At 42.7% G+C, this 57367-nt stretch overlaps 1 protein-coding gene across 1 annotated transcript; it reads left to right on the top strand.

The window, feature by feature from the left end:
• Positions 1–2942: 2942 nt before the first annotated feature.
• Positions 2943–55093, top strand: tnfsf10l (TNF superfamily member 10, like). The gene is made up of 7 exons (XM_070929848.1): positions 2943–3409; positions 27813–27962; positions 48509–48545; positions 48641–48748; positions 50798–50961; positions 51581–51691; positions 51786–55093. Exons 1-7 carry the CDS (start codon positions 3152–3154, stop codon positions 51969–51971), a joined length of 1014 nt encoding a protein of 337 aa, XP_070785949.1. The 5' UTR covers positions 2943–3151; the 3' UTR covers positions 51972–55093.
• Positions 55094–57367: the final 2274 nt, after the last annotated feature.

The raw sequence follows: 57367 nt of genomic DNA, 5'->3' as shown, positions 1-57367 counted from the left end.
CTGATGACAGGCTTTGTTTCGCACTCAAAAGATAGATTTTAGGTGAAGTATCACATTAAATCAACAAAACATTGCCTCTGGCTTTGGCGTCTCTGCTTTGGAGCTCTTCCCAGAGGATGCTGTACGTGGTGGACTTCAGTTACTGGAAACTTTCTCCTGTAACCTGCGAAAAAGAGGCAATTTAAAACCAATTTTACAGCCACAGTATCACCAAATAGGATCATCTGCTTCTTTGCAAATCTCACTGGGATTCTTGTACATGTGAGCATGTGACTAGAAGCATCAGTGCAGGTGCAAACTTAGTCATCCAAGACACCTTGTGGCAGGATCTGCCCCCCAGGAGTCGACTTCAAACCCAAAACAAAGTCAATTCCACCATTTTTGTAGACGTGGAGAGTATTTGACTCCTCTTTCACTGTCTTTTAATTTTAATGCCGTGGATCTAACCATATGTTGTTTTTATATTTCTTTCAGTCCGAATTTTGTTCCATCTCATCTACAGACCGCAGCGTCCCCTTCCTGGCAACCAAGATTTGTCCTGAAAGCGAGGTCAGGTCAAGTCCCAGATAGTGGATAAGACGGCTTTCACATCTGGTGCAGGCCCCAGGTGGGTTTCACCGGAGTTTGCTCGAGGAGAACTTGACCTGGGACCATTTTTCTGGACCACACCTGGATATTCGACAGCAGCTTTCATGGATGAAAAAAAAAGAAAAGAAAAAGAAAACCTTTTCTGCCTCCCATCCTCGATAAACAGCTCTGACTGCTGGGCACGCACAGACCGCTTTCCAGCTGTTTGTGGTGATGGAGAGGAAACAAAGGAAAGGCTGTTGTTTAGAGCAGAGGTTCCCAAAGTGCGGAGCCAAGAGGACGGGAAGAATTATCACGTAATTGTTCATTTATTGTGTGTTTTTAATAATGTCCCACCACATTAAAAAAATAAATAAATAAAAAAACGGTGACTTTCACATTAACCACGCTTGTTGTACGCATGTTATGTTTTCAAACATATCAAAAGTCACACTTTTGCCTGTCGTCATAGCAACACAACACCACGCTTTCCGGGTCTGGAGTTTTTCAGGAGCTCAGCGGTCAGAAAAAATAGTCTCCGTCAGAGCGAGCGATGGAACGATTTGACACGGTAAGCTGAGCTCAAAGAAGCACTGATGCGTCTCAGCCCTCAACAGTCTGACAGGACTGAATCTGAGCCCACCAGCGAAACTAAAACCAGACCCCACAGTACTCTGCAAAAGACTTAATGGACAGGTTTTGGTTGTTTCTGGAGGACAGATAACCATCATTGTCGGTGTGGTCTCCCTCGTTCTCCTACATCATGTGTGATGTGGCTCTCTCACCCCGGTTACACATGAAAACAAGACTCTCTCTCCGCACATCAACAGCGGGCTCACAGGTCCTTCTGTTGTTTGTCCTTGTACGCCTTAAATATAAGCTCACGTTGAACATAGGAGTTTTTAAATTGTATTCGTTGTTTATCTTGAGAAATATTTATCTGTAACTCTGCAGAGCACCTGTTGGCTTTTATTCTGAGTGACTAAAAGTGACTTTCTTAAGATATAATATAATATAATGTTTTAATAATCTAAAATAGTCCAAATCAATAAGCATCTCTGTACATATTTGCACGTTATGTTGGGGGGTGCCATGGTCTTGGGAACAGATTCTGTGTCCAAATACGAGCCGAGACGTCAGAAATAAAATGTAGATGTTGGATTCATCTCTACACACACACACACACACACACACACACTGCTAACAGCGAAGGCAGTGGGCTGCGTGCAGCTTTGTGATGTTGTTGGAAGCTGGAGCTCAAATATTTAGTCGTAGCTCCACTTGTTTCACAGTGATAACCTGGAGGGCGTCGGGCAAATATTTGCTCTCAAACAGTGTAAAGCTGTAAAACAGACCACAGACGTGCACACAAACACTGGAGGAAGCAGCGAGAGAACAAAGACAGTACCAGCGTAAAGACTTTTTTGACATTATTTTCTAAAAAAAATAAGCTATTCATATCTTTGATGTGCTGCTCCAACAGATTACATATTATTTAACCTATTAGTGTCAGATAATTGCAAAAGTAGCTTGTTTTGTTCGACCAACAGTCCACAACCCAAAGTTATGTTCTTTATTATTATCAGGACTAAGAAAACTAGGACATACTCACATCTAAGAAAGCCTTAAACAATTACTCAACTACCAGAATTGTTCCTGATGAATTTGCGTGGGCCGATTTTGTTCAGCTGCCTGCTGCAAAGTCCTGAAGGGACATGAGTCAAACAGAGAGAGAGCGCCCTCTGCCAGCTGAGCCAGAAACTGAGGCTCAGCAGGAGAGTCAACCAACCAGCCAACCAACCAATCAATCAATCTGCAGCCAAACCGAACTGCCTCAGAAGAGCTCAGGTATCAATATATCTATATCTCTATATATATATGGGAATTATAAACATGTAACCTGCAGTAGAGGCGATTGCATATTTTCAGAGGACATGAACTTTCTGCTCCGCAGTGACGTATTCTGAAATAAGGAACGATGTAATATATTATGAATTTGCAAATCTCCACTCAAAATAATCTGAATTATGGGACAGCAGCTGCAAAAATATACGGAAATATGAATCACTTTCTATTTGTGCAAATAATGAACAATACTGGAGCTAAATATTGTGCTTTGAAGATATCTTATCTGCTGTCGTGCCAGTGTTTGGCATTAGTGTCCCATGCGTCGAAGGCGTGTGTGTGTGTGTGTGTGTGTGTGTGTGTGAGAGAGAGAGAGAGAGAGAGAGAGAGCATTCCTCCACAGCTCCAGGGTGATGAAAAGGTTAGGCCAGCCCCTCTTTGCTGCGCTCTCTCTCGGCTGCAGCTCATCAGTGCGGCGCTGCCTCCTCCAGCAGCTCCAGTCCCACTTCACACATGGACAGATCCAAACTTTAACTTCAAGGCCGTCTTTCTCCCCTCCTGCCCGCGTGCTCTGCAGCCCCCCCCCCCCCCCTCTCTTCTCCTCCCTCTGCTTCTCCCGCTGAGCTCCGAATGAAAAGCTCTATTGGCGGCGGACGCATGGAGATCTAATTTTGCTCCAATTTTCGGGTCCGGTCTGTGGAGGCTGCTGTTGTTGTTGTTCTGCCGTTCCCTTGGTTTTATGGTCTGCTCATGCGTCGGGAATGCCATGGCCACTCCGAGCGCACAGCAGCAGCACCAGGATTATTTCAGATCGGTGAGCAGCGAGTCCACCACCTACATGATGGTCCCGGCCGGCGGGCCGAGCGGGACGAGCGGGACGAGGCGCCGGGAGGCGCCGTCCAAGATGTGGGTGGCGATGGTGGTGATAGTGGTGGTGGTGCTGCAGATTGCCTCCACCACGGGGCTCTTTCTGTACCTGAACATGTCCATATCGCAGGTAAGACCTGGTCCCCACTCACTTTCAGAGTCAGGGTGCTGCACTTTAGGCCACATGTGTCCCTTTGTGGGACTTTGGTTGCTGTTTGAGACTTTTTTATTTATGTATTATTATAGTGATGCTAGAAAACGTAGAAGTTGACGTCCGTGTGCACAATATGAAGCTGATCTGCACAGAAACAAATGAAGTATTTCAGCAGGAGCTTGAGTCGCTGTGCGTCCTTCAGGAGATGAAGTGAAGCTTTGGCCTGGTGAGTAATTCATTTCGGGAAGACGTCCGGCCCAGTTCGCCCCCGCTCTCTGTCTTGTCAGGCAGTTTGGAAAAGCTGCTCTGTCTGACTGGACTTGTTAAACAATGCAATCCGAAATTTGCAAGCAATCAAGGCAGAAGCAGCCTGTCTGTCTGCCTGCCTGCCTGTCTGCCTGCCTGTCTGTCCGTCCAGCAGCAGAATGCTTATTAAAGGAACATGTTGGAGCCATTTGGGGGAAGCCAGAAAGTAGTCAGAGGCCATGGGGCAGATGTTGTGTGCAGAGGTGAAATATGCGGGTCAGTGATGGAGCTGTCCCCCCGGGGGTTTGATATAAGCCATTATTATTATTATTATTATTATTATTATTCCTGAAATGATCACACACAGGTAACACTGCTGTAAGGGTTTGATTCCTCCCACTCTAGAAATCAGTTAGCGGAGCTGCTGCAGTCGGTGAGAGTGAACCCTGAGAAGGCTGATCTATAAGTCCTGCTGCAGACATACATGTGTCTCTTCTTCTGCGTTATTAGCGATAGAACACACGGGAGGGATAAGCTCTTCGGCCTGACTGACTCATATTACTGGTACGGACATCAGAAGTCCACTGTTCCACCTCCGTCCTCCTTCCTTTTGTGGTTTGGTATCAAGGAAAAGCGATCTGCCTGATAGATTGTGATTGAAAGGCACGGATGCTGTGCAGTAGGTTTTAATATGTGGCCTACAGGAAGAGGTGTTACATATTCTGACACACTTCATGGCACTTCAGTGTGTACATTTGCAGCGATGAAGTGGGGAACTGATGTATGGATCCCAGCATAGGCCAGTTTAAATAATGTATAACGCTACTCCGTCACTGGCTTCACCGGTGTCCTCTGCTTCTCCACATGAGAGTAAACATCTGTAAGAAGGTGGGAAACGTGTCACGCCCCCCCCTCCCCCACTCTTCCCCCCACTGGTGGGAGTTCTCTGTGCAAACTGGGGCGATGAGTTGCACAGGTGTGCGTTGTCAAAGACCTGACACAGAACCTCAGCCACACTTTCATGGAAAAAAAACGCACATTTTCCCAACTTTTCCTCTTGAGAATTAGGAACGAAAAATGATATCTGATAATGCTTTCGCTGCGAGGTGTTAAACATCTGACATTTCAGGCTTTTCAGCTGCTGCTTTTATCCAACGTGACGTACAGCGAGAGAGACGTTAGGAGTTCAGCGTGATGGACAAACAGTTGCATGTTTAAAGGATCAAATAGAGGGCGGCAGGGATGACGTGTTTTTGGAGGCCAACCCGGAAGTTAGCATCGCCCCCGGTTACCTCGAGCAGAAAATAAACTCTGTGGCAAACAGAAGTGTGTGATACTTCACTAATGAACACCACTTTTATGAGTTTTGAAGCGTAAATGGAATCACCAGAAGTAAAAAGCTAACATTAAACACCACGGTCGCTTTACTTCACCGTCACCACCACTGAGCTTCACTCTGAAGAGAATATAGACAGATACAGATATATAGACAGATAGATATAGAGTATAAACACTAGCGAGTAGATGAGTTTTGTGTTTCGCGTATGACACTTCATGGCTGTAGCGGTTAAATCTTCACAAAGCTCTACCTGCTTTTGTATTGTTGGATATGCTGTATAATTCTATGAGACGCTGCTCTTTTCTTTACTCAAGAAAGGATGTGTGTCTTTCTGTTAAATCTGTATTTTGCACTGCCCTTTTTTAATGTTTAGTGTTGGAGAGGCATCACCATGTGAACGTGTGCAGAAAGAGGATGAACACTTAATTTATAATCATACATCAATGTATCAGCCTCGTTGCTGTCAGAGAGCCCAATTTGAGTGATACTCGGGCCAACTTTGTATAATAATGTATGTTATGGGCAATTTTTGTGTCAGAAGTCCTTGTACTTTCTCATTTTAATACAACATCGGATCTTTTTATGGTCTCCCTGTCATGAGCGGAACATAATATAAAGGCAAATATATCAGCGTTCGGCCGCGTCTGCTTCCAATTGCCTCGCTGGCATGAAAGCAGCAATCCTGTGTCAGCTGTAGAAACGTCTTCATATACTTTATTGTGTAGATAATAAGTGAATATATAGATTTAGGCAGGAAATGGCATAAGGAATGGTTTAGAGATGATACTGGACAGAGATGAAATGAAAAACATGGAGCTATGTATCTTGCATGTGGGGAATCCCCTGGTTCTCATGCGAAGGCCAGCTATTTTTAATCTGGAAACAGGCCCTTCTTTGAATTGCGGCGGAGTTACGCCCCGTGCCAGCCTGGTTAAGACAAAAGATACTTGGGAACAATGAGCGCCGCACAATGAGGAATGCTCCAGTGTTGCCTCAGTGCTGCGGCGTTCAAACACAAACAAATGCACACATGTAAATACAGAAGCTCCCGGCCTCCTGGGCGTTTGTTTTGTGTCCGTTGTTGCCGGTTGAGGCACAAACCTGGTTATTCTCTTTATACATAAATATACTGTGAATGTTTTAGTGAATGTCCGACAGCAGAAACACACCCATTGGCTGGGTCACATGTTGTGAACATAAGACCGAAGTCCAATTTAAAAACAATACTAGGTAAGAGCAGCAAAACGTTTCTGGTAATCGATTCATTCTTTGCGTAATTTTTAAAAGAAAAAGCTTCTCAATTGTGAGGATTTGCTGCGTTTCTCCGTTTCTATGCGATAACAATCTGAATATCTTTGTCAGCTTGGGCTTTAAGAAGCTGTGATCGCCTTTTTTTTCCTGACATTTTAAAGACCAAACGATTATTCTATTAACCAAAAAACATGATTTTTTTAGCAATCTAATGTATTAAGCACGGCGTTTAATACTCCATATTTACACTTCACTGCTTCACTTTATCAGCTTAAAACATCAGAGATGTTCTTCGTACGGTAAATAAGTATGTCGGACATCCTTTGATGTATTTCTGTACATTTAAGATCTTTTTCATGTCTGTGGATGAAAAACTAGACGGGGAGGATGAAACTACATCCGCCACGTCACGTCGCGTCTGGTATCTGCGTCAAGTCTTGATTCATTAACCTTTTGATGTTGGCTTTCAGTGCACACTGGCTGTATGTGTGCACACTGGCTGTATGTGTGCACACTGTAGATTCTCTCGTGTTGATTTGAGTGAAATGTGGGGATTTTCTCTGTGTGTGTGTGTGATTGGCATTCCTTTCCTTACACTTCACTGGTCCACTTTATTATTGTTTGGGTTCACTGATAGGCTCTGACTCAGCCTTATATGCAACAACGCTCCCTGGGTGTGTGTGTGTGTGTGTGTGTGTGTGGTCTGTTTGAGTGGATGTTTGTTAGAGTGTGTGTGTGTGTGTGTGTGTGGTCTGATTAGTCCCCAATTTTTGACTTTTCTATCTGTGTTTGTGTGATTTAAGAGTGTGTTGCTATGTGTGCGATGACCAGATGACCTTCAGAAATAGAAAGATGAAGAAAATCCTCCAAAATATTGACATTTTTCCAGTCGACAAAGAAACCTACAGGACCAACAGTTTAGATTTATGTTGGATTAGGTGTTAGGATTAAGATACAGGTTAAAGGTTAAAGTTAAAGTAGGACCTCCGTTCTTTGACAACCTTATAATTACATCTCGAAAAGCTTGGAGTCAACAGGACTGAGCTCCCGTGACTCAGTTTTGTGTTCAGATAATGTGAGTTTGGGTTCAGCGTCGTCATCGACAGATACATTGATAACACTGGGGAACACAATTTTTGTTGAGTTAGGTCTGACAGCTGTTTTTAACTAATTTTTGGGTGCGGAATCCAAAACTGATCTCAGTTTTTCTCTACCACGTCAAGTTTTTGAACTATAGGATCCCCGTTTTCTTAAAAAATATGAAAAATACTGTACTTAACAGATATGTGTGTGATAGTACTGACCTATTGGGAGCTGCACACACCTCTCACCGCACTGTCTCAATTGTGACTGCACAAACAAGTCGCCACGTAGCTGTAGATGAGTCCAATCGTAATCAGCTGGCAAGTCTTACTACAGCTCATCAGTGGAGTTTTGCTTATCTGGAGGGTAAGCTGTGGAGAAAAAACTTGACGTGCTAGAAAAAAACTGACTGCAATTTTGGAATCAGCATGCCAATTTTAGTTTTAATCAGCATAAAAATCTAACTCAACAGAAATTATTTTTCAAATTGTTCCCCAGTGTAATCAAAGTCGTGGTTATTTGCAGCTATAGATGCAGGTGTTCGTCCTGACTGTCAGCCTGCAAAGCTCTGTCGCTGGGATTATTTGAGACGCCTCACCAGACTCCATCGGTAGTTTGCTAAAAAAGAAAAAACAGACAGGAAACATGAGTAGAGAGAGAGAGGGGGGGGGGTTATGCAGACAAGGTCCTGCAGCCACAATCGAACCAGGGACAATGCGGTTATATGGTACGCGCCTTAACCACTAGACCACATATTGCTTGAATTTCAGAGTTGGCTTGACATAAGCCCAGCTGTTTTGGTTACTGCCTACGTGTTTCCTCCAGCTCACACTGACAGATCTGCAGCGACCGTTTGCTGGATATCAAACGTTTGAGTCGGCCACTGAATCCACTTGACAAAAAAAAAAAACATCTAGTTGCAGGAACGTGTGGCATCTGGCTGGCACCTGCTGAAAGCTGCCTGCTAAACACGGGCTGAGATACCTGGTGGAAACTCCTGTTAGCAGCAGTTAATATCAGTCGTTTTCATCCATTCACGCGCAGTCCAGCCTCCCTGTGTGGCCTCAGCTGCTGTTGCCAAGTCATTTCTGACCTCCTATAGCCCAGTATGGCCCAGTATGGCCCAGTTGTTCCATTAGTTCATACTGTAAATCAGAGTTTCACACTGGATCAGGTTTTACTGGTGAAAGATGAGGTCAAAGTTACCAGTTAGAGAATCAATGGATGCCCTAACACGAATATGTGTGTGTGTGAGCGATGGGTGTTTGGTGGGGGGGGGGGGGGGGGCATGCAACACGTGTGCATTACAGGGGGTTTGGTGTCATTGAGTGGGCAAGTGTGTACCAGAGTGTGTGTGTGTGTGTGTGTGTGTGTGTGTGTGTGTGTGTGTGTGTGTGAGAGAGAGAGAGAGGAATTCGAACTTTAACCTCATCACCGGCGCCCAATTCAGAGTAAAATCAAATCCTGCACTGTAAATATTTAGACTGAATTCAAAGCAACTAATATAAACCTCCCACACCAGACTCTGTTGCCAAAACACACAATTCTCCCTCTCACTCACTCTCTCTCTCTTTCTATCACACCTTCGCTCTCTCTCTCTCTCTCTCTCTGCCCCCCCCCCCCCCCCCCCCCCGCGGTCTCTGTGTTATGCTTCAAGTCCACATCGGAGAATCGTGTTACAGTCAGTTTTAGGGCTCGACGGGGGGAGGGGGACAAATTTTTCAGGAGTGACACAAGCATATTTGTTGGGGTTTTTTTTTTGCTTTTATGGGAGTTTAGAAGTTAAGTGATTCTTTGGCAGCGGATGTGAGTGTGTGCTCTGTGCATCTAAACAGGCCTCGGGCACGTCTCCAAAGTTACGTAAGGTGTTTACATGGGTGTAGCGCACAAAAAGAACAGAGAGAGCGAGAAGACAAGAGGCATTCAAACTTGTTAACATGCACATGTGGTTAATGGAAGAAGGTGAGTGTATTCGGCCTTGCTTCTTGCCTCGTGTCTTCATCACTCAGTGAAGATGACGGGGCCAAAATGACATCAACTGAGTAACTTCTGAATAACAGACGTGTTGGCTAGCGCGCACACAGATTCTGGCCCTTTGTCGCTCTTTGTTGTTCTTTAGTAAAATGCCACAAAACAGATGAAAAGAAACGTCCTGCTCTCTTTCACTCGATATAAGCTTCGGTGGCCAGGTTTTGTCCACAGCACGTGTATTGGGAGACTCGTGGAGACGCGTCCGTGAGACATCGGTGTCTCTGCACAGACCTGCGTGCACGCTCGCTGTTTTCATGGCCAGGTCATTTGGATGAGGATGAAAAGGAAGGTGGGGATCACAGGAAGGAGAGAGGGGAGAGGAGAAAGTGGGCATGAGAGTTGAAAGAGACAAAAGTGAAAAGGGATGATGATGATGATACAAGGACATTTTAGAGCATTGCACTAATTGGGGGGACTCGCACGAGACGGATCAAAGAAGGGACGGTCCAAACTGAAGCAGCAGAGGTCGAGATATTCCGACTTTTAAATGCCTGACATGGATCAGCCTCTGAAAAAAGAACTGGGTCCTACATTTATTAGAAATATCCCTTCAGAGCCAAAGAAGACAAAATGCAAATGTTTTCACAAGTTGAGAAGTGGAGCTTTAAATGGAGATCTGATGGATTCCTCTGTGTCTCCTTCTTAACGATCTCATGTTGTGCAGCCGAGCAGAGTTTAAACCAACAGTACTTTATTTCAAATTCAATTTCCCGAAGTCTCCAAACGCACCAAAATACGTCAGGTTCAATTTGTAGTCGCTGTGTGAAATCTAGAATATTATCATTTGAGGTAATGCTGTCGCTACTGGCATCTTGGGTTTGAATAATATTTGAAGCAAAGTGTCGGAACAAGCGGATACACTTTCATACAGTGTTGATTTTATTCTCTAAATAATCCAAAAACATAAAGGAGAAAGTCTTAATTTAATTTATTTAAGACGTTAAAATGTAGCATAGCATCTGAGAACCTCAGGCGATGAAAAGCTTTTGCACGGATTAAACAATACATACATAATGTGTTAATTAGGGAGCTTTAGAGGAACAAAAACCTACAATATTCTATAGAAAACATACGTCTAAGTGTGTGCTAAAAAAACAGCAGCTAGTTTGACACATTCGGTTCATCATCGTCGCCGTTTCTCTCTGCTAATAACAGATAAGTGATCTTTAAACACTTAACTTCACTGCAACTACCCGCTTTCATATTTAAAGCCCCCCTGAGATCAAGATTTTCTAGCGCTACGAATGAGGTACCGAACAATAGTAGCTCTGCTGTCATCAAACATGTCAAAGTGTCTCAAACGTCACATAAATCGCTGGAAATGAGGAAGCAGAGAAGCTGAAAGAGGCGAAAGATGGAGAGCTGCGACGGGAGAGAGAGATTATTCACACGTCTGCTGTTATACGTTACGTTATCTGATACAGATACACAGACCCGACACACACACACGACCTCGGCTTAACAGCTTGACACGTGAAAACAGGATATTTGCGTTCCCACGTTGGAATGCTCATTAGGATGTGGCTACAGCTGTGGTGTGTGTGTGTGTGTGTGTGTGCGCGCGCGCCAACAGCTGGTTCTGTGTGCTATCACTTTGTTTGCTCAGTCAACATGGTTATAAAGTGCTGATAAATGCTCTTAATACGATTTGAGGGGACTAAAGCTCCCCATGAACTACATCTGGAGTCTTTCTGTTCACCTGGTAGCAATATAATGTTTTCTGTCTTAACTATCTTGATAGCATGTTTCACCGTGATTGTGCCTGATGTGATTACACGTGACAAACAAACTTTTGATCAGCTGAATCGTCCTCGCATCAGTTTAATTATCTATTATAACACACAGTGGTAACTTAACGTACTGTGTATCCAGTTTTTCTTTTATAGGAGGAAGTTATGTACGTTTTACATCTTTTAATGTTTGTTTCTTAGGAGAAATAATGTTACAAGGAAAGAAATGGAGCTGCAACTAAATGATTGTTTTCATTAAATGTTAATCTGGAGATTATTTTCGCATGTAAACGGTCAGTTGATGGCAGGAAATAGTGAAAAATGACCATCACAAGTTCTCAGAGCCCGTGGTGACATCTTCAAATGTCTTGTTATGTCTGAACTACAGTCCAAAAATTAAAGACATATAATTTACTATCAGATCAAAGTAAAATAACACAGAAACCAGGGAATGTTGGCCATTTTTATTTAAGAAATGACCCAACTGATTCCTCAAATATCAAAACAGTTGATAAGATTAATTCTCTGTTGATCTTTGGTAAGAAAGTTCAGGTTCAAAAATCAATAAATTATATAACAGTTATTGATTTAAAAAAAGGAGACATGAAGAGGAGGGATTAAAAAAAGAAAATGTTAGCAAGCTGAACCACATTTCTACCATTGTAAGTAGTAGAAGTTCAATAATAACCTTAGCGTGTTGTTAGCATGATGACACACGATGAAAAGAGCGCCACTCCAACTTCATCAACCGCGGATGAAGATGTTTGTTTTTACTGCTTCTGCTTCTGACCTTACAGCTGACGTAATACCAACCAACCAGTCTGGTTTATTTTAATTTAAGTGCCTGTGCTGAGTACTGAGTTTGCTGGCGATGGATAAGAGTCCAGTCTTTTTTAGTATGTGTTTGTTAAATGACCAGACTGCAGAGTGATGAAGCCCATGCGCTCATATAAGGTCTAATAATCAAAAAATGATGCCTGTGCAGAACTATTTTCTACTTTATGGTGTTGCTAGGAAACATATGGTTGAAGATGTATAAATTAGAGCGTGGACGTTCACCTCCGTGTTGACCTCCTCCAATCAAACGACCTTCCTCTCGTCTATCCATCTTCCCTTGTTTCCGCTCTCCACTGTAAGGGCTCCATATGGCTCCCATCATATGGTAACCAAATCCTTCCCATACTTTCTATACATGTATCGTATCAAAGGAGAGGCAGCAAAGAAGCTGCTTTGCCCTGTTGGAACATGTCCAATAAAACCACAGCGAAACCTTGAGTTTGATGGGGAGGGGGGGGGGGGTTTCCAGGTTTTTCTAAAAGGTGGCTGTGTGTTCTTAACGTGTGCCTTACGAGGGTTTCTGAAGACTGAAAAGCAAAGTAAATGTTTTTAGAGTGAAGCCACTGATAGCAGAAAAATGTTTTAAATATTCTTCACGAAATATTGAAACTCCAGAACAGAAAAATGTCCCAATAAAGAGTTCGATTTCAATGTGAGCTGAAATGATTAGAAGATGATTCACTTAGTCGATCGACCCGAGAAAAATAATCAGCAACTATTTTGATATTAATCATATTATATGTGAGGATTTTCTGCCGAGTGGTCCGACAAAACAATGACATCACCTCGGGCTTCAGGAACCTGCGATGGTCGTTTGTCACAGTTTTTGACATTTTATAGACCCAAAGATTTTTAAACCCAGGTTTATCAATAAAGAAATGACAGTAGTTGTTAGTTAAATGGGAGTTGTAATAGCTGTAATGGGCTGTAGTTGGAGTTCTTGAATGCCCCCCCCCAAAGCAAAAACGCATATTATGGCTAGTTATTAAACATGAATGGCTGATATCCAATGGCCTGTAAAACTAACCCCGGTTTGTACTGTATGTATGTAGTACAATATATCTCGTACGTGCTGCTGATTGTGTGTTTTTATGTGTGTTTTTATGTGGACTGCTGTGTGTGTGTGTGTGTGTGTGTGTGTGTTACCTGATTTGCCAGCGGTTGATTGGACGGAAAGTTCTCCGCTGGTCTAACATGATCTAACCCTGGGAATGGGCAGACATCTCTGTCTCTGGCACAAGAAGGAGGGCTTGTTAGTGTCAGGAGAAAGACTGTCTACTCCAATGTTTTCCTCCCTCAAACACACACACACACACACACACACACACACACTCTTGTTCTCTGTGATATCAGCGTTTTGAGTCTGAATCCAGTAATAAGACCCTCCTGTCCCCCTGTCAGCTCTCATTTCTGTACCAATTAAACCACCAGTGAACTCTTTCCCTCGCTGTCGTCTAATCTCTCCCTCTCTCTAAAATTATCTTCTCTATCTTTCCACCCACTCTTGTTCCACTTCCACAACAGTTGCCTCCTCCATAAACCTTAGCGTTGGCCGTCCCTTTGTCTCTCTCATGTCTCGCTGACCGTGAAGAACACTGTGGTTTTGGCTTTTAATGAAAGCCCAGCGTAACCTATCATCACTGATTTCGTAGATCAAAAAACCGCAAAAACATTATCGCTGATGTTCCACTTCCTCAGCTCTACTCTGAGCTCCAGACTGCAGCTAATTTCTGGCTTAGTGTCTCTCAACATAACACTGCCTCATTAGAAGCTTGTAAGGTTCTTGGATATGTGCGATCGCAGGTCATCCATGAATCAATTAATCAGCCGCTGAGCACGGATTTGGGCGGCTGCTGAATGGAAAAGCCTTAATAAGGAAAGCTCTGGGAAAAGAGGTGAAATCATGAAGCTGTGAGGCAGGAGTCAAAGCTTCCCTTTAGGCCATGACTTTTTAAATAATGTCTGTTTTTGGTAGAAGTTTTGTCTGTTAAAAGTTGGAGGCAAGCAAGGCTAAGAGAGCAGATGTTGGCTCGATCGGTAGATTACGGCACCGGTGCGCCGACATTTCAGCTCTTTAGGAAATTCAATTTTGGATGAACGAATCATCAAATTGATTACGTTTCGATCTGCATCAGGACGAGTCATCATTTTGAAAGAAGTCAATGCTTGGCTCTTGTACGTCTTCATATCTTAGATGACTGGAATTCGATGTCTTAATTCAAGGCTCAGTTGTCGCTTGCGAGGATCTAAATCAAATACACAGACTTTCCAGAGGCAGCAAAGAAATGCGAACATACTGCACTTGTTTGGACGAAAAGACAGAAGTGCTGATTCCAGAAATGGCCACTTAGATGTCTTGGCCTCTTGTAGGGGAGATCAAAATCTTGCATGAGTGTTGTGAAAACGTGTCCGATCTGAAAAGAAAAAAGATCTCAGGCCTTGCTGCTTCCAAAATATTATGAACAGGAAGGGACAGTCAGATATTTTTAGACTGAATTCACAAAGTTTTATTGTTTATTTCTTTCAGTTTTTTAATGTTCTCACCAAACTTTCAACATTTTAGTGTTTCCCCTTAAGTTACTCTGGGGATATCAAGACAAATATTATCTGAAATATGTTGGACGAAATGTTTTAACAAGAGTCTGCCGCCGTGCTGGCTGGCTGTGAGACTGCACAGCTGTGCTTTGAGCTAAATGCTAACATCAGCATGCAAACATATGCTCACAATTACAATGCTAACATGCTGATGTTTAGCAAGTATAATGTTTGCCATGCTCGCAATCCCAGTTTAGCATGCTAGCATGCTATAAAAAAAAAAATCACCAAAGTTATTAAAATTCATCCTGAGGGGACATGAATGTTATTCCCAAATTTCATGGCAATTCCATCCGATATTTGTTGAGACATTTCACTCAAAACCACAAACGTCAACCTAATGGTGGCGCTGAAGGGAAAAGTCACGGGATCAACAAAGTTACCAAGATTCATCCTCTGGGGACCGTGACTGTCTGTACAAAACGTTCGTGGCAATCCATCTTGTAGTAGTTGAGATATTTCAGTCTGGACCAAAGTGGACTAACCAGCTGCTAGCATGCGTTTGCTCTGGTGTTTCTCCCAGGATGAGGACAAAACATTCTCTGAAACGACATTTTTTCAGGCATATGTTTCTTAAATTCGAGCGCATATTTCTTCGGCCATAAGATCAAATCCCAACCGTGACCATCTCATGTGGAGGAAGGAGTTTAGTTGTCAGTAAGAACTGGAATAACTTCACCATCCTGCTTTAGATTCTCGGAAAGGTGAAGGTATTTGGAAACAACATAATAGTAGCAAAGAATCCCATCGGTTTATATCGCAAACAGGTTCTCTGGCCTTTGGAGTTGGCAAATGTGTGAGCTGGCAGCGAAGGCAGCATTCAGCGCTTCTCATGAGATGTTCAAGATGTTTCCCAACAGGCAGCACAAATGCACGATGATGGCTTCAATTGAAAGGCGAACTTTGAGCACTTCAACAAATAGCAGCCGCAGAAAAGGCTCGTAGCGGTGTCATGCTGTTGTGGCTTTGAATTGCCATTCATGTAGTCGATCTGATTTTACCAAATAAGGCCGGATTGATCCAAGTCACGACTGAAATGAGAAACACATTGCATATAAAACGTTAAATTCTGAAGAAAACGTGTGGGATCCATCCTCTTGAGAATTTCCTGTCATCAGGAAATGCTAACAAATGCTAAACCGACTGCACACATACCACAAACTTAATCACCCATTTTATTTCATTTGCTGTGTTATGCATTGGTTTGATTCTCTGTAATGCAAGTACACACATTACAGCAAATCCTATTTTTTTTTCTTTAAACCTGTTTGTGTTATCAGGATTTCAAGGCTCGTTTCTCAGTAAACAATCTGAAGCTTTCAGTTGGAGGATTTGGAGCCTCGTGATCAGTCACAGTGGCAGTGACGGCTCATGATAACCTTCGACCGCCTCGTCTAGCAAAGGAAATAACTAGAAGTCTTGTTGAAGTCTTGCTTGATAAAGTCACGTGTTGTCTTTTCGAGTGTTACCTGCCACGTCGGCATATCTAATAAATGCAGAAACTGTTCATTACAGTGAAGAGTTCAGCTTGGCATTTAAAAAAAGTGGCTGGTTTATTAAAGAAAATCAAATAAAAGTCAAAATTGAGCAACCACTGAAAAATCCTTCTAGATGTTACACGCGTCTGTCATCCAGTTAATATGAATGTTTATGTATACAACGTGCATATATATATATATATATATATATATATATATTTTAGAGAATTCGTTCCCAGAATATTATATGTCTGTTATTTTGAGAAAAAAACAAAATTTTGGGCTTCGTTTTGGTACAGTGGCTGTAAATGTATTACACTGTTATTTGAACATTATATTAGAGCTAAAGTCGCGAGGAAGCAAAATATATTTGAGGCCCAACTGATTATAAGAAGTTTCGTCTCCTCAGTTATTACACAGCTCTCCTATTTGCTTGTTGATCTGATTTGTGTGATTGAGCGTTCCCAGAAGTCGTAGCCGGTGACACCATCAGCTGCTCATCGGCCACAACAGTAGCTCTTCAGCAGTTTCAGTATGCAAATGATTTGTTTTCTCCCCGCTTCAAATAAGTTTTCAGCTCATTTTTTAAAAAAAAAGAGCTTCTGCTTTTTGTCTCAATACTTTTGAGCTTCACATGAAAATAATTTTTTTTACTTCCTGCTCAGCCGCTTTTTTAAAATTTCTAACAATAACCTTAAAAAGAATTCTAACCTTTGTCTTTAAAAATAACCTTTCCAGACATTCAAAGTGACCACTCTTCTTTTTACACTCTTGTGGGGACGTCTGGACCCCCCCCCCAGAGAAACACAGTACAATAACACTTGTAAAGGCCTGACTTGAGTCATACTCGCTCACCACCTCCACACACAAAAACACGTTTACAGACACACTTGCCCACCCATGCTGGAACCTGCCCACCCACAGGCACCCAGTGGACCCCACAGCAGCAAACTTTGCTCCTTTTATCAGCTTCATTGTGTGCTCTTTGGTGAGGCATTGGCCTTTAATCAGCCTTACTTTGTTTACATTTTCTTCACTTTTAATTTCCCCAAGATTCAGTCCACCTTGTAGTCGTCCAGTCATGGAAAATATAATCTTGAATTTGAACTAGGTGGCTCATTGGATGAAGCTAAAACCAGTTGTCTGCAGTGAAATCTTTTGAGGTTAATGTGGACAGCAGGCCTACAAGTGATCCAGCTGTTCGCCTAATTCAGATCGGTTGTCACGTAGCAACCATGAGGCGTCCCAATGTGGGTCTGGCATAGAAGTCCACATGTCTAGACAGATCACATCAATTTATCATGCGCCAACGGGTCCAAATGGACCAAGAAAAGCAGCTTTCTTTTGTCTGTATTTAGTGGAAACAACAAATGTGTCTTCTCTGGTCCTCTAAATCCCACAATCCCACAATCCACCATGTGCCAGTCAGATTGTTAGGAGGGTTGACAAGGATTAATCCCATCCTCATCACTTTGCAGAGTCTGTGAACACTTAATGTTTACCAGGTATTTGTGCTCAAGTCATCAATCATTGGTAAATATTTCACATGGACTAGAATACCAAGAAAACCCTCCAAGATTTAAAAAATGGAAGCCAGGTGTAAACACCACTGTTTGGCTTGCTTTGGACATGTTATTTATAAGGCATTACAGATAAGTAGTCATGTCAATGTATTAAGTATTAACCTTTTTTTGCCAGTTGTCCATTAAAGTTACAAATCACATCTTTTTCCCAGTTTATAGGTTTTGGTATGTTGGGAGCCATTTGAGGGAAACTTCCAGCTGATAAACTGATAAGCTTTCTGTGAGATTGACCGTTTTATTTGAAGATCCAGCCCCTGAACGCAGCTCATTTCTCTTCCTTTTTAAATCTCTCTCCCTCTCTGTCTCTATCTCGTCAGCTCAGTCGCCTCGAGCGTTTCCGTCGGTATGTGTGCACAGGTGACTGAGACAAACTGGAAAGTCCTGACCTCTTCTTGCTCTTTTCTTTACCTCTCTCATCCTCCCTCTCCTCTCTTTTTCTCTTCCTCGTTCCAAGCCAGATGACGAGAACCAGAAACTTAACCCTTGGAACGAGAGCGAATGTTTATGGCGACTCTTAATTCCTCAATGCCACTAACTTCGATAACACCGCTCTCACTCCCATAAACAGCTCCCAGTAAACTCCCAGTAAACTCCCAGATACCCGTAGACGGTCTTTGTCTTTATCGCAACGGATCTTAACAGCTCTTTTTACATAAACCTCTCAATTGTTTTAAGGCACAAGGAAGTAAAAAAAAGAAAGAAAGAACTGACTGGAATATCAGCAGGCAGGTCCGCCCTGCTTTGTACGTCTTTAAAACATATTTAAACTGGATGGAATCCAAAACAGCAAAATTGACAAAGAGAGGTCATAGTTCCTCACGCAAAGTCTGGGAGTGGTATTCTGCTGTCATGCTGTCAAGTTGCGTGCACTATCACGGACACTGGTTCTTGCAAACACGTGCACGAATGCAGAACACCCAATCATGCGAACACAAGCGCACAAAAAGGTGCATGCATAGCTTTGCATTTTAGCTTGCAGGTAAAACAATAAGCTGTAAGCACCAAAGCATCCAGATCACTTACAGCATTCCTCATCACAAAGGAAAGCTAACACACACGCAAACACAAACTGAACAGGACACAAAGGATGTAAACGCTTGCCAGTAATGTCATTAATGCCTCTGAGCCTCTAAGCGGGAGCAGACCATCTTCTGGACCGAATGTGTGGACCATATGTAAAGCTTTCGTGTCTATTTTGGCAAAGAGAAATCACTACGTGAAGCTCATTATCAAATACTTTCTCTCGTGTATAGAATCTGGTTTGTTTGCCGTGATTTAGAGCTCCAAGGGGAGCTTTGAAGAGGGAGCTATGAAGACTTCAGTAGCCAGAAATCATTGCATGTCAGATTGGGAACTCTCCAGACTTAAATATAGACTTGTTAGTGGATGATGGGGTCGTTTTAATGTGATTTTGTCTGCTTCAGTTTGTCTCTATCTGTGCATGGAAAAGATCTGACCACAATGTCTGCATCTGACACCAGAATTCATTTGGTATCTCACAGTGGTAACAGATTATTTTTCTTATATATATGCACTCTGTTTTGAGCCTTTTCATGTTTATATAGCTACACGGATACACAGGTCAAACCGTAATTTAATAAGTTCTGTGATATAAATCAGTCCCGATGTAGTTTTATATTCAGGGAATAGGGAATATCTTGTTTCTGCACCCCTTTCCCAACGCCAACAAGTTAAAACAGCTCACCCAACAGGGGCTTTACCTCCAGCTGCAGCTGCAACCACTGCATGCAGCAATAAAACACTGATTGTTCGAATGCAGAGAGATATATGGAGTCCTTTGTCCCTTGCACTGTATATTCTACACTGTCTGCTGTGCATGTGAGGCTCTGTTATACTCACATGATATATATCTGCATTAGCTTTTGAAGTTAGTTACTAATGTCACAGAGACAAATAGGTTTTATTTGTGTGTTGTGATTAAAATCGCATTTCCTCCAGAAAGACCTCTTTATTTTAAAATGACCTTTTTAAAGTTGCAATCAGAGCGGCTTTTTGAAGGTTGCGTGTTTGCTATCAGCTAAATATACACTCATTAATGTCAAAAGAGCAGAAATTCAAAGTTCAGGATTTAGAGTGAGGTCACTGGGAGAGAAAGGCAGTCCTGAATCAGTGAGTTTTCTGGCAGCAGTGTGATTGAAAGCTACAGAGCGCTGACTCTGGGGCTCGGTCACACAGAAATCAGTATTCGTTGATCATAATGAAGCCTCTTTCGCTGTTGCACTCCGGGAACGAGCGTCAACTGAACGCCTAAAATGTGGTATGAAATAGCAAAACTCCCCCATCGTCACACACGAGTCGGGACCTTGTTATTTTGACTGTTTCACTCTTTATTCAACTCATCAGAGGACTGTTTTTTTTTTTTTAAAGTGTTTTCTTGACCTCGACAAAGCCGACTCATCTCTGCGTTTTGAAGGCACCTGCTGCGGTTATCTGGAGAAAACTGACAAAGACCAAACATGCATTCCCAGATGACTGGCGTTTCAAGGAAAGACAAGTGAGCCATTGAGAAGGGGAGAAGAGGAGGGAGAGTTCGGAAGTCGAGGATCAGTTTTGGGTGGATTTTAATCACCTTTAGGCCAGGACCGGGACTTCCTCGTGTTTCATGATGAACAGTGATTTGAACTCTGCCTAAGCCTACGTTTAGATTTAGACATTTAGAGAGAGTTAAACCCACACCGTTATCAGTGAGGTCGATTTCTCATTTGAGGCTTTAAATGCCTAAAATCTCGTCTACAGTTCAGTTCTTTTACTGACGCAAACTGATGCTGGCATGTGAGGCAAGGCAAGGACGCATGTGGTCGCATGAACCCATGTTAAAAACAGCGGTTTCTGTTCCCCAGCCCTCTAATGATTGTGTCTTTGGCTCCCATTTTTTCAAAATACTCCCCTGAAAGCTGCTCTGTATGTGTGTGTGGGGCTCTGGCAAGCCTTTGTGTGTGTGTGTGTGTGTGTGTGTGGGGAGGGGGTCTGTCTTTTTGCTGCAGACAAAAACTTGGCCTGCACTCTGAAGTGAGGTAGAACGCACAGTTTATCCACTGTTCATAATCAAAATTGCCTTGTTTTTTATTCGTAAATACCTTTTTGTGTATGGTTGGCAATCAAAACCTCCGAGCGCTGCGTCCTGCCCGGTCGCTCTTTAACGTGATGGATTGCTGAGAAAGCTGTTGGTCATTAAACGAATAGCAGGGATGAATCGGACAGCTTTAACGAATAAATCAATGTCTGCACCACCCTGGCCGCGTGCCAGATACGCTGAAGCCCTGAAGGGATGATAAACCAGGAAAAGACACACACACACACAGGCTGCACACCAACCTGCAGACACACACATGCATTTACATAAAACACCATAACAAATCGTGGATATAAATTATTGCGCACACACTTAAAAGCAGGTACATAAACAGACACATGTTGTCGGATAAAAGCTTAAACGGACTCATTCTCACCCGCACTTAATGACCAGGAGCTCACAAAAGACCACAAAAAGTCTCATCTCGACAGTCAAAGAGTTGTTGCTTAAGTCACGATAAATGCACCGGTGTTAATGACTATATAAGACTTTCACCTGGTCTCATTACATCCAACAACATCACTGCTAATCTCAACTCTGCAGCGTGAGAGGCGGTGAGGAGACCTACTGTCTTTAAAGCTTTTATTACTCTGCGTGGTTTTGGGCTCCACATTTCGGGGGGTTCGGTGCACAAGAACCAGCTAGATAATCAGACTGAGGTGTCGCTTAATGTCATTGCATTCATTCACCCTGTCGTCGTGTTCGTATCAGCTGATTTCTGGGCCTTATTTGACTCCAGCGTCAAATGCCCTCAGACATTATCATTAAAAATGCATGCAAAGTGTGCAAACGTCTCCGTCCTAGATCTTTATAAAATAAAAATCTAATGCCTGTCATTGCCATATTATATAAAGTATAAAATAATATAGGTAAGATACACTTATAACAGCTGTACATGGACCTTAGTTGGGATGCACAGATCCCAGTAAATGGATCCGTATTGGTGCCGAAACTGATCTTACTCGGCCGATCGGGATAAAGCTGGTGCTGATGCTACACGACTTTCTCAGGCTACTTTCTGCACTTTTTGTCAGGAGGTTGGTTAGAAACATCTTATGGAGGATACAGTTTTTATTTCATGATAAAGGAGGACAGCTCCGAAAGCAAACATCTCGTAAAAAGAAACTTTTACCAACTGGTATTAAAGAATCACCACGTTGTTCAACGCTGTGGGTATCAGAACTGGGAGAAGACGTTGGATCAGTGCATCCCCAGTGTCCACCACTACAGGTGCTTTACATTGTTTAGTTTTTCAGTCATTTCTTTACGTTTCTGTTACTGTTGTTCTTTCTGCCACATCAGCTTGACAATCATATCTAATGATGCGCGGCCTCGTGTTGTGACTCGTGAGCGACGCAGCAGCCTGTGTTTTATTTCACTTCTGAACTTGTGTATCTTCCTCTGCCTCTGTGTTTGGGTAAAGTTATTTATGTGCAGTGCCACTGCGTGCGAGGTCTCAGCTGTTATTCCACCCGGCTCTCTTGTCTTGTCTGTTCAGTCACAAAGCAGAGAAAGTATCCTGAAACGCAGCCAACTTTCTCCCTCTGTGTTCGCTGTTCATCCCCCCCCCCCCCCCCCCCCCAGCACACACATGCACGCTCTTGGTCCTCAGACCTCTGGCCTGCTGGATTTGAGTTACGTGGCCACCTTCTCCTCTTCCTAATCCCTTTAAATGAGAGTTTTGGGCTGCCAAGGAACTCCCAGACCAGCACACACACACAAAATTGTAGCCGAGTTTCCAAGTGGCCCTCTGAGATATTCTTTTCAGGGTTTGGTGTCCGGCGAGGGGCCAGCCAAACACACACACACACACACACAATTGCACATACACACTGAGGGGCAGGCCACACACACAGATACACAAGCGTAATACATATGTACATGCACACACACACACACACACACATGCACTCACACAGGGAGGGAACAGTGAAGCATTGTTCACTGCTTCCTGAGAGAGCCGGCATCAGGATCACAGGAGCTCTGTCAGCCCGGACCCTTCCTCTCTCTCTCTCTCTCCACGGAGCCCAGTCATCCAATCCAGTACGCAGAGCCATGAGAGACCGGCTCAGGAGCTTCTGGCTATGAAGGGATAAAAAAAAGAAGAAGAAAAAAGCGCATAGATCACCGCAAACGTCTGTGTTTTCTCTTGTTGCAGCGCGGATGATTTCCAAAAAGCAGACCAACGGGGAGCGTCCCAGTTTAGCTCTTGTGTTCTGGGGAACAGTAGTTAGCTATAAATTATTAAAAGTTAGCTTTTAGCAGCTCTGCAGGTTTCATCCAAAACAATCTGGCAAGAAAAACAGATTTGTCAGATGTAAATGTGGCGTCAGCACAATATATGAGTTTCAGAAGTGATAAAAAAAATATCATATCTATCATTCTTACAGAATATGAACATGTTTGTATAAATACCCCATTTTATCTTTTAATAAAATAACCGTAGCAAGCTGTTTCAGCTAATTCTGTTTGGTTTTGCTAGCTAGCAGACTAGCCTGTTTGCTGTCTTTACCAAAACAAATCAAGTTTTTATATATCTGAAAAATTGACTTCTTGTGGTCATTCAAATAATGACACCCGAATGTAGCAGGATGTTTTTGTGCTGCTGCAGGGACGTTGGATATGTTATATATGTAGTATAAGTTTAGGAAGGGTCATGTGGTTGTTTCACCTCAAAGACCGCCAACATGGCCGCCTAAAGGTGTAGCCTGTCTGCTGTGGATGTGGAGGTGTTGAGACCCTCCTCTTTTCTTGCGACATCTGAGCCCAAACTCAAACACAGGCTTCCAGCGAAGGGTTACATCAGATCTTGTGTGTTTCCCGAATTCTTTTAGCATGTGTTAGCCTGCGTTTGGCTGCTTAACAGGCCCGACGGACTCATTGCTGAAGCGCCAAGGGAAGGACAAGTCATCGATGTCAGCGCGCTGAGAAAATACGCCGCTCAGGGGACAAGTAACGGGGACGAGAATTTAAGAGTTGTCAAAAAAAAAAGGATATATGCCCTTTGTGAAGGGTGAAGTAGATTTTTACACATTATGGGCTACTAGTAAGATTACAGGTCCTCTTAAAGCCGTTGTTTGGGAGTTAAAGGTAATTAATGAAGTCTGTCATCTTATTGATTTGTTAATGTTAAATCATCTGGGTGTAACTAGCTAATGGGCCCAGTTTGGGATTTTTGGGGGATTTAGCTAAGTGCAGTCAGGACTTGGCAAAGAGAAACTGCTGTCAAAGGAGCACTCAGGAGATCGGGGGGGAGGGGGCGGGGGCGGTGGTCTTCTTCTAACTGCTCATGTTTAAAACCTGTGGAGAAGTTCCAGCTGCATGCTCCCAGGGCACGGTAATGATGTAGAGGCAGAGTCCCCCATCTCCGGAGGCTTGCATGTCTCTACTGGCCTAGAGAATCTCAAATTTTCCTCCGAGCTTTCCAACAGTTTTACTAAACCAAAAACCACGATGAGTAAGTGAAATGTGTCATAAAAAAATCACATAAACGAAGATCTCATTTCAGTTCCTTGACCTCAAAAGGAGAAAATGGATATTGTTATGATGCAAATCAATGATAAGTCCAGTGGAACAGAAAAGGCATGCGAGAGGGACGAAAGATTGAGGGATTTGGCTCGGAGGGTTTTTATTAGGATCCAGAAATGAAGGAAAGGATCCTGCAGAGAGAGAGAGAACCTTGGAGGGAGGAAGACCCAGCTTGGCTCTGTGCTGCTGCTGCTGCTGCTGCTGACTTCCAGTTACAGCCGGACACCAGACTGTTAGAGAGCCATCACGTTACAATTGAATACAGAACGCCTGAGAGAGTTTTTAAATGAGCGTAAATATATTTTGACATAAAACATGTTTCTGTGAGCTATTAACTCTCTCAGTAATATCTTCAGTGTGATAAAAACTCAAACAGGCCTGAATCTTATTGAGTTGTTTGACCGGGAAGCACGCTGGCAGCCTGGCTCTAGGGATGGTCTGTCGGTCCGCCACGTTGGTCTAGACTGAAGTATCATTCAATTTGGTTCACATGTCCGTGACGGCCAGAGGATGAACCCCGATGACTTTCACAACATCTGTGGGATGGATTGCCGTTAAGATTTGGTACCAACATTGAAGAAGTCGAATAACTTGTGCCGTCATATTCTTAATTTATCCAATTACCTCCAAAATGTAGTAATTGAATTCCCATCAGCCTCAGCTGTAGTTGAGTTATGTTAGCATTGTCACCGTGAGCACGTTAGCATTTAGCTCAGAGACGTAGTCTTGCACCTGCTATTACGCAACCTTCAAACACACTAATTAATGATTAAAACTAATTAAAGAGAATTCTGTAACACATAAACCCGGACCAGTCAGTTCTTGAGTTCATGTAATAAGCAAATGCTCTAATCTTCTCATACGTCATTTATTTCTTTATCTCCTAACCAGCAACAAATCCAAAGAAAATAGACTCATCAACACCAGCTGAAGTGGAAATATGGTTCACTGTGATTTCTAGGTGATGAAACTTTCTTTGTGCAGCTTAAACCCGGAGAAAATGAAGTATGTCGCAGTGATGATGACGTTTCTCTGCATAGCTTGGCTTAGCCTCTGGCCTCGCCTCCATATACTAATGGAGCAGAAAGTTTTCTCTCCTAATCTTGTTTTCAGCTCAGTGCAGCGATGTGTACGGACTTTATCTCCTCACTAACATAGATGAGACACTCCCTACCGGCCCTGTCAAACCTTAATGGACCTGCATGCACACACACACACACATGTGCGTGCCCTGTAAAGTCTAACTTTTTTTTATTCTCATACACAAAAGACACTCCTCAATAACAATTAATCCTTCAACCAGAACCACCAGAGCAGGGAGTGTGTTTTGGCAGAGGTGCAGGAAGAAACGAAGCCTACTTTCACTCCATTTGTTTTTGGGTGAGCGAGCTCCGATCCACTCATGCATGTGTGAACCTCCCCAACACTTTCTGCCGGTGGTAGCTGTCATCACACACCCCCTTTGTCTCTGCCCAGACTCCACTGTCAGCAGTTTTTGTTGGGATGCGTCCTGATTGTATGCAGATGATATGACGACCCTCTGTGCTTCCTTTCCTCTCGTCGCAGCACTGCAAGACAATGAAGAGTTACGGGAGCTATTAAGCTAAGACCTGGGCAGCGGTGGGAGCTAACTCAGTATATTTATGCACATACTTGAGTACTTTGTAGGCTACTTTATACTTTTTACTCCACCACATTTATTTAACACTTACTAGTTACATTTCAATTTTAAAATGTGCATCCAAAACATGATTGGTTTATTAAATATGCAATGCTAAACTTTATAATAACTTCAAAATTGGGCTATAACAGGGAGGATTGTTCACTCGCTTGTGCACTGGAGAAAAAAAAAAAAGCTGTACGTTTGTAAAGTCAGCCCAAATTAAATTACGACCCCAGGTGCAGACATTTCTCTGCCAACAGGAAGAAATAAATCAAAACCTCAGACCCAAATCCAAAAGAAAAGTGGACTTTCTAATGTTTGATATTTCGTCTTCCTCATCCATTTTGTCAGAAAGGATGGAATACAGTTTTTGCTTGTTGCATCATTTCTAGATGTTTAGAGAAAGTAAAGTTCAGACAGGTAGAGAAGCCTCTTCCTCAGCTTTATGCACTTTGTATATTTTACATATCAAGCCTCCCAAAGTTGACCTGAATCTGCATAGAAGCTCCTAACCTGAATGTGCACCAACTGGAACAACGACATGTGCAACTAATTAGACTCATTATGATTCATCCCCGAATAGACATGTGAAGCCATTAAAAGACATGAGTCATCCTTTTCAGGACTATAGGCAACATGTTGGTTCTTTCACAAAGAAAACCTAGTTTTTCCCGTAAGTGCCCCGTCCTTTCCCCCTGGGGTTGAACTAATTTGCGGCCCACACTTCGAGGCAGACACACCGCTATCTTCACCAGGAACAGGGAAGTCCGCTCGTGCATAAACATTAACGGTATCGGTGAGAAAAAAGAAAGGAAAGGGGAAGAAAAGACAGAGGAAGACGACGAAAGGAACGAGTTTCATTAGAAAACGGACGTCAAGCGGAAATGAATTAATAAAAATAAAGAACAGGGGTGAGGGAGTGCAGCTCCGTAATCTCTCCCTCCTCATCAGTGCTTGTTATAGAGTCATTAGCAGAGCTTTCAGACCGTGACGCTTACAACCTCCCTGAAGGGTACACACACACACACACACACACACACACACACACACACACTGTGAGCTACATAAACCTCTGTTCCCAACAATGTCTTATTCGACCCGTGCTGCCTCGAAATTACATGAAAACATTTCGTATTTCAGATGGAAGTCGCTGCCAAACGGGAGGCGTAGCAAAAGGGGAAAGAAACCATTTCCCCTTCGCCTCAGAGGAATTGTTGATTTAATTGTCTCTTATTAGATGTGCTGTATATGTATATGTGTGTGTGTTCAGCTCGGTTCACTCCAGAAGCTCGTCGGTGAGACCGTACATGCGTTCGGTGTTGTTACATAAGGAGTTGTGTTTCAGCCGCCTGATCCAGACTTTGTTTCAGAGCGGTCATATAACATCCGCGGTGGGTTTCCTTCCCTTCATGTTCTTTGTCTCTCTACGAGTCACTCTAAGACGAGTAGTTACACTCAAGGATAGTTACACTTCAGGAGTGAAAGCACGTTTCAAATCCAGAAATGCTGTAAATAACAAATGATGTAGAGAAACAGGTGCAACGGCGAGTTTGACTTAAAGGAATAAATGACGTGTGTGAAAGTCCCAAGAGGGCAACAACAAATAAATAAAAGTAATTTATATAAGTAGTTTATATGAACTTATAGGAGCAGTCAGATATCATCAACAATCAATAATAATTGTTACATGAATGATGATAGTTGCAGAATTTGGATTTAATCTGCAAACCCTTTAATGTTTTTGGTTTTCGTATACGATTTATATTGAACCCTTATTTACCTTTGTGCTCTTTCAGCATTTTTTTGTGTTCTTATTGGATAACTTACCCAGCATCTGAGTACACAGTATATAAATATATACTTGATTAAGGTCACCACGACCTCGGGTAATTCAGCATTTTAACGTGCGTTTGTTCTGCAGGTGCGTAGCCAGGGAGTCACAGAGGAGCTGAAGTGCCTGAGTTTACTGAACGCCCTGGATAAGGACCAGGACATCCCCGACCAGCTGGCCCAGCTCTTTGGAGAGCCCTGCATCAAGCTGGCCGAAGGCATCAAAGCATACATCTCCAAGGTAAGAAGGACTAATAAAAATGACTTTACTGACACAGTCCACAGCAGGTCAGATCGTAAGAAAAAACAGGGCACTACACTACTTTATATCTCAACAATGTTAACTGAGAAAATCCAGAGTGTAATGTTTAATCCCTAAATCATATATTGTGGACGTTAACCCCAAATGAACGTGTGCTCTGCTGACCGGCGGTTAAAGAACAGATGGAGGCTGGTTTCAGCGTGAAGGAATCTGCTCAGTTACAGCAGGCTGAGAAACATCTGTGGGGACTGATGCAGAACTGAACCTCTGGGTGGGACTCCTAGGACGCATTTGTCATCGTAACGGAGAAACCTCCAGGGAGGGAGCAACACACATCATATATACATATATATATATATATATATATATATATATATATATATATATATATATGTATGTATACACACAGGGCATGTGTGTTGAATTAAACAAACTGAGATGGACGATTGAGGAGATCCTCAGGTTTTGTCCTAACGTGACTCTGTCTCTCGCAGCATGTTTACGTCAAACATACAGTGTGTCCCACAAAGTCCAGAACATTTTATTTAAATGAATTGTTATCATTAAAAACAGCAGATGTTCTGTTTTCGATAATTATAATAATAATAATAGTATATATTCAGTGTGTTTACTTTATGGTCCATTTCATCTGCTCAATGCTGTCATTTCAACTCAAGTGAACCCTTGAAACAAAAACAACACACTTAATAAGACAGTGAGTATTAATCATATAAACGTAAACTCTAATATATGACGGATTGAGTGGAAGAGAACCGTTATTACTTTTGGAAGTGAGCGAGCTACAATGAGACACCTCGTTTGTCTTGTTTTCTACCTGACAGCGTTGACGTTGCACCTCTCCCGCCGGCTGCTCAGCTCCTTTTTCTACAGTTAACCGTTTCAGTAACAGTGACTCGCTTCAGAACAGCCAACATTAGCTACGGAGATTTGTACATTTGTGAAAAATGAACTGAAATTGAGCATTTAGGTTATATTCCTTATTGTTAGCGTCTGTGGAGAGGCCGTGCAGAGGTGAATTAAGCCTGACTTGAGTATTGGGAGTGTTTTGAGCCCTCGGGTGTTTTTCTTAAGGTGCACGTTAGCACACGAACAGACCTTTGCAAACACACTTCTGCCTGTGTGTACACACGTTTGCACGCTGTTGTCCGCAGGTGTTTGGATTGAACCTGCTTGATGAATCTGTGCCAGACCTGAAGTCAAAAAGTCAAGTTTAAACAAGGTGGCTGGATGGATTGCGAAGTGTTACCGTAAATGTGTGTTGAGCAACTCCTGTCTTATCAAACAAATATTGAGCTCCAGCAGTGTCACCGCCACGTAAGGAGCAAAGTGGATTTGTGGACGTGATATTCTCACTGTATGTGGATCATGTTCAGCGTCAATTTAAGCCAATTTGGATAAAATGTGCTGAATATCTTTGTGGTAAAGCGGCTTCAGCCTCAGGGCACCTCTCCATCTGTTTCAACCGAGTTCAGGTTTGTAAACACCTGGCAGTGTTTGGACTCGCTAAGAGGGATCCGATCAGACGGCCGATGATTTTAGTCTTTGTTTTGCACCAAGACAGGAGTTTATACCCCATAACACTGTTATCAATAGCTCTTCTTGTATATATGGTTTCCTCTGGGCTCAGAGGTCTAAATTTGGGAGTCACATGGCCAAAGAAATGCTCACAAACTAATTACACACGATCACATTATTATTGCGCACACACTCCAGCAGGAAGTAAACGCATAATGTAGACGCACATTAAAGTCGCATATGTTGAATCAGCATGAAAATACCAAACACTCCGGGGAGCTGTGGTTTGAGAATCCCCCGTCGCTCTCTCACACACACACACACACACACACACACACACACACACACACACACACACACACAGTGATTCATAAGCCTACTGAGTCACTCCACTACTATAAGTCATCTTCTTGCAGACATAGCCAAGAGGACTTGTCCCACTTAGTCTGAATGTCTGGACGATTACGGCCGTATATCTTCAGCCCCCTCATTTCCTACAGCCTCCACACAAACACACAAACCACCGTCTGTCTTTGTGTAAGCCTCTTTTTCTTTAACTTTCTCTTTTTTAACTTTACCTGCTCACCTCCTCACCCTCTCCTCCACTTGTACGATTCAAACGTGTAGTTTTCCTCCAAATGAATGTAAATAACACAGGGAGCGCGTGGCGGCGCACATCCACACAAATTTACATCCCATTAATTCCTTTCCAAACATTCACACATGCGGACACACAAGCTAATCCAAACCCCATTCACTTCCATGTCAGCACTTTCAGAATCAGAATCAGAAATACTTTATTGATCCCCGGGGGGGGGGGGTTTTACAGTACTGGTGCTCCCATTCAAGATTAGAAAGCAGCATAAATTTAGAAATAAAAGTATGTACAAAACATAAAAATAAGAAATAGAAAATAAACACATTTACAATATTAATATAAATATAATATATATATATAATATATATAAAATGAGTGTGTTTCTTTCTATTTTTCCCGCCTGATGCTGCTTGAAAAAGAGAAAAGAAAAACTACCCCTGAGCAAGGCATTTTAACCCCTACCTGCTCCAATAATGTAGTGATTCCTTCAAGCTGTATTTTGTAAAATAACACCGTGTTGTGTTCTCCATCAAACGTGCGTCCCTGCATTCAAATAAGGAATTGTTGAGTTGAAAAGCCAAAATGGCGGCCGTCTCTTTCCTGGGAAAACGCTTCACTGAGATCCAGATTTTAAACCGTGGCAACAATCTATGTATTTTCCATTTCACACGGATGAATGCTAAGACTGGATAGCAGTTATACAGTTTGAATTTCACCCGTTTTATAATGTTTAACTGTGCATAACTTAGCAATCAAGGCCTTTTTAATTAGCCACCTACTGTCCATTTCCATTTATCGGACAAATATGGAGATGATTGAGTAATGCTTTCTCTAACTAATCTAGAAGTATTTGCTTTTTCAGCCTAAAATGCTCATAAATGTACAAAATTAAAGAGCTAGATTGAATCCCCTGTTGGTATTTTTAAGTCACAACAGGACAGAAGTAGCCGAGAGGTCTGAGAAGGAGCTCATGATCTCTATGACGCAGGACTAAAAGTACCTAATGTGCTAAAAAAAAAAAAAAAAAAGAGGCTGGTGAGCTCTACTGTATGTCTTTATTGAAGCTGGCAACTGATAAACCACTGATAAACTGGCTGCCGGTGGTACGTTACAGGCTGGTGGGAGCTTTTCCTTCTTGCTCTCTGAGGCAGTTCTTGCCTATGATTGATTTGCAGAGCCTCATATGGTCTGGTTCACTGGATTGGCTACTGACTTGGCTTTTAGCTGGCATTCCTTGTCGGGTTCCTCGCTCTCCTTGGTTGGCGTCTGGAAAAAGGCATATAAAGGAACATTTTGGGGAATCTGTTTTCTTGCCGAGAGGTACACGAGAAGATGGAAACCACTCTCATATCTTGTCTGTTCAGTATGAAGTTGGAGCCCGGAGACAGTTAGCTTAGCATAAAAGCTGGGAGCAGGGAGGAAACAGCTAGCCTGGCTTTGTCCAAAGGTACGAAATATCCACCTACCAGCAGCTCTCACTAACACGACTAAAATGACAAGTTTTGGTTTGACTTTTGGACAGAGCCCCTGCTTAAGCTAAGCTAACCATCTCCTAGCCCCAGTGTGTGCCTTAGCATATATTTGGGTCATATGCTAATGTATAAGAGGCACAAACTGGTTCCAGCTTCATGCTTAACAGATATAAGAGTGGGATCGATGTCTTCAAACTGTTGGCAAGAAAGCAAATAAACATATTTCCCAAAATGTCTGTGTTTGCACTGGTGTACTGGGCAGGTCCCAGGTGTAAAGGTGTACCAGGGGGTCACTGGGATAACAGAGGCAACATTCCTGAGGGCAAATACAGGTCAAGAAAGACCAAAGATTGTTTGTGTCTGTAAGGCGATCCAGCTGTTGCTGCTAACAGGTGTGGGGAGGAAGCGCTGAGCACGGCTCCTTACTGCAAATCAGCCGTTTAAGGCCATTTGATCTCGTGCTGTTTTGCAGCTAGTTGAAATATATTTGACTCGTAGTACTTGGATGGAAATGCTAAGCTGTTAGTGCTGGTAGGATCATGAAACTGTAAATCCGTTCAAGTTCAGAGAAAAATGAGCAAATTGCTGGTTTGCAGTGGATGTATAACTGTTTTTGGATTAAGATATCACATATCTGACAAATGCAAAGTCCAAAATAAGGTTTAACGACCCACATAAATGCAATAAACCCATCTACCATTTCAGTCATACGTTTACTGAAACACACTTGCACACACATTGCCTCTGTGCCTTTTTTTCGCTCTGGCACGAAACCAACAGACCAAAGCAGATGCTTGGATTTGGTTCACTGATAAACTTCAACTATGCGGTTTGGATGCGCGCTCGGCCTCACCCGCTCATGTCGGTTATAAAAAACAGAGGATGACATGCGGTGAGTGTGAGAGGAGCAGAGTATTAAGAATGAAGAGAATGGAAAACGAAGACTTCCAAACTAATGGAAATGATTATGTTGGATATGTTGGCTCTGCGTGTAGATTCCTCTGAGGGGCACACACATGCATGCAGACTGTATTTAACGGGATCCGTGAGTGATGATGTGACAAATGCGTGTGCGGGAGGAATGACGGAGGGAGATAATGATGATGAGGATGGTGATGACTATGTAGGCCGGAGCGATGGGAGTAAACTGAAAGACGTCCAGGTCAGGGGTCGGGCAGAGCGAAGCCAAACTGGAGTAACAGAAGGAAGGAATAATAGAAACAGTGCATGAAAGAAAAAAAGGGAGGGAGGAGGAAAGGAGCTATTAACAAACCCATCTGGACAGGAACAAATAAAAAAGGAAAGAGATGAGAGACGTGGAGGAAAAGAGGGGAAGCAGAAAATAAAAGGTGCTGCAGGAGAAGAAGGAGGGAGAGATGAGAAACCAGACAGCAAATATCACAGTGAGGTTTTAATTATACGACACTACTGTGTGGAGGGGGGGGAAAAAGATTTTATTGGCTGAGATAAAACTCAATGTTTGTTTTAACGCCTCAAATAATCCAAATAGTGCAAATTAAATTAATAACACGACGGACCACACTGGTGGTTTTGCATATCTTCCAAACCACGTAGACACTTGACATTGATTTTGTTCCCCCTTTTAGTTTCAGGCCATTTTATTAAATGCATGAAAACCAACTTGCAGAGTCTTAAAGGATAGGTTCACATGTTTTCAAGGCTGTCACATGCATGTATGTAGATTGAAAGAGGTCGCTGTAGTCGGTTATCAGATCAAGTGGGTATCTCCCGCAAGTTTCAGTCTTCTTAGTTCACAGTTGCCTGTTTTTCTTACTGTTCCTCCATCGTCCAGAAACAGAATGATTTGGCGAGGCCTCATGTTAGCTTTGGCTAAAGTAAAAAAAAAAGAAAAGAAAAGGAAATTAAAAAGGAAGGATATAAGACACATGGTGGAAGAGAAGGGAAGCAGAAAACAGAGGTGCTGCAGGAGAGACTTGCTAAGCTGGCGACCACAGTGGGGTTTTAATTATACAAACATCGTGTGGAGGCAAAGAAAAAGATCCTTCTGGCTCAGTTAAAACTTCACTGGGCACAAGAAATATTTAACCAAACATCAAATAAACACTCTGCGTGTCCGTGCATGCGGCTCAACTTTTAAAAGGCCCACACTGCAGATCAGATGTGCTTTACATTAATGCTGACTATGCTCCAAAGCATATACGCATTTAAACTGATTTGTATCCCGTCTAGGAAGCCATCTGTTTCAGGTCATTTCGTTATTGTATAGAAATCAACTTGCGGGCACTTGATGGTATTTTTTACATTGTCATGGCAGGGTTAAACATTTGTAAGACTTCCTTGCATCACATTCAGGACTTTTAAGTGCGCTGCAGGGCAGTTTTCCAGTTGTGAAAAAGGTCGTGTGACTTCAGAAGAAGAGAGAGTTCAAGTCTCTCAAGTCTGCACTTATATGGACTGAAACGATGACTTCTTATAAGGTGGAACATTTGTAAATGCATTACATGCTTTGTAAAATGGTCAGCAAATACTGTAAAGTTAATGGGATGGGCTCTGGAAAACAACCAGTAGGGGCTTTGGGGAAAGAAAAGAAAGAGACGGGAAGGAGGGAGACAGTAAAGCTGAGCTCTCCTGGAGTTTCTTTCTCTGTTTTTGTTCTTGACTCCCCGTCTGGAGAATTCGGCTCCTCGGGCCTTTGATCTTCCACTGGCTGCTTTGTGACAGATATGGTGTCCATTCATTCTTGCGTTATTGTCTCGCGCACACGCATTGTCATGTTTATGATTTAAAGTACATGCGATTTACAAGGAAGCGCAAAAACATGTTTGAAAACGGGAGCGAGAGGCGATATGGGAGAGGGGGGGAGAAACAGCACAGGGGGATTTAGGATGGCATGCGTGTAACTAAGCTCAGGTATTCAGGACTTAAGGTTTCAGCCCCGTTGGAGACCGGAGTAACTTTCCTCCACTCTCCTGCCCCGCTGTTCTCAGTTTAAGACACAGCACTGTAACATCTGCACCTGCTGAGACAAATTGCCAATACATCAGCTCTCAGCTTCCAGTTGCAGTGATGGATAGCGCTCCGAGACAGGGCCGGGGTTAACACATCCACGGCAGGAATTCGTATTATCGCTCACTCAGATGTTCTCTTCTGGGTCTCAGCTGTGGTGAATCGTACCCATCACTCTTGCTGAAGGATCAGAGTGGTGAATAATGGATGCACTTCTGACTGAAAGGGCGCTTTTACTTGTTTCAGTTTTTTGTTTTTCTGCAGAGTTGGTGGTCAGAATATCTCTTGTTTGGAAATAGCAGCTGACGCCCGAGCCACGCCTGCCCTCGCTTGATTTTGAGATTTCTGTCTTTCTGTAATAATAAAAGCTTTTCAAAGAGTTTCAAAGTTCTTTCTTGGCCTTGGAAACAGCAAAACAGTGTATTTAGAAGCTGAAGCCTGAGCTTTTGACCACATCCAGTTCCTTCTTAGCCTTGGAAACAGGAAAACCATCTCCAGGTCCATTTAGTAGCTGTCCAGGTGCTTTTGACCATCTCACATGAGCTTCTCAACAAGCTGCTGTCGGGAAACCGCTGCGACAAGTGAGAAATGAGCTCTTAAGATCAGAGACAAAAGTTCAAACTCTCATCGATCAAAGCTCCTCACAGCAGATTCAAGAGTATCTGACACAGTGAGAGAAAACCAGCTGTTTCATGCTGCTAAATACGGTTAACACTCCTAACTCAAGGTCCACTTACTAGCCTTTTCCCGAGCTTTTAAACGTATCAACCGGTCTTCATCATCACATGGAGTCTCCTCAGTAGACACGCAAGCTCACTGGCCGCTTGAAAAGAGTGGTTTGACAAAGAAATTCCAAACTCAAGGTCCACTTACTAGCTTTTTTTCAAGAGCTGTCAACCATATCACACTGTCTTCATCAGCATCAGCTGCTATTTTGAAGGTCAAGGATGAACTTTGATGCTTAACATTAAGGAAGTCCTGAAAGTAAAAACAACAGATTCATCCCCACGACCACTGAGCAAACCCCATCCGCTGATGAAGACCATGTGATGTGGTTGAAAGCCCCTAAAAAAAAAAAAAAGTGGTCCTTGAGTTGGGACTATTTCCAAATTCAAGAATAAACGGATGCTTAACTAAATAAGTTCGATTCTACAATTCCATCTGAGAACATGTTTCTTACTTTCTTGTATTATTTAAAAAAAGAATATTAACAATAATGATAATAAATAAATAATTAAAGATGAACTTTTGACTGCCGGGCCGTCGCGCTCCGGCACCTTATTCCTAACCAAAGGTCACTTTGTTTAAAGACAGAAACCTCTCTTTGTCTCACGCAGATGTCTCTCTTTGTCTCGCACAGATGTATTGTGGGTGCTGTATCTTTTTAAATCTGCTCCGTGTGAAAGCAGTGATGTCATAGCAAATATTTGGCTTTTTTCGACCGCTGATGCAAAACAGCTGTTTTGACATCACTGGTCAGGCTGTGGACAGACACGCAGCAGGCTTCAAAGTTATAACCTTCAGAGCGCGGCGCACCATACGGTTCAGTGTTAAATTGCTCTTTGAAGCCGGATTATGCACTTTGAGCCCCGTAATGAAAGGGGGCATTTTTGTCCCACAGTCCAGTTTTTTTAATTATTGATGAATAAAAGAAGAAAATGTGTCTTTGCTTCTCTGTCTTATCTTATTTTGACATAGCACGGTAAGAATCTGAGTGGCCTTTCTGTTCCTTTTATCTCTCCCTCTGCTTGTTTCTTGTTTGCCATATGAAAGACCTTTGTGTTTTTAAATATCAGCGCTAAAATGCTTCTTTTTATTGAGGAGACACCCGAAGAATCATCTACACATAAAGGAAAGTAAATGGATTGTACTGGAGTGACCCTGCACACACAGAGGAACACTCAGCTGTACGTCATGAAGTCACAAAGCTCTGATAGAAGTCGGAGACACATGACTCCGCAGTTCATCAGCGAGCATGAACGCCTCATTACCTTTTGAGGATTTTAAGAAACTCGTGAGTTCTTTGGCTGTAAAACGATTCTTAAAATTAAGTGAAATCAATGAGCCCATGCAAGAGTCGGCATCAGTGTGGCCTTCTGAGATCAATGAACAACGGTCGACTTCCTAAAAACACTAGTTTGATAGTGGCGTCTTGTGCATTTGTTGGGGACTATTTTCAGCCGTGGATGATCACACATGTGGTGCCCTAGTGAGTAATTATATTGAACTGACTCAAAGTAAACGGACGTAATGTAAGAACGTGTCATCTCACTGGCTGAACAGAGGAGCTCCACTGAGGACATGAGATCAATTCATCGTTAATGATAATGAGGAAAGCATAGAATATCACCAGACGCGTCCTTTAGGATTTTATGCATTCATAAGATTACCACGGCGCTGCTGTGAGGTGTGTTTGCCCGTCAATAGGAGGTCGTTGATGGGGGCAATGATGACGTAACCGTAGCAACATTGTTATGCGAGTGGCTTGATCTGATCTGGGGTTTCATTCTGAGCAGCACTTCCTTATCTTATTCTGCGCTACAGTTGGCTATTCAAAAGCAAATGTCAGTCACGTCACGCCGACACACACGCACGCACACACACACACACACACACACACACACACACACACACACACACACACACACACACACAGGGAGGGGTTGGAGGCCTGCAGTGTTGTTAGTGATTTCCAGCTGATACACAAACACAAAAGACCTCTGTGTCTGGCGTCGACCACCCTCCCTCTCCTTATTCATCCCTCAGGCCGAGTTTGTGTCCAGCGACCCCTCCCCCCTGGAACCCCCCCCCCGCTCCCCCCCTCCCCCACTTCCATCTTTACATCCCGACTCCTTCACTGTGATACTGGAGTTTCTTCAGCGTCTTTAGCAGCAGCCATTTGTTTAATACAAAAGGCTCAGTGTTGTCACGGTATAAGTATTAAATGCTAAGCGACAGACTCGTGTAATCTTTGGGGAATTTCTCCTAAAGCAGAAAGCCTCAGATGAACAGCTGTCTTAGTTATATATATATTTATATATACATATACATACAGCACATTCTCAGGGCATTTCAAAACTCAGATAATACAATCGTGATATCAGCATTCCTACAGCACCTGTGCAGCTTAAACTGCTTTAACTCGTCCGTAAAGCCTGATGAGACTTTGCTTCTCCATATCAGCACTTTTCCTCCTTCTGCTAAAACAGTGTTATTAATGAAAAATAAATGTACCTGTTCTTCACTTCCAGCTGAACGTTGTACGTCATTTGCTGTAGAGAAGAAATAATCTATTGATGCTTTTGGAAGAGGCACTGGGAGAAGCCCGGCGCTGCCAGTTAGCTCGATGTGAGATTTATCACTTTCTCTCAAGTGTTCATATTTATCTTTCATCTTTATCTCACTGACCGGTAGACTGCCAAATATTTGAAAGCCGTTCATTATTACATCACAGTGTTTCTGGGGTTTTGTTTGAGCTTCTTTGCCCTTAAATTAACTTTCAAACTGTTATTTTCTCCTTCAGCTTTCTTCCAAGACTCAAAAAGTGTGAGTCAGCCAAAGTAAATCTGATCTGTCCATTGCTGCTGTTTTGTGTTACGTACAGTATATCACTGATGGTGAAACACACCCTTCTCTCCTTTTTGATACACAGAAGATGTTCTTCTATTACCTATCTATTATCCTGGCTCTGAGTGATAAATATAAAAGACAAACGAAGGAGGAATGTATGGTTTTTGGAAGACACTTTGACTCAAAAAAAAAAACAGAGTCCAAAATGAAGAAACTGAGAGGGTGCAGGGTTAAAGAGTGGCAACCAGAGAGTCCAATATAAAAGAAGTTATTGTAGCTTATAATCTGCTCCACTAAAGAAGCTTTGTCTGCAGTTATGAGTCAGGAGTCGATTGGGTCAAACACATGTTTTAAATATGTAAAACTGTGTGAACCTATTGTGAATGACAGTTAGAGCTTTTATTTCTCTCAATGTCTCTTTGTGGAATAAAATTACGTGCAACCCTGCGAGCAAAATCCATAGTTTTATCATTTCACGTTTATGTTTTGTTGCACACTTTGCATAAAAACTTGTTTTCCCCCACAGCATGTTTAAGTTTGTATATTTTCTAGGCTGAAACGGGCAGCATTGCTCCAGTGAACCCTTATAAGGATGTAAAACCTGTGGGAAACACTGTGCCAGTCTCCAGCATCTACATATTTGTACATGGAGCATTTGCAGACCAAACACTGTTATAACGTCACGACCGGTAGACTCGGCTTCCAGCTTCAGTAGTCGCTGCTGAAACAGGCTGCAGGCTTTGCTGCAACCTTGAAAAGAAAAAGCGGCATGTTGGGTATCTGATGAAGTCAGGGTTTCATTCACCACAATCAAGGGTGTTTTTGTTGATCCGTTTTTTTGTTGGAAAGTCCCTATACTACGCTGCTTCTGCCTCTGTGAATCCTTAAGTTGTTGCGTTCACGTGTAGCATCGTCTCTTCACCACACAGTCTCCTTGGTTCAGCCTTTTTATCTCTTTTTTATTTATAGCATATTCCCTGGATGTGCACCGACTTCCTGGATCACAAGTCTGCCTCCGCTGCCTGCATGAAAAATAAAATGGAAAAGCTGACACAAACACGACTGTGAGATAAAAGAATAAACACACGAGTCCTATGAAGTCATCACACTGTCAGCAGAAAGTGTGAAACCACGCTGTGCGTTTTGATAAACGGGCTCCGTTTTGACAGTCTAAACAATACGTGTTCGAGGCTCACCACCTTGCAGGCTTTAGCAAGACTCTTTCGCAAGTTTGTTTTTATATAAAATATATTTCCTAAGGGCTTTTTTTCTTTTTTTTTGAAACAGTATATTGAAAGAAAGCTGTGGTCTTTAGAGATGATTTAGTGCAAACATCAGGCAGGCGAGACTGGGCAAAAAGTGAATCATAGCATTTGTTTTCACCTGCCAGATGCAGCAGATGTGCGGGATCGTCGGACAGTGCAGAACGTTAAGAAGCGTTTATGAGAGACATTTTGCAGATGAATCAGTGTTTTAATTGTGTTGGAACACTTTTATCTTGTTCGTTTGCCAGATACGAGCTCCAAAACACAAAAGCACAACTGACAAGACTGCAAAAACAAACACAATCGCATACAAGCAAAATAATCAAAACAACTTTTATGCTTTATATGACTTTATGTTGTCTTCTGTAAAACAACCTGTATTGTTGCACATAAGGAAATAATGCTAAATATGATCCAACATTCAAAATATGCATGAAACTATTGTATGAGCATTAACATCAGAACACATATAACCTGTGGTAACCTAACGTCTCTCACAGTAGGCCCTTATTTAAAGTATACCTTGCACAGAGCCACCTAACCCTCCTTCAAGTGCCGTATAGTTTGTTGTTCCTGACCTATTAAAGGTTTGTCTGACGACGTCAAAGTCCGTGCTGAAGCGATAAAATGGAGATATGAGGAGGCCAACGATTGTGTTTACATGCACACGCGAGTATTGCTGAGGCAAGCATGTCACGTCGTTTCTCTGGGAACCGAATTTGACGGAGCACAGAAATCAACACTGATGACTTCGGTTGTTTACATGCCACGGTCCTCTGATGAGACGGGGACGTGAACATTTACAGAGAGAGATCAAGTATTATTCCTGGCCGATATCTCAAAAGGATTGTCAACATACTGATATCAAATGCAGAACTTATTTTAGCAATTGAGCCCACATTTTGTAGCTCTAATTTGATTTAAGGGGCATAAGCATTCACTCTGCATATCCATCTCTTAGGTATATTTGATTGTTACTACATCAGGAATTTGATTGAGAACAGAAAAAGAAAATGAAATCATAAAACATCCTTGGAGTTTGTGTCACACTACACTGTGACATGAAGTCATTACATGTCTCTGGACACCTTTTTGTCTTTATTATGACGCACTCGTGCAGGTATTTGTATTGATATTAGCGTTTGCTCGTGTGAAACGAAACTTAAAACACAGAGAGTCCAAGAAAGAGAAGACTGAGGCTGTAAAACAACCCCGCCTTGGCCTAGTTTCGTGCTGTTTGTGTCCTTAGGAGTAAAAACTCTGTTGTGAAAGAGATTAAGGGTGACAGCCAGAGAGGCAGAGAGACATAAAGAGACACAGGGAGGGAGGAGAACGAGGAGAGGGGGGGTTAATACGGTCGTCAGCTATGTGGAAATACAGACAGAAACACAAACAAGCACATATAGGAAAGTAAAAACACGTACAAAGTGAGAAGCAGCTCATTAATGCGCTGTTTGTTGTGCATAAACTGTTTTTATCCTGTTTTTGTTCTTTGCCGTGAAACTGTCGGCTGAAATCGATAAAAGAGCGAGAGGAAGAGAAGCGAGCTAATAACCCACCGGAGGGTGATATCAATCTCTTCTTTTCTCATGTGTGTGAAGTCAACTGCTTCCTCGGCTGTACACAACATTTGTCTGGCAGGAAACTCCCACAGCAAACAGGTCAGTTATCAGTGACTGGCATCGAGTCGGCCACTGGTGCGTTACCTGTCGTAAAAAAAAACAACAACCCTGCTTTTCAACGATAAACCACTAATGAGCGATTCCTGTTTGTGAGTAAATCACAGTCAGATGACGGCGCTACGCGTACACAGTGACTGCCAGCAGCGCTCTCGGATTAATATGTAAGATATGATGCTTTAAACATTTTAGGTAATTGGACAATTTGCTTGAAAATAAACGAAACAAGGGAAAAAGTCTGAATTGCTGTCACAAAAACAAATCCTAGCACCAGGTCCATTCTCTGGAGATTTCGGCCACATGTCGCGTTCTTCATCGGTGGATGCTGTTTGCTCGGTTGCCATGGAGACGGCTCAGTTGTTATCACGTGGAACTGCGAGAGATGTGGCTGAAAGCTCTGGAAAATGTCCAGTAAGTGGTCCCCGAGCTAAGAATCATTTGCCAAACAGCTGTTCATAATGAATCTTCAAGATCAATTAATTAACTATTGATTCATTTGAATGTAATTTCAGTTATTTGCCGTACTATTGTCCAATCAGACTCAACTTTTACTGTCCAGTGCAGTACGACATTGAAACCGATGTACTGCTTATACTTTATCATAGTTTAGGCCATGTAGCCTTCATGACAAGTTTTAGTGAACTATGGAAAAGCAAATACACAGTAGTTAAAGTGATTTTAACTGTGCTGTGATAATATGTAGTATATGGAGGAGCAAAGTGTCTTTTTCCTGTTGTTGTTATGTGTTAAAACTAAAAAAGCACCAAGAAAAAGAAAATCTGACAGAGGAGTGGAAACGAGACGCGATCAGATGTGAGGAGAGCTGAAGGTTACAGAAGATTTCTTCACATACCGTTTCTATGAAAAACAAAACCCTCCGCGGCTCTTCTGCCTTTTCTCCTCCGCTCACATCTGATCATGTGAAGACACCGGTGAAGATTTATATTATTACTTCTGGGCACTCTGCGAGACCAGGCTGGACTGGCTTCTGTAAAGCGAATGCAATGAGGGGATAATCTTTTCCTTCTGCACACAGATTTACTCAGCTGGTCTGAGGACTCCAACCACCGTCACAACCATGAGCCTGCCAGCCTTCATCTCTGCGTGAGGCCACATTAGCTGCTGCTAGCATAACACATGCAAATATCAGACCAAACTGTTGGTGGTCAGGCCCGGGCATTGTGGGCAATGTAGGCGTCAAGGAAGAAGAATGTGTGGAATAAAGAATATCTTATATTTGTCACTTTTCTCCCTTTTCTATTATTTTAAATGGAAAGTCTTTGGACTGTTAGTCAGACAAGCATCTGGAATGATACTGGAATATTGTTTTAAGGCCGAAGAAGAATTCAACACTTCAAAACTTTATCAGTGCAGACGTGTGCGTGGAGGATTACCTGCAGTACAATCTTCCACTGGGGAGCTTCTGTGACCACCTGTCAAATTTTAATCTGTTGAGTTATCGCTCTGGATATTCTGCTCCCGCTGACGAGGCCTTAATAGGAAGAACAACACAGTTAATACAACAAAAACCAAAAACATTCCCTTTTCTCCAGATCTACATACCAATCTGGCTTTAAACAAAGTCTGGGTTACTTATTAATCATCGACCCAGCTTCAAGGAGCAACGCCAGCCATTAGGAACACAAACACGCAGGTATTTCGTCTCCATCTCTGGTACACACACACACACACACACACACACACACACACACACACACACACACACACACACACACACACACACACACACACACACAGTGAGGAATGAGTAGCCTCTTAGACCAGATTAGGGTTGATAAGAGTTACACACTGCTGACACACACACACACACATTTCCAGTCCAGGCCTGTCGGGGTCGAGCAGCATATTAAAGTATTGGGTTGCAGCTACTGCTAATCTGCAGAAGAAACGCTCCTTCATGTGCATACTTGTCCCTCTTTCACTCTCAATCCTCTCTTTCACTCTTTTTTTTTTCCTCTTCTTCTCTTGTTTCCCATAATTGTCCGTCATCTTTCGCTCTCTGGTTTTCTTTTTTTTACCCACCAACGTTCTGATTTTTGGCGCTGCAGTCTCACTTAACTCTGTGCCGTCAGATATTAAAGTTTGAACTGGGACACGAAGGAAAAATAAAAGTTTATCTTGATGTTTGATCAGATGGAAGTCATTTCTCTCTGATCTAATCAGCCGGGTCACAGCTGGTGTTTTCAGTTGTTAAAGGGGCACTCCACCAAGTTTCCTCCTCATTCTATAATATCTTGAAAATATCTTGAGACGTCAAATGTTAAGTCGTGTTGGCAGCGAGGCTCTCGGGATGGCTGCCAGTCAATCAGCCGCTCGGTCCGCCAGTGTGGTCCGGGCGGGAATATGTCAACAACTGTTGGATGGATTACCATGAACTTCTGCACAGACGTTCATGTTCCCCAGAGGGTGTCTCTGTGGCACCGCCATGAGGTTAGCATCTGGGATTTTGAGTGAAATGTTTGAACAACTTTTGGATGGATTGCCATTAAATTAGGTCGCCCATGACGACTTACCTACAAAATACTTAAATACTTACCTACAAAACCAGTGACATTCCCATCAGCCTCACCTGCACTTTCTGTTTAGTGCTAATTAGCAAATGTTAGCATGCTAACTTGTAATCATTATACATGCTTAAAATCTTAGCATTGTCATTGTGAGCATGTTAGCATGGTGACGTTCACATTTAGCCTCACAGAGCCGCTAGCATGGCTGCAGACTCTTAGTCTCGTGAACAGAAAACCTTCATTATAAACTGGAGTAGTGTGTTTTCGTCTTGCTTTGTGGGAGGTGTAGGATCTAGCGTTTTGGAGCTGGGCCCATACGAGGGTCAGGCTACACCACCCTCCGCTGCTTCAGTTTGGATAATAAATGAGTCTCTTCCAGGTGTTCCAACATTATGAAAGTGTGATACTAAACTGCTGGAGTGCACCTTTAAAGGTAAATCAGTGTTTTGGTCTGTGGCCCAAACTGCAACAGGAGGGATGTGGTAGAAGTGGATAAGACCTGGCAAAAATAAATCTTTCTTAAGCAAAGAAGATCACAATTTATTGATCATACTAACGTTTCGGTCAGAGGGAAGTGATACTTTCCAGCGCACCTGCATCAGAGATAGTTGGATGTCACACCAGCTCATCTAACTCTCATTTTTCCCCCCCGTTTCTCTTATTTATGCCTTCGTTGTTTAGCTTTTGGCCAGACAAAGACAAGTTTGGCGTGAAGAAATCAGACTGCTTTTAGTGTCTCTGTCTGTCGCTCTGGACAGGGTGAAAGAGGAGAGTTCAGGGTTTATTTGTTGTTATTGTTGTTGCAGCTGGAGAGGTTTTTTAGACTTGTGTTGTTCCAGACTGCCCTAAAGCCCGTAGAAACACACACACACACTGACCGAGCCCTGGTGTCGGTCAAGACCTACATGTGGTGCAGGTCTTGCTGGCAGTGAACTTGAACTTTGCGGCTCGTCACATCAGAGGCCAAAGGCTGATTTACTGGAAACAAAAGTGGCCCACTTAACGAGGGCAATAGTGTAGCCTTTCACAGTAAACCACCGCGTGACAACCGCCAAAACCCTCATTAAGGGGCAAAGCCCACAAACAGTCATAAACATGACTTACTTCCTGGTGCCAGAAAGCGCTCTGGCGAGGTCAGATGTGCAGTGTTTATTGCTTTAAAAAAAAAAAGCATTTGACTGAAGGCAAGAATAATGATGAACTGTCAACAATGACGTCCATCAAACTAGGGAAAGGATGGGGACATTGTTCAAAGCAGACCTGATAACGGTGATGTTATCAGAGGTCATCGTGGGGCCCCAGTCCTGCTTATGATCTTTTCAGCCTCTCTGTCTGGTCCCTCTTGAATGAGAAGCACCTCAGGAATAAAGGTGCATTTAATAACAGGGGAGAAGCTCGAACTAGAAGTCAGCGAAGAGCTTCAGAAATCCTAATTTACGATAAGCGCTGAAGGGAACGTGGAGAAGAGTTACAAACCGAACATGTACATCTCCACAGCGCTGGTTCTAATATAACTTTTGTTAGATATCTGACTCTCTTGACAGAATATATGGGTCCAGGGAGCTCATTTTGGCAAGGCCGACTGGAAGCCAAATGCTACATATTGCTCGCTGCAGTAATAAATAATAATGACCTGGTTTAACAAAAACTCTCCAATCTAGCAAGCATGGCAGTCGGTAGCTGCTGGACTCCAGGTGATTGAGGGGAAGAAAACTAATGATGCAGCCTTGTAGGAGCTAGTGACATGTTGAGTAACTGAGTTATTGTTATTCGATGAAAAGAGTAATTCCTTTTTATGCTTGACCAGCATGACATTCAGTCATATTTACAGAAAAGGTCATCTGAAGTAATTTAAACATTTAACATTCATTTTACAAATGACCCGTTTCTGATACATGGTATTCGATAACTTATAATCTTGCCTATCATTCAGTGCATGCTGTTGTCATTAGCAAACTGCTACAACAAGCTAAAGCACTCATTACCTGGGATTATCCCATGTTAGCCGTCATTGACCTTCCAGTTAAAGGGCAGAATAATGACTTCAAGCTGCAGCAATCCAAACAAGAATCTGTCCAAAAGCACCAGTAGGTTTCCTTCTGATTGCAGATTCATCACACTGAAGCCAAGAGCGACTGTGCGGTTGTTGTGATCTGATCACACCTGATGGAAATGCCGCTGTGTTCAGCTGCGGCGCTGCTGAGAGTATCTGTTTCTGTTTCAGCTGCATTTCATTGTGCCAAGTTGAGTGTTTTCATATGTTCATAGAAGCCCGCTTCAGGAAATATCCATCAACTCCACGCATCCATTAGCTGTACCCACTTATCCTTTAGAGGGTTGGGGAGGAACTGGAGCCGATCCCAGCTGACACTGAGGCATCGGGTCCACCACAGGGCTGGCACACAACCATTCACACTCGCATCCTACGGGCAGTTGAGTTAGCAAGAATCATTTCTCAAAAGTATATCTTTAAATTTCACATTCATGTCTTTAATTTAGCGTCTTTGCAATCCATCTCAGGTTTGACCCCTTTCACTCTAAATGCATTAATATCTAACTCCATACAAGGTGTTTTAGACACAAACCAGATGCAGATAGTAGGTGAGAAAACACTGTAAATTGACAGTGGCACCTTCAACCACGAGGCTGGTCAGAAGTCTCTGACTTAGCGAGCTTCCCCTGCTGTGAACCCAAATTACGCATGCGGCCTCTACAGCTGATTTCACTCTTTAGCCATGTAGTAGTGTCCCATGTGAGCTTTTTAGGCGTTAAAGACAGCAGACATGTTGAATTTGTATATTGGAAACATGCTGTTCTGGAGTCGCCCTGACAGAGGCCTGAAAGCTCACAGTAATTTATTTCTTTTTAATTTTTGTTCTTTTCTCGTTCAACTGCAGCCACATGCAGGGCAAAAAATCTGTTGCCAATTTTCTCTCTGTTTTTTAAGTGTGTGTGTGTGTGTGTGTGTGTGTGTGCGTGTGTGCGCTCGGGTAATTTTCTGCCTTCAGGACTTGAGGAACGCGAGGCCGAGACAGGCACGCTACACCTAGCGAGACAAGCTAGCGCGGCCCAGTCAAAGCTCTGTGCTTTACTTGTATTGGGTTCCCCTTAGAGTATATAGGGTATACACAAGTGGGGGGCCCCCCATGCTTGCATTCACACAGTCACACACACACACGCCAAAGCCCAGAGCGATCATGTCCAATTTGCAGGTTGGGTTGAGTGTTTGGTGCAGGAGAAACAGGCCCGCTGCCAGGAATAACACCACGGTTATGGATGAGCGTTAAAAACAGTGGTGAGATTAATCATATTCAGGATTTTGTGGCATTTCAGTAAATGAATCGGGGAGATTTATACCACAGGGGGCTCAGTGGTACTTTAGACGGGCCACATGACTAGTAACCCGCGGCCTACTGGTTAAAAGGTGAACAGACGTAGAAATAAAAAGTAGGAGAGACTTAGAAATCAGTAAGAAAAGGAGGGAATAAGAAGAGGTGAAAGGTTAGCATGTAGAGAGAGGATTAACAGTGAGGTTTTATGAATGATGGGTGATGAAGTGACAAATGAAAGGATGAGAAAAGAGAGACAGATGTTCGAGGAAAAAGGAACGATAAACGACTGAAAATATATGAAAAAGGGCGACTGAAGCTTGATTTACAAAGTGGGAAAGACATAAACAGTCCGTACAGAAAGCATTAGCATGTGAGTGTGTGAGAGAAGAAATACTGAGTGTGTGAGAGAGAGAAGATGCATCTGTGTGTGTGAGTACATACATATATATATGTGTGTGTGTGTGTGTGTACATCTCTGTGTCTACATCTGGGGAAGATGAAACGGAGGCCGCTCGAGGATGCGGGGGGGGGGGGGGGGGGAGATATAAAACAGAGACATGACGGAGAGGAGATGTGCGCCGTCTGGAAAAAAAAAAGAAAAGAGGAGAACGCTTAGAGTTCATTACCGTGATGATTGAAGGAAGCAGGAGAGGAGGAGGAGGAAGGAGGAGGAAGATGTGGCCCAAAACTACAACTTAATTCTTACATGTTTGAATATGATGTGACAGATTCACACTGAGGAGGACGACACAAGAGACTTTAAAATGCGACACGTTACGGAAAGGCGTGAGTTGCTCACAGCTGCAAGAAAGTGAAAAGAAATGCTGCAGAAGCTCTTTGTAATATTTCCTGTTTGTGTGTGGATTTCTTTCTATTTGCCAAAATGGTGCTAAATAAATGATAGTTAATAGTGAAGCGTTCAGAGTTACGAATACTGAGAGAAGGGACTTGGATATACTGCAGGAGTAGTAGCTTATGTATACATATACATGCGTTGGCACATTCCTTATACTTTAACACTCGGCCTGAATATCTTATTCTTAAATTATTACATTTAATATTTACATGATAATATATTTTTGTACTTGTGCCACTAATATGGCCATCCTTATCTCCATTTACAACATCTACAGGATTGCATGTCTGTCTGGTTTCACCCCTTTTCCCTGATTTTATGTGAAGTTTTTTCTCATCTGAGTCAAAGGTCTACGGTCGTCTAAGGAGAGTGTCGTAAAAGATTGTAAAGCGTCCGTGTCAAATCTGTGATTTGGGGCTATTTGAATAAAACTGACTTGAGTTATCTGTAAAATAATTTACAACCATGTTTATAACAACCCTTTCAGTCTGAACACACACACACTCACAACCAGTATGTGCTATTCATCCGTCACAGCAAAGAAAAACAGAACAATTGCAGGTGAATTATTAATTCCACGCTCATAAAAGTTGAATAAACACACTTTATTCTGCCGTCAACATTTATCACCACCGAAAGGTCGACATTCATGTGAGCCACAAACGTCGTTGACGATCTTTTCTTTCCTCTGTTTCTCTCAGGTGACAGAGAACATCATCTCCAAACAAACCTTCATAGGTGAGTATCTGCCTCTCTTTACACACACATATAAATATAATATATAATATATACAACGTTTCTGACAATCCTTCATATCCTCCTCTCTCCCTCAGAGGCGAGGACCATGCCTCGCTCTTTCAACATCTCGGGGTCAAAGTTCATGACCTCGGTGGCCCAGAGGCCGTCTGCCCACTTGACCCTCAGAGACACCAGCTCGCAAGGTGAGCTGTTTGTGTGTCAGTGGTTAAAACTGGGGGTTTCAGGAAGACGGCAAAGTGTTTTGTGTGTTTGTATCATTAATGTCAAAGGAAAACGTGTAAAGGAAGGTGGGAAACACTTTTATTTTGTGATGCTGTATAACTGTATTTATTCCCAGCCTACATATGTCTACTTAAATGATGCAGACATCTGGAACGAACAACATTAAGGCACCAACAGCAGGCTGATTTGTGTATGAAGGCAGAGGAGCGCTGACAAATCGGGGTCGAGCAGGGGCGGGACTTATGGGATGCACTGGTAAACCGACGTGACAGAATGAGACAGTGATGCATGAAAACATGCATTTAAGTCTGGACAGTTGGAGCAGCTCTTGCTAATGCTATCTCACAAAAGGACAAAAGAATCCCTTAAAATATTCTTTAAAGTGCCTCCATCATCTTTTTGTCTATGCATCCTTTTAACATAAACTCAGGAACTCCCTTCATCTTCCCTTACTGTGCAAGCGTAGGGAACACGCTGCTCAAGGATCAAATTCAGTTGTTTTACCCATTAAACTCATCTTGTGCACATGAAACATTTAATTGCACCCTGAAGGATTCGGCTTCTTTGCGTCTGACCGATCGTTCTTTAAATAAATATCACTTCCTGTGTGCCAGATGCCTTTTCCTACAAGAAATGCTGTCATGAACTGGCTCATAGATAAGAATAATGACAAGCGCATGTGTGTTATTAATCGTGGAATTTAAAGTTGGAATGTGTTTTTCGTGTGTGTGTGTGTGTGTGTGTGTGTGTGTGTGTGTGTGTGTGTGTGTGTGTGTGTGTGTGTGTGTGTGTGTGCGTTATCCAGACCTTCGTATCGTTTCATCTGAGACTGGCGTGCAAGCTGAAGGGTGTTGACAATCTGGCAAAGTTCACTTGATGTTGTTTCCCTTGGGTTGACAAAGGGCAAGGATGGTGTTATATATATGTGTGTGTGTGTGTGTGTGTGTGTGTGTGTGTGTGTGTGCGCGCGCAGGGAAGAGAGGTTGAGGTTCACACTTTCAGCCTGGATTTCTCATAAGGAAGTACAAGAGCAAGAGACTAAATGATTAATAAACTATTATCTTACTAATGTGAAGGAAACAATAGCGTGTTAGCCAAGCAGAAGCATTACCACACACACATCATCATCATCATCATCATCATCACACACAGGAGTAGCTATAATACACCAGCATTTGAAAAGTTTTCACAATTAACTTTTCTCTGCAGTTTTTCCTCCAGCTTTGAATGTGCAATCCAACATTCCTACACAACATGCAAACATGCACATGAATGATGATGATGATGATGATGATGATGATGAAGGCATGAAGCAGGGCAGACAGGAAGCGATGCATGCATGCTTGTCGAAGGTGGAAGGAAAGCCGGAGACTTGCTGGCAGATTAAAGTCAGGATCAACAGGTTAACTGCGCTAAATCAGTGCGCCACGCATATTAAACAGCTGGTAACCGTAGCAACGGGACGCTTGCTTCACGCTGGTTGGCCTGAACCGCGCGTCGAGTCCGACTACAAATATTGGATTACCTTTTTTTTTTTTTTTATGCCTGTGGCGCTGTAAAGTAGCCATTTTATACGCGCAGTAACACACTCCTGTGTACACAACAGGACGCCCCGTGAAGGTTTCAGTGAAACTTTAACGGTTTAATGGTGCACCCCATTGCTCAAACTCAGGCAGTTTTAAAGCTAGCCGAAGAGGAGTGCTACTCTTGGGTCACATATTTCATCACCGGTTCTCTTTCCTGTCGTATCGTTTTGTCAGGCGCTACTGCTGTTGAGCTTTTTGGCAAATACTCGTCCACATGATGCACCTACAGATCCTTGGCTGCCTCCTGTCTTTTTATGAGAATCATACTTCATGGACCGATGATTTCTAGACACGGTTTACTGGAATATTTGAAGTTCAGACAGTTTTTTGGGTTTTTTTCTTGGTTTGTTTTTCTCATTTTTCTCTCACCGTTCGTCTTCTAGATCTGCAGCTCATCCTTCCTCCTTCTCTCTTCACCAACAGGGTTCCCTCCCTACCCGATCCCCACGCCGGGCCTCCACCAGTCCTGTCGCCATGTGGTCCGTACGTGGGCCAATCAGAGCTTCGGAGCTCACCTGCACAACATGACCCTGTCCAATGGGAAGCTGCGAGTCCCTCAAGATGGGCGGTACTACCTGTACTCACAGGTGATCATACTGTCCTTTCAGTTTCCTTTCTCTTTCCACACAGGGATGAGCAGCTTTTGAAAATGAAATAAATACAAAATCATAAACATATTGTTTATTATAGAAATTATTTTTTGTGTTTTTACATGTCTGCGTCGGAGGGAAAAAGGTACCTGATTAATGCTAACTTCTTTTGCAATTCAGCCCGTAATGACAACTGAGAAGTAGCAGAGAAATGCTGCTCAAATATATTTTAATTCCACCATTCATACTGGTACAAATAATGATGATTTTCATTATTGATAATCTCAATAAATCAGTACATTTGTATCTTATCTCAATCAGTTAGCTTTGTAGACTAATCAATAAATGTTTTTTTGTCTATACGATGTTAGAAAATACGGACAAGTAAAGTTCTCAGAGCTCAAGGTGTCAAATTATAACTTATAAACTCAAAGGAATTCAGTTTATAATCAGACGGAGAAAAGACACAAATCCTCACATTGTAATTGTCACATATTAGAAATAGTTTCTTGATTTCTTGATAAATTAATGAATTGGATAAAGCATTGATCCAAAGTGCCTTGCCTTAATAGTTTTAGCTTTATTTTGATCATCTGTCTTTTTGTCCGGCCTCCAGGTGTATTTTCGTTATCCGTCCCCAGCAGCCAGTGACGGAGACCAGCGCAGCGTCAGCCACCAGCTGGTGCAGTGCGTCTATAAGAAAACCTCCTACCCAAGCCCCATACAGGTATATTATCCCTTTCCACTTGAAATAATGAGGGCCTGTTGATGGGTATAAACAGTTAAATATCTTTCTCACCTTCATTTTCACCTTTGTGCAGCTCCTGAAGGGGGTGGGAACAAAGTGCTGGGCTCCAGACGCAGAGTACGCCCTCCACTCCGTCTACCAGGGAGGCCTGTTCGAGCTGAGGGCCGGCGACGAGCTCTTCGTCTCCGTGTCTTCCCCAACCATGGTCAACGCTGACGACTCCTCCAGCTACTTTGGCGCCTTCCGCCTGGACCTCTGAGAGGAAAGGATGGAAGGAAAAAGGAACAGATGAGACGATGGATGGATAAATGGGTGGGCTGGAGGCGATGAGTTAGGGGCCTTTTGAATATCCGTCAATTGGGAAAAAAGGGGTCTGTGGGATGTTGGCCTGGATCTTGGATCCTCAGTGTTGGCTTGGACGGATACATTGAAGGATGGAAGGATTGGGGTTTGAAGGCTTCGCTTGAGTGAACGCTGCAAGAGGATGGGGGTGAAAGGGAAAAGAAAGGGTGGATTTGTCTTCCTAACTCTCCATTAAGCAAAATCCAACCGCCGAGAGCAAGATATACATGTGCAATCACGCGAAAATAAATGTGAGGATATCGATTTTCTGTTGATTCTCTGGGAAGCAAAATGCCTTTTTGGATGTCAAAAAGAGAAGTAAACCACAGAAAAACCCGTTAAGACGAGAATCGCTCAAACATAATTAGGCCACCCTGCTGCCTGTATCCCAAATTCAGTGTATCGTGCACGTCAGCAGCCTTTTTTTTTTTTGTGGGAAGCAATCGGACCCTCGGATTTGGATTCCAGACAGAAGAATGTACACACAATAAAAAAATAAAAAAATAAAAAACTCAAGGAAGGACAGTGGGATGGTAGCAGAAGAAAATCAAATGATCAAAACCAAAGCAAAGAAATTGTGGAATATAACTTTTTTTTTTAAAGCGTGCCATGAGAGTACTGTACATATGAGATTTACACAGTGAGCTGCGGTGATTTTTAAGAGTAATTCTTATGTATTTTACCTTGACTGGACTTAAAACCACTTGGATTTTACCGAGGACTATCTACCCGCAACACTAGAACTGTGGATTTTATGCAAGGACATTTTTGAGGAGGAGGATTGCTTCTTCGTACTGGATACAGTAATAAGACTGTGAGAAGCAACAACGAGTGCCTTCTGAACAAAGGAGTCTGCAAGGAAAGGAGGAATGAAAACAAGGAGGAGGGAGACGGAGAAGTCTTGTAAATGCCAATGAGAATGAGCCCAGCAGAAGATAAAAGGAAAGAGAGAGAGAAAGAGGCTGAGGATGGTATGCGGCCCGACCAGTCTGTGTTGTGGATCTTTCTTCTCTCTCTTTCACTTTCCCCCTCGCGGCCTTTTCCGTTTTTTTTTGTTTTTTGTTTTTCATGTAAAGAATTAGATCTATCTTGTCTTTCTCGTCTACCCTGTGAAGCTGCATTTAGTTTTATTTTTTAAATCCGTGACACAAGCACCCAGAAAACAACAGACTTTTTTTTTTATTTGAACAAGAAGACAGACGCACAAACGCAAGAAACATGCACAGAGTTTGGATTAGGTGATTTTCAGATCAAAAGAAAAAGGTTCTAGGTTCTTTAGAAGTCTAGCAGTGTTTCAACTTGTTGGTAGGACCTGCTTCACATTGAAATAAACTCAAAACACCCACATGTCTAAAACAAATTTTCACTTTTACACCAAATGTAGCCGAGTTTTAACCATCTTTTGTCCTGCAAATCACCGAAACCTGTTGCTTTTTGGTTTCATCACGAGCTAAAAAAAAAATCAAAGTTGGTGCTGGAGGATTGATGGTACACAAAAATAGCAAAATAACATCAGGATGATAAACAAGAATGACCTGAAATCAGATCACACATACCTTACTTATAGTCATGTCTGTTAAATATCAAACTAAAGCCAGGAGACTGTTAGCTTAGCTTAGCACAAAGACTGGAAGCTGGGGGAAACAGCTGTCTCTCCCTGTTTCCACTCTTTGTGCTAAGCTAAGCTAACTGCTAACAGAGAGTGGTCTCAAACGCATCTATTTCTTGGCAAGACAGCAAATATGTACCTCAAACTGTCGAACTATTCCTTTAATATGCAGCCACCACCAGATGTGCTTATAATAATAGTTTAAGCAGATAAAAGTTAAGACTGTTAAAAGATGTTGTACTTTCTGTTGACCTGGAAACACAAAACAACACACACACACCCAAAAGAAAAAACATGCAAACCATTTGCGCAATTCTGATATTATATAGCAGCTGGAAACACGCCCACATGATGCAAATCTGGAACGAAACAGTCAATCAAGCGAACAGAGAAAAGGTGAATTTTTAGGCAAACAGGCCAGATTTAGTAACAAGACACAGACGGCCATAAAGGAAGAGAGAGAGAGAGAATATCCACAGACATAAACCATGAGTCAAGCCCTACACGCACAATGTGCAGATACACACACATCACCTCACACCATATCCAGGCTAGTCTGTGCAGCGCAGACACACACATCATCCAGTGTCACATCCAGTGTAAAGACACAAACACACACGCTCATTTATCCACACTGTCTGGCCTCCCTGTGCCATCTGGTAGCTGTCAGTGATCAGTCGGAGGCATGACGGGAGGGAGGGAGTGTGTGTGTGTGTGTGTGCACTTACAGGACGTGTTTGTTCAAAGGGCTTGGTTCACATAGACGATTCATAAAACGAGGTCAAACAAACACATTTCTTTTGTGTGTGTGTGTGTGTACGGGAAGCTCAGTTTGTTTTCCCTGAGAGAAAAGGATTTACACGCTTGCTCACACACTTTTAATAAGGTGACATCCAGGCTAAGCCCGTACCTCTGGCACTGTGGTCCACATATACCTGTGTATCCAAGGTTACCTTACTGTGTGGGTTTTGTTAGGGAAGCTATGAAAACAACAACACATCTTGTTTGTTTTTCTGTGCAAAGCGCAAAATTGGGGGCAAATTTCATTCTTGTGTTTGATTGCTGTTTTAGCTGCTTTTTTGCACCTGGTCACGTTTCTGTTCAGCCCACCGACGCTCCATCACACCAGGCATACCAAGCTCGCTCTCCCTCCCTGAACTAAGTCAGTTTATTATCCAGGATCAGCTTCAACAATCATACGGTCTTTTTCTTTCTTGCACTCCAGCCAAAACAAACAGATCATTGAAACAGGTCCAGCGATGATGATAATAAAAAACACGCACTCATATTATAGCAGCATCTATCCCTGGGCCAGCTGGGAAAACGTTTGATTTGAATGTGTATGAAGCGTGTTTGTACTGGACAGTTTTGTAGCTGTGAACATGTGTAGCACATTGTTGCTAAGAAAATAAACAAATATTTGAACCTTTCCTTGCGTATGTGGAAATTTAGTGTGGCGATGTAGCGGGCAAAGAGAACATCTTGCAACCTGCTGCAGGCATCCCAGTAAGGTCAAAAGATGTGAAAAGTAGGCGTCTAATGCTTGAGATCAACCTGAAGACAAGCGGATTTTGTTGCCCAGTGCACTCTCACATGAAAATCTTTATGAGAACGACTGGCAGCGAAAGGTAACATGCCAAAATGTTTGGGAGCTCCTGATCTAACCGAGACTTCTAGACGTCGTTTGACTTCCATTTCCTCAAATCAGTGCTCACCAGGATGCATTCACTCTGGTGAAGACAGTGAAAGCAATCCACCTGTTTCAGGTCTGCAGCTGACCCCTGACCTTTGACCTCCCTGTGTAGCATTGGGAGACAAAAGAACACCTCCAGGAATCCATAAAGTACCCCACTGTTGTAAATAAGTGGCAGTATTTCTGTTGCGATTTAGTCCAAAGATCATTTTGTTTGAGTTTCTTTTGCAGGAAACACAACTCAGGACTCCCGCTGGTTGGTTAATTAAGTTTCTGAAGTTTGCAGCTCAGCGCTGTCACAATACTTAACTTTTAGTGTTTATGCTTTATCACATAAAAGCCATGAGCCCAGTGTGGGGCCATGTCACCCCAAATCATCTCAGTAATTGGAGACATCTAAATCAAAGGCTGCATAAAGACATAAGTTTATCATTTAATCCTAATGAAAGTAGAGGCCAATTCTAAGCGCCACTTTGGGTTTGTAATGAATGTTTGTAAGGAGGTTAAATTGCTGTTAAGTTTCATTTTTTTTATGGGTTCTGGAGGGTGACACCATCTAATCACTGTTTTATTTCCAATTCAGTGTCCTGGAGCTCAGAGTTAACGCACCAAACGTGTATCGCTGTACTTTCCCACTGCAGTGAAGTCTCCAATTCACACGAAAACCTCAGAAACAAACACACCAGACCAAACTTTCCCAGCCATTCAGGTCTGGTCCAAACCCAGGACCTTTTTGCTAACCACTGAGCCACTGTGGCGTCCAAAGAGGATTTATGCAACCAAGGTGATCAAATTAGATTTTCATTTATGTGAGAGCTGCTCTGAAACATGCATGGCTCAAAGGAAAACAACAGTTATTGGCCAATAGGAGCGTCATTTCATGTGTATTCTTTGTGTAATTACATCTTGTGAGTGGCTCAGCACAAAAATGCACAATAGTGGTTTTGGACAAAAGAGCCTTTTGAACTCTACAGTCTGAGGTGTGACATTAGAAATGATGGACAAGGACACATTGTCCATCATTTGCCCTCCATTAGACCTGGAGACGGATACCGAGCAGTTACTGTGAAGCGCCCTGAGATCTAAACCTCCATATAAATCAGACCTGAGACCAGTTTCCAGCTGTGTTCTCTTTCAGTGCTCCCATCCAAGAACCACGCTGTGTTTATATTTTCAAAATAGTGCGGCTTGCTGAACATAATTATATATTACCAAGGGAAGTACATCACAAGCTGTATTTCAGTTTGACAGGCCGGTTGTCCAAAAGCAACAGTCTCTTTTGCTCGGGCTTCAGAGGGGGTGGAAAAACACCACCAGCCGGCAGCCGCTGTTAAGATGGTGGTAAAAGTGTAGCTGTAGCTGGGAGATTTGTCTCTTTTGTAAACAAACAACCAAAATGCCAACATTTCATCTGCAAACTCGATTTCTGGATACATTTTAAACCTGCGTCCTCTACGTCTATGTTGGCTCGCTAGCATCCTTCTTCTTCTTTGCCTTTTTTCAGCCATATTGCTAAGTTTCTCGGCATGTTACCGCCACAGACTGTGTATCGCTCATAAAAACATTGCTTCCGTGTGCTGCTAATGGTGAAAAACTCTACAGGGTTCCTTTAATCAACAGTTGTTTGGTAGCAGATTGCAGTCTTAGCGATGCAGCGTGGCCTCCACACATATGAGGCTGAAGTAGGATAAGCTAACGAGCCTTACTCCGAGTTTAAATATACCCTTCTATGTTAGTTAGGGAGCTAGTTCTGACCTTTGAACATATACCACCTTTACTAATGGATAAAACTTCACTCTAAATCACAGCTAATTAGCCTATTAGCTAATTTTCTTTCCACAAAAGAGGTTCAATGGCTCCTCCAGGTGCAACTGAACCAACGAGATTTATTTCTGCTTCCACACCAGCCCCAAGAAACATCTGTGACTTATAAAATTTATGGTGGTTAAATAACAAAAGTGGCTAGCGAGTTTTGAAATCCACCCCCAACTGTTGCCGGTGATTAACACGC

This window comes from Enoplosus armatus, chromosome 23, assembly GCF_043641665.1.
Source record: "Enoplosus armatus isolate fEnoArm2 chromosome 23, fEnoArm2.hap1, whole genome shotgun sequence".
Classification (NCBI taxonomy): domain Eukaryota; kingdom Metazoa; phylum Chordata; class Actinopteri; order Centrarchiformes; family Enoplosidae; genus Enoplosus; species Enoplosus armatus.
Note: the sequence above shows the minus strand (reverse complement) of the source record. Positions and strands in the feature narration are given on the sequence as shown.

Bases quoted from the DNA above. Each gene is read 5' to 3' on its own strand.
- tnfsf10l (XM_070929848.1), top strand. From the start codon at position 3,152: ATGGTCTGCTCATGCGTCGGGAATGCCATGGCCACTCCGAGCGCACAG. The intron at 27,963-48,508 runs GTAAGAAGGACT...TGTTTCTCTCAG, and splicing joins TCAAAGCATACATCTCCAAG to GTGACAGAGAACATCATCTC. The intron at 48,749-50,797 runs GTGAGCTGTTTG...CTTCACCAACAG, and splicing joins CAGAGACACCAGCTCGCAAG to GGTTCCCTCCCTACCCGATC.